Source organism: Sarcophilus harrisii, chromosome 4, assembly GCF_902635505.1.
Source record: "Sarcophilus harrisii chromosome 4, mSarHar1.11, whole genome shotgun sequence".
NCBI lineage: Eukaryota > Metazoa > Chordata > Mammalia > Dasyuromorphia > Dasyuridae > Sarcophilus > Sarcophilus harrisii.
The window spans coordinates 60,265,623-60,337,711 of NC_045429.1; the positions used below are offsets into that span (position 1 = coordinate 60,265,623).

The 72,089-nt window shown below is 35.4% G+C and overlaps 1 pseudogene; it reads left to right on the plus strand.

Annotated features, from left to right (window-relative positions):
• The first annotated feature begins 11,448 nt into the window (after positions 1–11,448).
• On the plus strand, positions 11,449–34,094 carry LOC111720386 (annotated as a pseudogene).
• Positions 34,095–72,089: the final 37,995 nt, after the last annotated feature.

Below are 72,089 nucleotides of genomic sequence, written 5' to 3' on the forward strand. Positions count from 1 at the left end.
GCTAGTGGATCTAACCATTTTTCAATTCTTGTCCCCATGCCATGATTGTCATTCTTTTTTACTCTCTGATAACCTTTTTCCTTGCCTCCCCAAATAATATCTATTTTTCAATAGATGAAGGCTTCGATGAAGGCTTCTCAGAGATCCTATTGGTCTTTCCCTTTTTTGAACTTATTATTATTTGAACTATATGATTTGGCAGTTACTTGTACTGAATCATAGGCCTTACACCTATGATTTGTCATCTAACCTCCACATTTTTATAGATTAGGAAAATGAGGCCCAAGAAGAAGGGAAGGACTTACCCAAGATCTTTTAGTAGTGTTAGAATTCCCCATTTGCTTCATTATGTCATTCTTATCTCTCTGCAAGATAGTATAAGTTTCTTAAGGGTGGGGACCAAATACTTATCTCCTTCTTGTACCTTGTTCCTAAGGCGTGCAATATACCTGATAGGTACTTGATAAGAATGTCTAGAATGTTGGAAAGGATCTAGAGATCATTTAGCGGAACCTCACCCTCAAAGCAAGAGTCCCTTCCATTACACCTTTGGCCAGATACTTTGGCAGAGTTTCAATCTGTGCTTAAATACTTCCTCTGGGTATACTTTCTCAGAAAATGGACTATTCTTTGGTCAAAAATTCAGGTTTGGAGTTAGAAGGGATTTCAGTGTCCATCTATTTTAACTCATAAATTAATAGAATTCTTAATATAATCCAACAAGTTTGTGCTGGAAGACTGCCAAGAAAGAGGAATCTATCACCCTTCAAAGCAACCTATTCCTCTTCTGGATAGTCCTACTTACTAGAGTTCATTCTTTCATCCTTCAGTCATAGATTCAACAAATAATTATTGATGCCAAAATCTGCCTCCCTATAGCTTCCATTCACTGATTCTAATTCTCCTTTCTGGAGTAACATCCACCAAATCTGTTCCTTTTTCTTGCTCATTCTTGCAGATGTATGTCTGCTTCTATTTAAAGTCTTTTGGGAATCATTCCAACTGTTAGTGCCTTTCTTCCCTATCTAATATTTATTAGGTATTTATTCTGCATAAATTTATAAAGGTACTAGCCATGTCCCCAAGAAAATGTCACTCAGAATCAAGAGGTATTTATTAAGTGCTTACTATGTGCCAGACACAATTTTTTTAACTTTTTTTTTTTAATATTTGTATCTCCAGTGTCTCATATATCCTGCCTAATTTAACAAATGCTTATTCATTGATAGATCAATAAGAGCTTAGAAATACTATAGGTCATCTCTGAGGAGCTATGGAAAATTTGAAAGGTGACTGAAGATGGACTAATATTGTCCTAATTTTCCAAAAAAAGGGAAATTAAAGGTATTCTGAAAGTCATATGTTAGTCATCTTGATGTCAACAGTCATAAAAGTCTTCCAACCTTTGAAGATAGTTGTCATGTCTTCCTCTCCACTTCCCACTCTAGTTGGCTTTCTTTCATTTATTCAAATGATCCATATGTGCTATGTTTTTCAATGTCTTTGTTTTCCTAGTTTCCTAGAAGTTCTTTTTCTCTGGACAAACTGGTTTATCAATGTCCCTCTTTAAATGGGGCTAAGTCCCAGTGGGTAAGAGTCATCAGCTTCTTTTCAAGAGACTTGGTCCTGGAATGATTTGTGACTTGGGCAGGTGGAAGCTATTAAGGTCTGCAGCATAACCACACCCACCTGTGATGGAACATAGGACACTGTTAGGTGCCTACAAATATCTGCACGTTGACCTTAGAATAATGAGTAAATTTCTAGTGTTCTTCCCATTTTTTCATAATGACAGAAGATACTTTACTACCTTCTGATCAGTGGTACCTTATAGGCTATCTATCTATCTATCTATCTATACAACCACATACACATACAGAGAGGGACATATAGATAGATATAGATATAGATGTAGAACTGAGTTGAGAAGTAGCTTTCCTTCCCAGGCACAGGAACCAGAATATTTCCATCTGAGGGAAATGCACTGACTCTATCTTGTGGCCCAGTTCTGGATCTAACTCAGTTTCCTTTATATTCAATTATGGATCTTCATTTTAGCCACCAGGATGGTATAGCAAGATGGTACCTGAACCACTAAGATTTTGTCAGTTGTTTTTTGTTTTAATGTAGGAAGGATGCCATGTTATCATCCACAATAATCACAAATATGAAAGTAGAAGAATTATGCATTAGGGGGAAAGCTTTGCTCTAAAATCACAGGGCCTAGGTTCAAATCTCCAGTTCTGCTACTTATTAATGTTTAACTTCTCTAAATTTCCAGTTGGCATATCTGTAAATTGAATTGTTGTTCACTTCTTTTTCAGTTATGCCTGACTCTTCATGACTCCATTGGGGTTTTCTTGGCAAAAATACTTAGCAAAAAAAAATGATTTGCCATTTCCTTCTCCAGGTCATTTTACAGATGAGGAAACTGAGATAAACAGGGTTAAGTTACTTGCCCAGGTTGACACAATTAGTAAGTATCTGAAGCTGAATTTGAATTCAGGAAGATGAGTCTTTCTGATTCTAGGCTTGACATTCTATCCACAGTACCACTTAGCTAATTGTAAATTAACTAGATGATACATAAAGTTCCTTTTCACTCTAAATCTGTGATTTTATAATCTACTATAAGCCAGCTGCTTTATAGATGTAGAGGATTTGATACAATAATTCAGTTTGAATTGTCCTAAGGGATATGAAGAGATATGGCAAACCACACACATTTTAATGCTAATAATTATGGACCCATACTCTATTTCAATAAGTATTAATTAATTTAATAGAACCATATCAAAATTCTGTATGTAAGGCTCCAGAGCTATAAGCTGTAGATTCTAAATCTACTTGCTTAATTATAGGAAGTTAACTAAAGGCCCTCTACCCTTCTTTTTCCTTGTCATGGTGACCAAGCCCAGTGTGGCAGAGGTGACAACTATTTGTAAAGTCCCCCAAAATATTTCTGTACCTCTGGATCAATTATTTGCCAGTAGGAGCAGATGACCATCTTATGAGCACGTAGGTCACTGACTGCAATAGCTTGTATTATTTCCTCCTGCCCAGCCTAAGGAGAAGCCTTTCCATCGTGGGTGGAGATATTTCTTACTTCACCCAATTTGTGTCTCTGGTGACATATTATTTTGTTTATTTTAGCTAATGCATCACATATCAATCAATAGAATTCTTTTGTATTTTATATAGCTGTTTTGGAATGACTGGACATCTAGCCCTATAAAAATAAGACTCTGGAAGTAGGAGGTATCTCAGATCACAAGGAAAATTAAGGTCTTTTTAATTAGAGGGGACCATGGACCCTTTAATAAAGTTTCATTGTCTCAGAGCTCTGAGAGACTGAGTTCTCTTTTATTATAGGTGGGATAATTTTAATCCTCACATAATGATATTAAAAAATACAATAAATGAATCATAGAGATAAATGTCATCAAAAATCTAAGAAAGGGACTGTCATTGAAAACTCAGTCAGAGGAAGCATTATTCACAAAGGGAGACTTGATCTGAGTCTTGAGGGACTAATGAGATTTAAAAATATAGAGAAGAGATAAGGGGAAAAAAGCATTCCAGGCAAGGGAACAGAAGAGGCCAAGGTATAGAGGTAGAAATGTAGTGAATCTGTAGGAGACAATAACTAGACCGGTTTATCTGTTGCAATGATTCTCAAATATTTTGTTTTTAGGATCCCTTTATATTCTTAAGAGCCATTGAGGATCTCAAAGAACTTTTTGTTGTCTTAAACTCAGGTTCTCCTGACTTCAAACCCAGTGCTCTCACCACTAAACATCTAGCTGCCCCAAAATTCTTACTACCTAAATCCATTCTTCCAATTTTACTCCCCCTGTCTCAAGATACCCCATACACATCCTCCTTATTATTCCTGATATTCCATCTCCCAACTCTGTATATTTTTACTGGTTATATAAATTTACCATATAAGTAATTAAAACAAATATAATTTTACATTATACATACATATATATTAACTCATCTTAAAATAACAGTAACAAATCTATTATATTTTTGCACAAATAATGAAAAAAAATACTAATTTTAAAGCAAAAAGAAATTAGTGAGTGATATCAATTTCCATATTTTTACAAATTTTCTTAGAATCTGATTTAACAGAGATCAGTTGCATTCTCATATATTCTTCTGCAGTCAATCTGTCATACTATACAACTTTTGGTTGAAGTAGATGAAGAGGCTCTGGCTTCAGGAGGCAATGTAGTAAGAAAAGGGAAGAGCATTTTAATAAGCAAATATGTCTTAGCATTATTATGAATATGGTTTTGACCTTGCAGATCCCAGAAAAGGATGTAATTTCCCAGTGATCCATAGATTATACTTTGAGAACTGCTAGTCTGGTCTATTTCTCACATGAAAAAGATCAAGGACTAATATCCAAGCAACAAAAACCAGCTCTGCAAACACAATGTACTTCAGTAATAAAAATAAGTCTAATGATAAAGTTGGCAATTTCTTGTACATTTACATAAGACTCCCTTTCCAAAATTCTCAGTGCACTGTATAGATAATACATCTTTACAATATATCTGTGAAACAGTTGTAGGACAGAGATAATTTTCAGGGTTTGTTTTTTAATGGGTGGTGAAAGGGAGGCTCAAAAAGATTAAATGACCAAGCCAACATCATTTGATGACTTAGAAGATAATTGACCTGAGAATAATTCATTCTGATAATTCACAGGACAAGAGCTCTATCTCTAAGCCTGTTATTTCTCTTAGGCATATTTCTGACTATTTGATCAATCAACAAAGAAAAATTTAAATACAGTGGTTCCTCAGGTCATTAATTAGTTCCAGATGGCATGATGAGTGGTGAAAATAACAAGTACAAAATAAATTTTTCCTATTATCTCCAGTCCTCAGCCTAAACATTCCTCCTCATTCATTTCCCAAGAGGCAAATGGGGATTCCAGCAGTGGAGAAACAAGTCAGTTTAGCTCAGCCCAGCCTAGCCCAGCCAGACTCCTCCATTCTTGTCCTAACTCATTCTCAGAGAGGAGCCACCACCTTTATACTTTCCAATATCAATGTATCTATAAAACAGGCACTATGCTTGAGATACAATGGCAAAAACAGTGCATCAATCCCTGCCCTTAGAGTTTTCTTCTATAGGGAAAAGAACATACATCCCTCAAAGTTCTGTTGTAGACCCTTTTCTCTTCTCCCTCTTTATTGCTTTACCTGGTGATTCAGCAGCTGCCCTGGATTTAATTACCATTCTATGCAGTTGCTTCTCAGATCTACCTAACCTGCCCCAATCTCTCTGCTGACCTCTAATCTCATATCTCCAGTTACCTTTTACACATTTCCAACAGCATATTTAGTAGATAGGTCCAACATGAAACTCAATATTATCTCATTCCCTTCCCTATTACAACAGAAGGCAATACATTCTACCCAAACTCTTAAAGTCACAGCCTAGGAGTCATCCTGGATTCTCACCATCTTTCCCTCCCTAGATGCAAATGGTAGCCAAGGACTATCTATGTATCTTTACAATATCTCTCCAATATGCCTCCTTCTGTCTTTGACTCTGCTACCATTGTATTACAGGCTTTTATCCTCTTGTGTCCTAGTTACACAATAGTCTGCTGGTGGGTCTGCCTGTCTGAAGTTTCTCCCCATTCCAATCCATCCTCCATTCGGTCACTAAAGTGATTTTCCTAAACACATGAGATCATGACATATCCCTACTCAATAAATGCCAGTGTCCTCCTATCACTCCAGGATCAAATACACCTCTGTAGGTCATTCAAATTCCTTTACAACGTAGTTCATACCTCCCTTTCTACTCTTCTTATCCCTTATATCCCAACTGCTACTGTTTAATCTAATAGCATTAGTTTCTTGGGCTGTTCTGATAACAGACACTACCTCTCAGCTTTAGGCATTTTCTTTTGCTATCCCCTATGCCTAAAATGCTCTCCCTACTTCTGATTTTCCTGGATTCCTTTAAATCTCAACTAAAATCTTACCTTCTACAGAAGCCTTCCCAAACTTCTATTTATTCCAGTGTTCCCCCCCCCTTTTTTTTTTTTAACTGTTTCCTATTTATCCTATATATGGTTCACTTTATATATATTTGTTTGCATGCTATCCCTCCATGACAATAAGCTCCTTGTAGGGCAGGGAATGTTTTTGCCATTTTTTATATCCTTATCATTTAGCAAAATTCCTGATACATAGGGGGTGCTTAAAAAAATTTATTGAATGAATGAATGAATGTATATTAAGTAATTATAATTCTTTAGGATCATTTTCATTGGTGAAAAAGAGGGCCCCAATTCCCATTCTTTGTAACTATGGATCTGGAGCTCTTCAGGAAAATAATGATGTTAACCCACTTGTGGCTACTTTCTCCTTCTATCACTGATGATATGCATTGGCTTCATAACTTTTTTTCATATATTATATAGAAACTCCTCACTAATAGAAAATAATATTTCTCTTTTGTTAGAGACAGGTGAGAGAGAGAGAGAGAGAGAGAGAGAGAGAGAGAGAGAGAGAGAGGAAGGGAGGTCGAGAGAAGAAAAGCATCTTTTCATGCAAAAAAAGTTCTTTTTGTGGTGGCAAAGAAGTAGAAAAGGGGTGCTCATTAGTTGGAAAATAGCTGAACAAATTATAGTGTTTAAATATTTGGTTTTTTAAAGTCATATCCAACAGCACATGACACCATCTTCTTACAGAGACACTTGAGTGATTTGGCATTTCCTTCTCCAGCTCATTTTACAGATGAGGAAACTGAGGCAAACAGAGTTAAGTGAATTACCTAGTAAGTGGATTTGAATTCAGGTCTTTCAGACCCCAAATCTGGTGTTCTATCCATTGTGTGACCTAACATTATTGTGCCATAAGAAATGATGAAATGGACATTTTGAGAGAAACTTGGGAAGACTTGTATGGACTGATAAAAAATAAAGTCAGCAGAATAAGAAAAGAATTTATTGCAAAAACAATATTGTAAGGAAAAACTTTGAAAGACTCAAAGACTCTGATCAACACAATAACCAACTGTAATTCCAAAGGGTCATATTATCCACATGATGACAGAGAAGCAATGGAACTTAGGGCATAGAATAAAATATGTTTTGTGCATAATCAATATATGAATTTGTTTTTCTTAATTGTGCATGTATCTTCCAGAAATTTTTTTCTTCCTTTTTTTTTTCCCATCAATGTTTGGAGGAAGGGGGAAGTAGAAAGAAGAGAAAATAGATTTCTGCTAATGGAAAAATAAATTAAAATTTTAAACAAGAATAAGAAAACAAAGACTAATGCTCTGTGATGACAGTCAATAATTCATTTCAAAAGCCCCGTTAATTTCTAGCCTGATGAGGACTTCTGAGTTCAGTAACACATACTGCCATAGAATTTACATTAACAGTAAGAAGTGACCTAGGATCCGGAGCAGGATGACCCAATGGAGTGATGGCAATTCAACCACCCACATTGTCCTACTTAACTATCCACCGTTGCCTTTGGTTTTGAATTGCTCTTTGCCACAACCTCATGCTTGCTCCCCTAGGAATGCTTCCTAGATCACTTTACACACTCAGACGCAAGATGAAAGCCTTGGCAGGGATTTCTCCCACTTACATACAGCTGTATTGAATAGCAGCTTAGTGTGTGCCCCTTCTGGGGTCATCTTGCCCTTGCCAAGTGGTTACCGATCATTGTTACTCTACTTTGAGTAAGAGAACAACAAGGCTTCTTCCTCTCATTTAGGGTCATATCTCTAAGGCATTAGGCTCATTCAGATTAAACAATATAACTGCTGACCAAGTTTGGGTCTCTCTGAGTTACTGCTCTCTTTAATCTGTCTCCATACCAGATCAGCTGACCTTTATTCAGAAAATACTCTTAGGTATTTGTTTTTGTTCATTCAGTTTTCCATCATGCCCAACTCTTTATGACCCCATTTGTGGTTTTCTTGGCAGATACCGGACTAGATTACCATTTCCTTCTCCAGATGAGGAAACTGAGAAAAACAGGATTAAATGATTTGCCCAGGGTCATACAGCTAGGAAGTGTCTGATGCTGGATTTACTTAAAAAAAAATATTTTAATAATAGCTTTTTTCCCCCCTTTTTTAGTAAAGTTTTTTATTTTCAAAATATATGTATAGTTTTCAACATTCATCCTTGCAAAACCTTTTGTTTCAGTTTTTTTTTCTTCCTTCCTTCCCCCTACCTCCTCCCCTAGACAGCAAGTAATCCAATATTCCAAGTACAATTCTTCTATACATATTTCCACAATTATCATGCTTCACAAGAAAAGTCAGATCAAAAAGGAAAAAAAAATGAGAAAAAAATACAATGAAAGCAAACAACAACAAAAATACTATGCTGTTATCCACATTCAATCTTAATAGTCCTCTCTCTGGATGTAGATAGCTCTCTCCATCACAAGTCTATTAGAATTAGCCTGAATCACTTCATTGTTGAAAAGAACCACATCCATCAAAATTGATCATAGCATATTCTTGTTGTTTCCATGTACAATGTTCTCTTGGTATTACTACTTCACTTAACACCAGTTCATGTAAGTCTCTCCAGGCCTTTCTGGAATCATCCTATAGCTTTTTATTTTCAACATGCAAAGATAGTTTTCAACATTCACCTTTACAAAACCTTGTGTTACAAAATTTTCTCCCTCCCTCCTCTTCTCCCTCCTCCCCTATACAGCAATATAGGTTAGTGCAATTCTTCTAAACATATTTCCACATTTATCATGCTGCCCCCAAAAAATCAGATCAAAAAGGAAAAAAAAAATGAGGGGGAAAAAAACCCAAACAAGCGGACAGCAACAACAACAACAGAAAGGTCCGAATACTGTGTTATGATTCACATTCAGTTCCCATAGTCCTCTTTCTGGATGCAGATGGCTCTGATGCTGGATTTAAACTCAGGAACAAGAGTGTTCTTGACTCCAGACCTGGCACTCTATCCACTGTGCCACCTAGCTGCCCTGATATCTACTATATTAAACATCTAAAATATCATAGTATTATTTTAAAAATACTTTTGGCCTTACAGATAAATGCCTTCTCCCTCCTCCCCCCCAAAAAAAGAAGGGTCTCAGGAACCCTTAAGATACCTGGATTACACTTTGAGAATGCTTACATTAAATTGTAGACAATCTGGGAATAAGGGGGCAGCTTAGTACAACATGGAGGGACCATGTGGTTATCAGAATGAGGGACAAAGATAAATATGATTTTTTACAAAGTCACATTGTTATCACTGTCTCAACAAGGGAAATTGTGTTTCCTGTGGTACATAGGTATTTGTTTTGTGACAAGCCAAAATGTGTATTTTTACAACGAAAGCTCAAGAGAAGCATCTTAGTAGAGGAGAGTTCCCAGAGGTAGTTATTTTCAAACTGGCCTAGGGGTACAAATACCTTGTTCCAAGTAGTCTATATAACCTAACTTACTTACATCTATGCAGTTTCAACTCAGGCATTTCAGCCCCCTGAAGGAAAGCTTAACTGAATAACGACTAAGGTTGTCAAGCCCTGGGGATGCACTGAGGAGTATCCAAATAGGGAAAAAGTAGAGAAAGCCAGCCACCAACTGGTACTGCCCTAAACATGTTTTCTCATATATGATCTTTGTTTTTTGTTCTTCCCATAGAGCCCAATACAGAGTTTTTTAGGCTGACTGTAGTGTTCTTGTTTGGTTTTCTGGAGGTCTTGGAGCAGTCTTCTTTGCAGTAATTACCACAAGAATGGCCAGGTGTTAAAGTCCAAAGTGCAAATTCTTTATTGTCTCCTTTACAATCTAGTTTCCTTGCCTGGGGCCTGGGCTAGCTTTTTTAGAGGCCTTCTGGAGTCTAGTTTCAGTGGAGAAGTTACAGGAGGCCAGGCTAGCCAACAGGCAGATGAAGATGGAATGAATATCTCTTGAGACCAAGGGCTTGTGCTTCAGCCTCCAGCCACCACAAAGGTGGATGATGGAATGAATCTGTCTCTCCTAGACTCTAAGAGCTTGAGCTCCCACCTCCAGTCTACTTGTCTTCTCTAGTTCTGACTCTGGCTGAGTTTGTGTGAGCTTATATGCTCTCTTATAATTACATTATCATAGGTGTGAATCGTATAGAACTATGTCAAGTACTAAGTACATGTACTGAATTAGAGAACTATTAAGCACCACACTAAACTAGATAACCATTGTCTTTATCAATTCCACTGAGTTAGCACCTTGTAAAAATCCTTGTTTCAAATACAGAGTTCTGGTCCATAACAAGTGACACATGAAATTCGAATCCATATTTTTGGATGCTTGTACCTACAATTGTTCCTACTGCTCAATACTTGATTTAACTGAAACAATATTGTAAAGGTTTGTCATTTGCATGTCTGACTTTGAGTCTGGCTGAAGTCATCGGTTTGAAAAAGGAAGCCTCAGATTTGTGGAAAAGGTCTTTGTAACAGTGGTACACATGTAATCTTGCTAGTGAGTAGTTACTTTCTTCTCCCTGAAAAATACTCTCAGTCTCTTCATCTTGCACTCAAAAAGAAAGAAATTCCTTTAAAATTATTCAAAATATAAATAGCTGGAGTGCTGGCATGGTAAAGGGGAGCATCAGTAAGCATTAACTAAGTGTCAAGGGCTGGGCTAGTTTGTCAACACAAACTATAACATTTCATAACAACAACAAAAATAATAATATTATTATATTATCATGTGATATAATTATAATATACTACATATAATATGCTATACTGCCTGCAATACAAATTATTATGATTTATAATAAATTCTGTTGCTATTATTAAGTAGCAAAATGCAAGGAGTATTGTTCCTGGAGTAAAGAAGCCCTCAGTTCAAATCCTACACTAGAAACTTACTAGTTGTGTAATTCTGGGCCTCAGTTTTCTAATCTGTAAAGTAGGAATAATAGTAGCATCTAGCTCCTAGTGTCATTGGAAGGATCAAAGGTGATAATTAAATGCTATGTAAATGTTAGCTATTATTGTTATTTATTATTAATATTGTTATATTATTTGTTGTTTATTATTAGTATCATATTGTTATTGCTATTTATTAAAGCTATTTTTATAGTGCTTTTAAGTTTGGTCACTTCATATAAATTACCTTGTTCGAGGCTCATGGCAATCTTGGTAGGTTCCACAGGCATCATTATTCCTTTTTTTTTTTTTTTTTTTTTTTTACAGATAAGGAACAGACAAAAGTTAAATGATTTCCCCTGGATCACACAACTCATGTCTGAAGCAGATTTGAACTCAGGTCTTTCCTCCCTCTAGCTCTATCCGTTATACATGGTTAATCAAATCAGTAAGCAAGTATTTTTTCAGAACCTATGTTCAAGCACATGATTATTGATAAAACATCAACACAAGATCTCTGGAAAAGCATTTGAAAAAGAGCTAAGATTGATACACTATGAGTGAGATGAGGTGGGGGAAACAGGAACCCAACTTCAAGGGCAGCAGTGGGAGAGGTGAGTGTATAACTTGGCTCTTGATCTTAGATACCTTTGATCTGAGCTGAGTTTCTGGGGGAGGAATCAGGTCAAGCATCCTCTGCAGGAGAGCATGGGAAACCAATATAGATGAAGGACTATGCTCAGTCTGGACTCCTACAAAAGCTTAGTCTGGTGGAATTACAGATATTTTGTTGAAGCAGGACCTCTGGAAACCTGGCCAACCTTGTCTGCAAAATAAACAACTGTTATCTCCCACGAGGGAGGCCTCTCATTAGGAGCTGACAGCTTGGAAACCAGACTGGGACTTGTTGCTTAGAAGTACAGAAAAGGGGAAAAAGGTCAACCATGCTAATAAATGGATTCATACAATTTTTAGAATCATAAAGCGTCTTTGAGACAATCTCATTTTATACATGAGGAAATGGGCTAAAGTGACTAAAAAACTTGCCTGAGTAATTTAACAACTGCTTCTACTAGTTATTAGAAGAGTTAAGACTGAAATCCAGTTCTGGCTACTATTTCAAAGCTCTTTCTATTAAACTCTCTGTCTGTGTCTCTTCTGTCTTTCTCTCTCTCTTTCTGTCTCTCTAACTCTTTTGTCTCTGTCTGTTTTAGTCGTTGCATCTGTTTGTCTTTATCTCTGTCTCTGTCTCACTCTCACTCTCTGTTTCCATTTCTGTTCTATCTGTGTCTCTGGGTCTATGTGTGAGTCTGTCTGTCACTGTCTCTATCTCTGTCTGTCTCTCTGTCTCTGTCACTGTCTCTTTTTATCTCTCTGTCTGTCTCTGTCTCTTTCTGTGTGTGTGTGTGTGTCTGTGTTTCAGTATCTTTCTTTGTTTCTGTGTCTTTCTGTCTCTGTGTCTCTGTCTCTCTCTGTCTCTGTCTCTCTCTTCAGCCAAAGCTTCTCATCTAAATAGAAAGGACACCAAAGAAGGAGGCCTTCACAGGAGTTTCTTTGATTGTACAGTCAGAACTGATAAAAGTCTTCTCATCCGATTACATTTTGGAGAAAGTTATGTAAATATCATTTTGTCTAGGGCTGTAAACATGTCCTTGTAATTTTCCATCTTGGCCATATTCCAGCTTAACTCTGTCACAAAGATTTAATACAAATTAGATTAAACAAATGTAATCCCCAATGAATATATCTTTCTGCTAAGGGGAGTACACCCACCTGACCAAGTTGCTGGGCTCTCCCTAATCCTATCTCCCAGACTGGGAATAAGAAACATACTCACATTATCTCAGTTTAGGTTGCTTCTATGTTTCTGCCTTCCAATCTTTTTTTTTTAAATAAACAGCCTCCCCAGAGTTACATAGTAGTCCAGCTTGGAAGCTTCTGAAGAGTTAAATTTTCCTTCATCAGACAGGACTGGCTCCGATGAATATTTGTGTTATCTTCTGCTCAAGAATAAACCTTTCTTTATTATTCTAGCCTGGCACCACTCAGAGTTTACAGTTGTGTCTCCTCTGAATCTGTCAGATTTAATTAGAATGATGTCAAATTTGGGCCTCGGACTGTTTGGCGATCCTGGAATTCCAAGCCATGTTATGGGATAATACTGAGAAGACTGTTCTGAAACTCGGTTTTAAATGGGCTTTTGATTCAGTTCTGATCAAAGGTCAGCTAAATAACTTCATTGACTCTTTTCAACTCCATTAGCATGGAGCTAAAAGCAAAAATAAGTGAGGAGATGAATGTTAAGACTCTCTGCTTTGAATGGATTTATATCACCAAGTCCTCAATGAGTTACATGGCAGAATACTGAAAGTACTAGGGAGCTGTGGTTAGTGTCCTTTGCAAACCATGGAGAAGGCAAAGGGATGCTGTATGACAACAGACAGGCAAATGTTATGATTTTTAAAAAAGAGCATAAGTTAGAGGATTTGAATGATAAATCAATGAGTTTGATCTTGACTCCTGGCAAAATGTTTTCTGTATATTAAATGGATGGCATCTAAGCAGATAGAAAAGGAACAGAATTATAGAGAGATTTAGAGGTGGAAGGGACTTCTGAGTCTTTCTAGTCACACCCCCTCGTTTCACAGAAACTAAATGATTTGGTTAAAGCTGCACAGGCAATGGGTATGAAATCTGAACCCTGATTTTGTAATTCTCAAGATTGTGCTTTTTCCACTGCACCAAAATGACTAAGATCTATCATGCTTTCATCCAGAACAAGGTATACCAAACTAATCTCACTACCAATTTGGACAAGATTTGGCAAAATACTCTGATTCTGATCCTTCAATATATTTCAAATCCACCTAAGTATAATCTAACCCACAATTTTCTGTCTTTATCCATAAGGCTATTGTGGGGTAGCTTTTTAAAGTCCAGGTATATTATGTATACTTGCATTCTTTTCTGGACTGCTTTACTGTCCTATCTCCACAGGATTTTCTCTACCAGGCCAGAGAAACATCTTCACCATGGAAATTTATTTCACTCGTTGAATATTTCCCATATTGGAAGTACTCTCCACCCCTTCTAGTTTCCTTTCTTGATTGGGTGACTCCTTCTAGAGCCCAGTAGAAACACTGCTGGGTCAAAGGGTATGAACAATTTGATAACTTTTTGAGCATAACTTTTTGAGTTCCCTCTTATATAAACTTTAGTTTTACAAGCATATGCTCATCCAATTCTTGCAACACATCAGGGCTTTCTGGAATCAATGCCTTATCCCAAATTGCTCTCCAGAATGGTTAGATCCATTCACAGTTCTACCAGTGTCTCAGTTTTCCTATAACCCTTCCAATATTCATCATTAGCTTTTCCTGCCATTTCCAATCTGAGAAGTGTGTTGTGGTATCTCAGAGTTGTCTTAATTTGCATTTCTCTGATCAATAGTGATTTATTTTCATAACTCATTGTGTTTCAATATTTTTCAAGGACCAATGCAAACCTTAGGTTATATCCACTTATGATTCTTTGCTCTTATTAGGTGACAAGGTCATCTCCTTTTCTGTTCATATGTTTTTCATGATATTATTTTCATTTTTTCATAAGTCTCTCCATTGAACATGGTAGCACTATAATTTAGAGATTTCCGATATCATGATATTACATGAGCCACTCTTATGATTCTTACAAGGTGCTAAGTCCCTGGAATTGATAGGCACTTGGGGAGATTCACAAGTCAGGATTCACTTTGGGAGATTCACAAGTCAGGATTCAGTTCAGGAGCTCCCACAAGCCCAGAGAGAACCCACAATCCCACTCTCGGAGGAGGAGTCAGATTCATTCCATATTCCACCTTTCTGCTAGCTGGAGGCTTTGGATTCAGAATTGAGCTAGAAGCTGAAGCTGGCAGAGGCAAAGGACAAGTGGCAAGAGCTCTTGGAACCAAGGAGAGAGATAGGCCTCTAAGAAAACTAACCAGGCTATTTTGAAGGAGACAATAAAGGATTTGGATTTTAACTCCTGGCCGCATTTGAGGTGATTATTTATCTGAACTGAAATGAAGGCTTCTTCCAGAAGTCCCCCAAGAAACCTGCTCCCATAGAACAGTATATTTTAGAGAAGAGAACATTACATTTTGGGGCCCAACGTGGGGCAGTCATGATCCGATTTCAGTGGAAAAGCCTCTGATCCTGATTCCATTGGAAAAGTCTCAACCCAGAAATTAGGGTGAGTACAATAAGGAAACTTTGTTAAAGAGCTAAAATAGAATTCAGCTAAAATGAGGCAGATGTTTAGAAAACAGCCTGCTTTTCCTCTTAAGGAAAATGTTTAGAGACCATTGCCAGATTTATAAAATATCAAGGTTTAATTATAACTTGGGAGCATATCATTGATCTTTTTAAAACTGTGCAGTACACATCTCCTAGGTTCTCTACGGAAAAAGAATTGGATCCAAATGAGTGGAAATTAGTAGGAGAGCAACTAGGTGAATACTACAATTCAAATCCAAACTCAATTTCCAAAAAATACACTTTATGCATACAATTTACTACAACTGGCTTTAAGAAATTATGTGTTAGAATGATGAAAAAGAAGAAAGAGCAGGAGAGGGAGGTGCTAAATAAACTAGGTGAAAAGGATGAAGAATTAGAATTAGATAAGAATTCACAGCAGGAGAAATTAGATCATTCCCAATCTCCTGACCTACTTCCCTCAATTAACCCTTCATGGGTGGAGGGAGAAGGAAGAGGGGGAAAGGCAGTAACGCAATCAGATCCGCTTATGAAGCAGCTTATGACAAGATTAGAAAAGGCACTGGTTAAGGCAAAAAATGGAGGACAGGATATATATGATTTTATAAATGCATACCCTGTGACTGAAAAGATTGACTCTTCAGGTCAAAAAAGAAGATACACTCCTTTTGATTTGGAAAAAAATTAAGGATTTGAAAAAGAGTTGCACTCTTTATGGGGCTACATCTTCTTATGTTAAGATATTACTAGATTGTTTGGCTTATGAAATCTTAACCCCAAGTGACTATAGCAAGGACATTTTTAGAACCTGGACAAAACTTGTTGTGGCTTTCAGAGTATCATGAATTATGTAGGATTCAAGCCCAATGAAATAGGCAAACAGGAGTTAATGTACAAATCACTTTTGACCAACTAGCAGGTGAAGGTCAGTATGGAGAGAATTCAGAATAGATTTATTATCCCATAACAGTGTATGAGCAAATTTCTAAGGCTGCAATAAAAGTTTGGGGTTTCCTCCCCAGACAGAAAGATGGAGGTAAAGCCTTCATAAAAATAGAGCAAGGTCCCAATGAACCCTTTGCAGATTTTGTGGGACGTTTGCAGACAGCTATCACAAGAACCATTGGAGAAAATGCAGCTACAGAAATAATGATCAGACATCTGGCTAAGGAAAATGCCAATGAACTTTGCAAAAGAATTATATGGGGACTACACAAAGAAGCTCCTTTAGAGGAGATCATAAGATGCTGTGCCACCGTGGACACAAATGCTTATTATACCCACACTATGATGAACATGGGAAGACAGGGTCCCCCTCTTGGCAAGGGACTTCTAGAGAAACTTGCCGATGTTTTCAGTGTGGAAAGATTGGCTATCTGAGAGCCCAATGTAGATATGGAGATAGAGTGAGAAGACAGGGTGAGAGAAAACTTTAAACCCTATGTCCAAAATGCAACCGAGACTTCCACTGAACCTCAGAATGTAGATTGATCCAGGAAAATGAGAGGCAGGGCCCTGCTCCAAGATATCATACAAAAGACAAATGGGACATGATGGCAGCTGAGTTTACACCCAGAGAGACTTTAGAAGGTCAGGACTCTGATGTGATCAATCAGTCTAAAAGTAGTCAAATGGCAGAAAGGGATTACCTGATCAATCAGCCAAAAAGCAATCTGATGACAGAAAGGGATTACAATGGGTGAGAATACAGGCTTTTTAAACCAACAAATCAGTGTTCAGTGCAAACAGCTCCAATACAATTGCAAGGTAATGAGGAGAAATCCCAAAAGTGGTAAATAGAAGGGAACTAGATAGGTTAATTGCCTGGGAGAAAGGGTTTGCTTGTATTTTTACAGACAGAGAAGGAAACAGATGGAGAAAGAAACAGATGGGTGGCAATGAGCACCTGGAGAGAGACAAAAAGGAGAAAAACCTCAAAACAAAGGAGAAGACCTAAGAAACATCTGACACTGAAAGAGCATGGCTGATAATGAGACTGTTGCAGGACTTGAAAACCATCAGGAATCATTGGATTCCCTAAAGCAAGATAAGACTGTCATAGGACTTGAAAATCAGCAGGAATCACTGGATTTCTTGAGATGAAAAATGTTGATGAGACTATTGCAGGACTTCAAAGCTTACAGGAATTATTGGATTCCTGGCACATGAACTAATGGACAATGGATTCCTTTTGGACTATTTCTAGGACTTATGGACATGTATAAATTCTCATGTTTATTCATGTTATTTGTTACATCACTTCTAGCCTGTGTTCTATTGCTATGTGCTTATGTAGTTTATGTAATTATGTGTAATACCTCCTATATTGATGGATTTATGTATACCTGTTTCAAGTAAGTCCCTTCAGAAACCCGCTAATCTGATTTGATTTCCCATTTCCTTTGGTGTTTTCCTCTCCCTTCCTGAGACGTCAGGGAGGGTGTGATCACTTCCTTTTTGTGGTGTTTTCATTCCTTTTTTGAGCAGTCAGGGAAGGTGTGATCACCTTCTTTTTTGGGGTTCTCATCTCCTTGAGAAGTCAGGGAGGTCATGACCACCTATGTTCAAAATCAAAAGAAAGCGGGAGATGGTATGATTCTTTCAAGGTGCTAAGTCACTGGAATTGATAGGCACTCAGGTAGATTCACAAGTCAGGATTTACTCTGGGAGATTCACAAGTCATGATTCAGTCCAGGAGCTCCCACAAGCTCAGAGAGAATCCACAATCCCACTCTCGGAGGAGGAGTTAGATTTATTCCATATTTTACCTTTCTGCTGGTTGGAGGCTTTGGATTCAGAGTTGAGCTAGAGGCTGAAGCTGGCAGAGGCAAAGGACAAGCAGCAAGAGTTCTTGGGATCAAGGAGAGGGATAGGCCTCTAAGAAAACTAAACAGGCTATTTTGAAGGAGACAATAAGGGATTTGGATTTTAACTCCTGGCTACATTTGAGGTGATTATTGATCTGAACTGAAACAAAAGCTGTCTCCAGAAGCCCCCCAAGAAACCTGCTCTCAGAGAACAATATATTTTAGAGAAGAAAACATTACAAACCACTGACATATCTGCTTGAGTAAGGGAATGTAGGGGTTGAAAAACTAAATTCTTGAGTGGAGGGTAGTTTAGAATTCTTGAAATAGCAGTGCAATTTTCCAAATGCAATCTAGTCTACTATTCAGTCTGGTACCATTCTCTTGCCACTTCATACATGTGTGATCTGGTACAAATAATTGAATATCTATGGCCTTCCATCTCCTTTCCTGTTCGCTTTTATAATACTATTTCCCACCTCCACCCATTGGCCTAGGACATCCCCACTTCCCACCCTGACTTCTGTCCTCATCTCTGCCTTTCAGACTCCTATCTTCCTTCTAGACTAATCTTACATATTACCCTTTCTCTGGAACCCTTTTGTTTTCCTTGTCCCTGCCCTATATTTTTAATATAATAATAATAATAGTTGCATTTATATAGCACTTTCAGATTTGCAAAACACTTTACAAACATCTATTTTATCCTCACAACCACCTTGGGAGAAAGGTACTATTATTATCCTCTATTTTATAGATGAGGAAATTGAAGCATCCAGAGGTTAAATGAGTAGCCTGGGATCACACAAATAATGAGTGTCTGAGGCTAAAGCTGAACTCAGATCTTCCTGACTTCAGGTCTATCACTCTTTTCCACTGTGCCACCTAAGTGTCTCAGCTAGCTCAAATGGCATTTTGTACTTTCTTCCTCCTCCTTCTTATTCATCTGCACAAAGATTATATTCTTTAACTCAATACATCTTCTTCAAGGGCAAGAATTGTTTTATTCATGCCATTGTATAACCAGGATTTAAAGCAGTATCTTATATGTTATGGACTGTTAATCCATATTTATCTTTAAGAGATTCATGACCAATGCTTCCATTGTAGGGTCTTATTAAGTCCGCCCTCCCCTGACAACATCCCAGACTCTAAACCTCTTCTTTTCCTTATTCCATCTTTGATATGTAACTGTGTTATATCCACTTTCCTGAGGTCCCTGAGCTTTGCTAAGGAATTAACAAAATGACCTGGCCCCTCTTATTACTTTAGTTCCCTCTTATATAAACCTTAGTTTTACAAGCATATGCTCATCCAATTCTTGCAACACATCAGGGCTTTCTGGAATCAACGCTTTACCCCAAACAGAAGTGTCTAAGTCATAGAGTTTTGAATTCATTTAACAAGCATTTATTCATAGTTTACTATGTTTAAGACACTAATGCTAGATGCTGGAGATATAAATACAGTTTTTAAAAAGGCATTATTGTCAAGGAGCTCACATTCTACTGGGTGGAATGGGGAAGAGAAAAGAAATACATTACACGAAAAAATGAATGGAAGATAATTCAAGAAGGGACAGTAAGCTCACTATTTGAAGTATCAGGAAAGGTTTAATTAATTGATGTGTGAGCTGGACCTTGGATGAAACTGGGGATTCTAAGAGACATAGAGAACATTCTAAATGACGAAATCTTCAGCGTTGGGTGTGGTTAACAGAGAGAAACCGAAGAATTGATAAAAATGAATCCTGAGGCGGACTAGGAGAAAGCACAGATAGAGATCAGTTTAGCTCCATGGTCCCACCCTCTGGAGATGTGGTCCAGTCAGAAATTCCAGTTCTGTCAAACCCCAAAGACTCTGTAAGAGTCTTGAACAGCCTCATTTTGCTATGTCCTGGTAGAAATCCCAATCATGTCTCTGAAGACAAATTTTTCCTATAAAATCTACTACGGACCATCCCATGACGACTGCCCTCAAGTCCACAACGGCACAATGGTTTGTTTCTTTTTACTCTTCTCCCATACCACCTATTATCTGTTCTAACTCCATTATGCTTTTCAACCTTTCTTCTCATTCTTATGGCTAACTAATTCTTTGAGGGTGCTAAGTCCCTTTCAGGATTTAGTCTGCCAGCTAAGGATATGTCCCAATCTCATGGGGTGTTCCCTTTTTACTGGGTAATTGTAAGTTTCACCGAGGAACTTGTCTTTCATATGCTTTCCCATTCTATTTCATATTTATCATTCCTGTTGTCTGTTGTAACCCATCATTTTGTCTGTCATTTCTTCCCTAAATAATTCTACCTTTTGCCAAAGAGAATGGCCATTGTGAATTCTTCACATGACCAAACCCCATCTGGGTGCCTACCATCATCTGATGTCTACATCTCCTACATAACAAGCAGGAGAGAGAATCTGTCAAAAGAGAAAGGAGATGAAATGCCAAGATTCAGGGAAGAACAAAAGTCCCAGTTTGGCTGGAATGTTGAGTACTTGAAGGGGAATAATGTGAAATAAGTCTGGAAAGATAGGTTGAAGGTAAATTGTGAAGGATTTTAAATGCCCAATCCTTAGTCTAAAGGCAGATTACTGAGCAAGAAAACATTATCATCATCCCAGTAATTTAGGAAGATTATTTTGACAATTATGTGAAGAACTGTTTGGAAAAAAGGAGAGCTGGAAGCAAGCAATATTTTAGATTAGTGAGAAAAACATTTGAAGAGCAAACAAGACCTTGTCCAATACATCTGTGAATAGGGTTTATCCTGCTTCTTACACTCAGTACAAATTTTAAAATTGTTTTTGGCAAAGGTGTGGCAAGTGGCACACAAGAAATCTGCTTCATGCTTTTTAGCAATATTTCAAAATGAATGGTAATCCAACCACCAAGCACCTGGCAGAAAGACTACCCTGAAGGAAGATTTATCTCAACACTTGCCAACAATCATCCTAGGTAATAACCATCCCTGTTCAATCCAATGGATTTGCTTTTCCTTGGGATCATCTAAAAAACAAAACAAAGCATTCTTCTTTCTTGAGTTTATACTGACTACCTACCCTAGGTGATCCTTGTTTAACTTAAATTTATACCTTTTACACGAAAGAGTGCTTTCTCTAACTATGCTGATGGTAGCTACATTTCAACTGGAAATTTGGCTATAGGTACTTTTTTTTTCTTCAAAGAATCAGCAAACATTTATTGTGTCCCCCTAACAGTGTTTGACCAAAAGCAGGGCAGTAGCTAGTTGAATAATTATTTTTATCCTCTCAGTTCCTCATTTATTTATTTATTTAGTGGAGTTTTTTATTTTCAAAAGATATGCAAGGATCATTTTTCAACACTGACCTTTGCAATACCTTATGTTCCAATTTTCCTCTCCTTCCCCCCACCTCTTCCCCTAGATGGCAAGTAATCCAATATATGTTAAATATGGTAAAAATATATGTAAATTGAATATAGGCATATATATTTATACAATTATCTTGCTACACAAGAAAAATCAGATCAAAAAGGAAAAAAAAATGAAAAAGAAAATAAAATTCAAGCAAACAACAACAAAAGAAGTGAAAATGCTATATTGTGATCCACACTCAGCTTCCACAGTCCTCTCTCTGGATGTAGATGGTTCTCATTATCACAAGATCATTGGAACTGGTCTGAATTGTATCATTGTTGAGAAGAGCCATGTCTATCAGAATTGAGGCTATGAGTACTTTCAAAAATATGTAGGAGAACACTGAGCAGCCCAAGATAGCATGTCTTCCTTAACTACAGACCAGTTGCTAGCTTCACCAAAATTCACCTAAAATTCTCTTTCTATCCATCTCTCTCCCACTATTTTCATAAATGTGTCCTAATTGTCCTTCTATCTTCTGCCATGGCTTACTGATACCTTCTCTTTTTTTTCCTTCTCTTACCATTTCTTCCATCATTTCCATACTTCATCCCTTTAATACTAGGCTGTCCCAGCTTTCCAAGGCAACAGAAAACTAATCTATCACCAATGGGTAGAGCTTGGGACTTAGAATCAGGATGTCTAGATTCAAATTCTGCTTCCAATATTGGCTAACCATTAAAAGGAAAATCCTTCATTTGGACTTTCATCCTGATTGACTATGCAAAACTCAGGAAAAAAGAGAATCAAAAGGATTTTATTATAAGTATGTCAAAATGGCAATATGTTGATAGACTGATCACTGAAGATCATCAATGGCTTCAAGGTGGGGATGGTCTTTATAGGTAACTTTAAAATAATTCAGATAGGTCCACTTCAGGAGAAGAGGGTGGGTCATTGCATTTCAGTTCCTCCCCAAAGAACACAACAATTTGCAGATGGGAGACAAGGACAGGTATTTAAAAAGCTTCAGATTAGAATCTCCTTCCCCGCCAGAGTCTCCACCATTGATAATCAGGTTTAGGAATAATGGGATACTGAATCACCATAATTTTCAACATAACTATGAACAAATCATTTAATCTCTTTGAGCCTCCATCTACTCATCAGTAAAATGAAAATATAATATATATACTATATAATACCTCATAAGACTGTTATGAGACTCGGACATCATGCTTATTAAATGCTCTATAAACTATGAGATCAATGGCAATAAAGTCATGGTACTGGTGGGAGAAAGCTATAAGAGTTCTTTAAGAAAGTGGGGGCAGGAATGACCTGTCCAAACACTCAGAGGGGTGAGAAATGGCAGATGGTATGACAATGAACATAGTTCCTAGCATACACATATAGCTGGAAACAAGGAATAATTGTTCTTTCATTTTTCTGTTATAGTTTGTCTTATAGTACTACAAAGTTTAAAATAAAAAGGGAGTTCAGGTGAAGAAATACAAACATATGATTGGATTAAGGAAGACTTCTTGAAGAACCAAAGCCTCCTTATAAACCTTAAGAGCATTGATATACAAATGAAGAAGTAGCATCTTAGCCCAGCTGACATCTTTTTCTCTGGAGAAAAGATCAACATCTTTTCCTATCAATCACTTCAATAGCTATTTATCTCAAAAAAGATGGCCTGAAGGAAGTTTCTATTCTGCTCACAATCTGAATCTAGCCTTTCCAAGATAGAAGATAGTTCTGACGAAGGACTAATGAGGGAATATTGTGATACTATAATAACAACTAATTATTCACATTTCTACTAGACTTTAAAGTCTATTGAGTTTTCCTCCATATTTCCTCCATACCTCTGTGAGGTAGATAATCCAATATTATCACCACTATTTTACAGATGAGGAAGATGAAGTGCAGAGAGGTTAATTCACTTATCCACAGTCTCACATCTGGCAAATATTGGTGTTAGAATTAAAATCTGAGTTTCTTAATTCTAACTTGTCATTTTATTGTCAAATAAACTTGGGATCTTTAACTTGGGATCCACAACCCAGGGAGTGGCTTAATTTGGCAGTGGAAACAAATTTGCATCTTCATTTTCAATAACCTTAAATGAAATTTAACATTTGTGTCAATTATGGATGTCACATTAGCATGAGAAGAACCAATGATCTTGTCAGCAATAGACAACAGATATTTTCATATCCCTTTGCAGTTGTTGTGGATAACTTGAAATATCATTTACACTTATCACTGCTTAGAAATTAGTTTAATAATTAGATCCACTGCTAGATTACACATGATCACAGACTTCCCATCCACAGGCCATCATGAAAATATACTTGTTCAGTCACCAAAGAGTGATTAAAATGATTTCTTACATTCTTGATGACGCACATATCTACATTGTTTTCTAAAAGTTCCTGTCAACAATTGTTTGTTAATCAACATGTGGAAGGAGATGCATTATTTTCATTGCACTACTGGGCAGTTCAAATAAGAATCCAAAGCTCTCCACAAAACTTGTGGTCTATTACAACATGAATAGGCATGTAAACTACAATGATGTGTTTTTTAAAAACAAAATTGAATTTGATTGCTTTCAAAATAAGAAATTGAAAATTGTCAGTGAACATATAAAAACATGCTCTAAAACCTTAATAATAATGATAATAAGAGAAATACAAAAGAAAACAACTCTAAATTCTCATTTTACATCCCCAAACTGGAACTCTTTTCTAATCTGCTAGATTAAGTCGCCTCCTTTGCAGGTAAACTTGTTTTCTAGAATCCTTGGTAAAGGGGGGTCCCTTACTACAGAAAATGAACATCCAGAGGCTTTTGATTTATCCTCTTGTATGGGCTCCTGATGCCATGTTGAAATGTTGGTTCCTTCTAGTATTAGCTAAGAATAGAGTAGTTGATCAATAGAATAGGTTAGGTTCACAAGACACAATAGTCAGTGACTATCATAATCTAGTGTTTGATAAATCCAAAGGACTCCAGCTTTTGGGAAAAGAACTCTTTATTTGACCAAAATTGCTGGGGAAATTGGAAATTAAGATGGCAGAAACTAGACATTGACCCATACCTAACACCTTATAACAAGATAAGGTCAAAATGGGTTCATTATTTAAACACAAAAAGTGATATTATAAGCAAATTAGAAGAACAAAGGATAGTCTACTTCTCAGATCTATGGAGAAGGAAGGAATTTGTGGCCAAAGAAGAACTGGAATACATTATGGAATGCAAAATGGATAATTTTGATTATATTAAGTTAAAAATTTTTATACAAACAAAACCAGTGCAGAGAAGATTAGAAGGAAAGCAGTAAACTAGGAAAATATTTAACATTCAAACATTCTATTAAAAGTCTCATTTCTAAAATATATAGAGAATTGACTCAAATTTATAAAAATACAAGCCATTATCCAATAATAATGGTCAAAGAATATGAACAATTTTCAGATGAAGAAATTAAAACCTTTTCTACTAACATAAAAAATGTTCTAAATTATTATTGATCAGAGAAATGCAAATTAAGACATCTCTGAAGTACCACTACACACTTCTCAGATTGGTTAAGATGACAGGAAAGGATAATGATGAATGTTGGAAGGGATGTAAAAAAACTGGAACACTAATACATTGTTGCTGGAGTTGTAAACTGATCCAAGCATTCTGGAGAGCAATTTGGAACTATATTCAAAGGGTTATCAAACTGTGCATAGCCTTTGATCCAGCAGTGTCTCTCCTGGGTCTGTATCCCAAAAAAGATCATAAAAAAGGGGAAACGATCTATGTGTGCAAAAATGTTTGTAGCAGCCCTTTTTGCAATAGCAAGGAACTGAAAACTTAGTTGATGGATGCCCATCAGTTGGAGAATGGCTGAATAAGTTATGGTATATAAATGTTATGGAATATTATTGTTGTATAAAATGATTTCAGAGAGGCCTGGGGAGATTTACATGAACTGATGCTGAGTGAAATGAGCAGAACCATTATACACGGCAATAAAAAGATTTTAAGACAATTAATTCTTATGGACATGACTTTTTTTCAATAATGAGATGATTCAGCCCAGTTTCAATGGTCTTGTGATGGAGAGAGCCATCTGCACCCAGAAAGAGACTGTGGGGACTGATTGTGGATCACAACATAGTATTTTCACTTTTTTTGTTGTAGTTTGTTTGAATTTTGTTTTGTTTCTCATTTTTTTCCTTTTTGAGCTAATTTTTCTTGTGCAGCATGATAATTGTGGAAATATATATAAAAGAACTGCACATGTTTAACATTGGATTTCTTGTGATCTAAGGGAAGGGGTAGGGGAAACAGAGGGAAAAATATTTGGAACATAAGATTTTGCAAAGATGAATGCTGAAAACTGTGTATATGTTTTGAAAATAAAAAGCTTTAATTTAAAAAAAAGAAAATGGGTGTTTTTTGAAAAAGAAAGACTGCCTGCTCAGTAGACTTTGAAAGGAATGACCTCTTTTTTTTCCTCTCTGGTACATATTAGCCTTGGGGCTCTTAACAACTCTCTCTTGAACTTTTTTGGAGGGGAGGGAAAAAAATAGTTCTCTTCTATTGTTATGACATCAATTTTCCCTGCCTGAACATATCTGCTGTCCTAAATGAGCCTGAAATTGGCATTCAAGTTTCCTACTGCCTCTTCTATTTATGTTACTTTCACTAAATTCAGGTAATTAGATAGATAGCACAGCCATCCTGATAGTCATGCTTCTAGTCTTGGTAGCAATCTTTTGAGTTTGACAGATCAGGAGCTCCTGGGCCTGGCTATTGATTGTTCAGTGGAAGGTACTTCCAGAAGCTATTTCAAGGTTTTTTTTTTTAGGAGAAAAAGATGACCACTAATAGGAGGGCTGAACCTTGTCTCAGTTTGCCTGAAGATAGCCTAAGTGATAGTGCAGACCTAAGGTGAAAGTAAAAAACCTGTTTAGTAATCTCACAAAGTATTTCATGATTTTAGGTTTTAATGTATGATGGATTACTATATCATGTTTTAAGTATCTGTAAATACATGCAAATGAGACTTTAGTGTCTAACATTTGTTTTTAAATATTATTAACATTTCCTTAGGGTTGAAGGAAAAAATAGCTGTCTTCTGCCTGATCTGGGTTGTACATCGACTACTTTTCTAGAAGGAACCTTTTTAATATCTTTTTAGTAGACATAAAACACTAGCTAAACTTAAAAGAGACTTTTGCCATTATGAGAACATAAACTAAGACAACAAGAAAAGGTCCAATTCCTTTCTTTAGAGGTCAGCCTCTCCAGTATAATGGGCCCTTAGGAGTAGAGGGTAGGTACTTCAGATCCCCTCGGCTATGGAGTTTTACACTTCAGAGCTCATCCCATAGGTCTGGTGCACCTTCTTCTATTAAGGGGCCCTAACTCTGGGCTGACACTGATCTTACAATGTATGAGGAAATATGGATAAATTGAATTATTCATAAAGAGGAAGCTCTCATATTGATAAGATGTCAGATCACTTAATGTAATATAGATAAATCATATCTGGCAAATTAGACCTAGAGTAGGCAATGAAAAAGAGGTAGAAGTCATAGATGTAGGTAGTTAAAAAAGAGGACTTTTTTTGATGAATTTTGCTATAAAAGGAAGGACAGAAAAAGGACCATAGTTCATAATGATAGCAGACCATTGAAAAAGCTTGGTTTTTCTGTTTTGGGTTAAAGGCAATAATTATGAGCACATTTGTAGGCAAGGGAATGAAGTCAGTGGAGAGGAAAAATTTAAAAATGCAAGAAGGCTAAGAGCTACTAGATAGAACAAGGTCACAGTTTTGCTCTCTGGGATTTAGAAGAACAAATATAATTCCTCTTTCTCTATCATAATTTTTCAGATGTTTAAAGTCCTCATTCTGTACCCTCCCTTAACCCACAGCCTTTCTGTCCTCAGGATAAATATAATCTGTTCTTTAAACTGATCTTTCTGTTATTTTTTGCTAGGTTGTCCTCCAGTTTTATCAATATTTTTCCTAAAATGTGGTCCTCTTAACAATTCTTTTTTTTTTGGAAAAATCATTCCATTCCCAGCCTCAAAACAAACAAACAAAAACCCATTTCATTCTTCTCTTATGCACCTAACATTTTTTTTCTTCCAGAAAATAACCATGTATTTCTATGCAAATATAATGCTGGTACCAAACAGCATAAATAAATACATTGAATAAGATTAAATAATTAAAATAAGTAACTAAGAGAACATGGTCAAGTCACTTAACTTCTCAACTTTAAAAACAATTATTTTGTATTTACTAAATAAAAGATGGTGGACGGAGCTTCCACACTGAGACTCTGCTTTTTAAAAACATTTTATTTTCCCCCCAATTATATATAAAAATAACTTTTGACATTCTTTTTTTTTTTTAATTTTGAGTCCCAAATTCTCTCCCTCTCTCTTCTCTACCTCTTCCCTGCAATTTGAAATAAGTTATCCATTCTTATGCACTTAACAAGTTCTGACAGAAAGTAGTTATTTCTGTGAGAGCTCTGCCTCCTCTCCTGTGCTGTAAGTTCCTTGAGGGCAGGAATCATGTCATAGTTATTTTTATGTCTCTTTCATTGTGTTATGAATGCGATCAAGAGTCTGAAACCTCCTCCATCAAAACAACAAAAAGTCTCCTGGGTCCCATTCATCCCACACTCTGTTATGAGAGTATCTTTTATAAGATTCAGGTGCTTTAAAATGCTTGCTAGATTTTACCTTAAATGAATACTTGAAACCCCAGAAACTGAAACAAAATACTACTAGAATACTGGATCAAAAAGCTTAGGCATTTATAGAGTTGAGAATAATCTTCTGATTTCCATCTTAATACCGAATGATTTTGATGTTGAAGAAGGACATTTTGTGAGTATGATTGTTCATAGATTTTACCTTTTGTATTCAGTATGTGTTATTTGACAAGGAACTAGTTCTTCTGGACTTCCTCTCCAAGCTCAGTTAGCCTCATTTGGAAAAGAAAACAATGATTACAATGTTGTCTCTGGCCAGCATGTCTTTGCTTGCTGAAAGGCCTGACTTCATCTGGATTAATCATGATGTATTTACCTCCGGCATGCTGCTAAGTGAACTGTGGAAGGCGTATAGCCCTCCCACAGTTCATTTAGCAGTTTGCTGGAGGTAAGCATAAGGAAGGCCATCAGCCCCACCCTCCCTGCTGACATTAGCCCTAGAACCATTATTTATCTTTCACGACTGAGGTGAGATGAGGGCTGTTCCTCTGGCATCACTGAACTTTTAAGAGACACAGAATTTTTGGTTCAATTTAATTCAACAAATTTTAGGTGCTCACAATCTCTCAGGTATTTGCTTAGAATATGGGGATATCAATATGATACCACTGCTTACAAAGTCAGCAAATTTGGGAGTACATACATAATTAATATAAGTACATAAACAGGAATAATATAATTATATATGACATAAAACATCTAATAATATAGAATGTACATATATTATGTAAAAGATCATAATCATATTGGTCTCAAATCTTGCCTCTTGACAATTGTTGTAAATCACGTGACCTCTTTGAGACAAGAGCAACTCTCTAGGAGTTAAGAGATAAAGTCTTACTGGTGAATTGGTAGGCTACTTTTGTAAATTTTTTTGAATAATTCCAAATCATTTTCGGAAACAGATGGAACCATACAAATCTGTACCAACAAATCATGATTATGTCTGTTTTCTACATTTCCAACAGTATTGGATTTTTCTCTATTTGATAATTGCAACATGATACCTTAATTATCTTAATTTGCATTTCTGATTATGAATAATTTTGATCAATTTATACAATGGTTATTTGTAGTTTATAAACATCATTTCTTTAGAGAAATGCTAACTCTTATCCTTTAATTACTTAGCTGTTGAAATAATTCAACAGATTTTTGGCAGAAATCTTTTAGGCAAATTCCATATATTTTATTTTTCTTGTTCTATCTGCATTATTTTATTTGTACAACATTTTTTCTTTTGTCTTTTATGATATTTCCTATGTCATGGTTAATTGTAAATTCATCCTTTATCCAAAATGTGAGAGAGATAATTAATCTCCAACTTTCTAAATTGTATAATTTTTTATACTTATTTATCTATCTAGAATTTATTTTGATATATGCTATATGATATTGATTTAGATCTCTTTTCTGCCAAACTATTTCCATTTTTTCCCAGCCCAGTGAAGTAAGAGTCTAGTTGAAATTAGTGACATTTTTATTTTAGGATTCAATTTGTTATCAGTTATAGTTTTCTCCAACACTAATTATTCACGATTGAAAATGATAGGATATGAATAGCCAAAATTAAGAGGGAAAGGAATTCAAAGGTGGAGAACAGTAAATCAGGTAAGAAGGTAAAGAGAAGAAAGTGAGATTAAAAGAGGAATGATGGATTAAAGATCAAGGAGAGATGGGATTAGAGATCATAGGGAGACAAAGAAGAGGTTTAAAAGGAATGAGACTGAAGAAGAGATTGAAAGATGGAATTTTGTGTTCAGAAAGAAGGAATTTCAGAGTTCAAAATCATGCTGGTCTTATTATTTGGGAAAACAATTAGAATTAAGACATGACCATTGATATGGATGACTGATTTTTGAATAAAACAGTTATCATATGAGTTGAGATTCAACTGGGAAGTCAAGAATGAAGAATTAAATCCCTAAAAATAAGGGATATAGTTTGGGTGGAGAAAAACTATAAGTCAGATGCTAAATTCTTTGGGAGGGAGAGTCTAGAAGTAGCAGTAGTTTAGTAGGAGTATATTAACTTCTCTTCCTGGCCCAGTGTGTATAACAACCTGAGAGCTGAAGTGGGGATAGGAGAGCAATTGAAACTCCCAAAGTTACAAGGAATGATATATGCTCCATGAGTTTAACAAAATTTAAAGAGTGTGAAAAAACACAGTTCTAGGATGAAAAGTAGGCTGTCAATAATTGGGGAAGGGTAGTTCCACAGGACATGGATGAAGGGAAGATTAAAGGAGCATATGCATAGGGTGACCTAGATAGGGCTGAAACTTAGTAGCAAGAGATGTGATTTTTCCAACTTATGCTGAATTAGGGGATCAGGAAGTCCCCTTCTCACCATAAGACTAGGAAGTCTAACTGATTAAATAACTCAATTGATCAGTGGAAGATGGGATATTCCATAACAATAGCAACTGCGAAGGCCAATGATACTCAATTCTAGGGAAAGTAGAGCAGGAACAATTAATTTACCTTTCATTCCTTTTATGATGGCTCAGAGATAGAACATAACATGGAGGCTTAGGGAGGGGTAAAAAGAGACCTTTAGTCCCAGGTAGCAAATGATAGTGACAATTTTTTTCCCTCTTTTGTCCTGCTTCAGAAAATTGAAGGAGGGGGAAAAAGTGTAACAGAAAAAAAAGGATGGGAAGAAATACCAATAAGCCACTGGAACATTTAAAATAGGATGATGACTAGAGTGAAAGTAAAGAGAATTAGGATTAAGAGCTAGGAATACTAGGGACTATGTAGATGACCCTCTAATTTTACAAATGAGAAAGCTGAGACCCAACATTACACAGGTGGTAAGTAGAAGAAATGAGATTTGGCCTTAGGCGGTATTTTCATCACTTTTTTGGGTTGAAGGTAGGAGTTTCTGAATCAATTCATCAATTAACAAGCATTTATTAAATGCCAAGAACTCTAACTAATAAATGCAAATTATAAAGCTTTCCATTGTGTGGTACAGCAAAAGGAAGATAGCGAGTACATGGATAAATTATACAGAATAAATATAAGGTAGAAAGAGAAGGATATTCACAGATGGGAAATAGCAACTCAGGAAGCTAAGTTTTGATTTGTGTACTGAAGGAAGAGAGAGATTCTATGACCTAGAAGGGAGAAAGAAGTGCATTCCAGTCACAGAAGATACTAAAAGTTGGAGAACCATATGTGAGGATTAGCCATCCAATTGTCCAGCTAGATTGGCCAGATCATAGAGTACAGTTTAAGAAGAATAATCTTCAATGTGACTAAAAGTTAAGTTAAAGTTTGGTAATCAAAGTCTTCAAAGGCTAAAAAGAGTTTATGTTTTTTCCCATAGGCAATAGGTTATCATTGGAATTTATTAAGTAGTAGAGTGACACAGTCAGATATAAGTTTAAAGAAAATCACTTTGGAAACAAGTAACATGGAAATAACCATAGAGTGGAATGGGTAGAAACTTGAATCAAGGAAACCAAATGCAATGGTGATAAATCAGAGGAAAGATAAAGGATTTAGTTAAAGTAGTAAATATATGAATAGAGAGAAGGGGTTAGTTACAGGAGATATTGTGGAGGAAAAAAAATAGTAAAATTTGCCAAATGATGGGATGAATTGGGTGAGACTAAGCAAGGCATGAAAATTATAAATCAAGTAAACCAGGGTTATAGATCCAGTAAACTTGAAGAATGATACCTTCAACAGATACAGGGGAATTTTGAAGAGAGTTGGATTTGAAGAGAAAGCTATATAAAAAATTCTGGGTTAGAGGTGTTGAATTTGAAATGAATCAGGTTATCCAATTTTAAATGTCCAAATTAGTAAAGTACTTGATGATAGAGGACAGGAGCTCAGGAAAGATACTCAGACTAGATATGGAGATCCATGAGTCATTTTCATTAAAATGATAATCAAGCCAACAATTAAGAGACTATAAGGTCAAAAAGGCATTTTAAATAAGAGATGAAATATTCTGTATATGGAACACCAAGTAGCAGCTTGATTAGCACAAAGAGTATGTGAAGAAAATAAAGCGTATTTATATGAAACAATCCAGGAACCATTGGAAGCATACTGGAGAATGTTTGGATAAGGATCAAGTGAGGTAGAAACAGAAGGGGGGGGGGGGAATTACCAGTTTGGAAAGAAATCATAAATTATCCATAGATGTTATTGTAATAATTATGGTGGATTTCAAATATTTGAACATCTTCTGGAGTTCTTTTGCTAAAAATAGAGCAGCTAATGAATACTTGATTAAGCTTAATGATAAATTTATTCTTCAAAAAGTGGTAGAAGCTATGAAAGGGGTTGCTGTTTTGGACTTAATTTTCCCTTACACGGAGAAAGTGGTCGTCAAAGAAGTTATAATGGGGGGAAATGATCATTCCATTTTAGGATTGTCATGGATAAGGAAGGGAAAGTAGACATATCCTGGCATATCTTTTTGATTTGCGGAAGAATAGGTTTCAAAGATTTTAAGGAAAGGATTAATAAGATCTAAAATTCTTCAGGTCTAAGAGGAAACTTTCACAAATACAATTTTCATAGCATGAACACAAATTATTCCAATTCAAAAGAAAAGGGGGGGAGGAACATCTCTGGATGCACAGGAACTAACTCTTCAATCAACTTAAATATTTAAGAGATGATTAGAGAATCTGGAAGGAAAGAGAAGTAAGTAGGGATAAGTACAAAAGAGTTGCATGATTTCACAGGAATTATGTCAAAATTAAAATAAGCTGATGAGTCCATTCTGGACTTTGGAGATTATGCTGACACTGTTGTTGTTAAAGCCAAAAGTCAGATGCAGTGATTTGTGAAGCTCTTTGAAAAGTATTCAGAATGCATTATAAATGAAAAAGCAATTTAAACAATTTGATGAATTGCATGAATATTATACAATTGACTTGTTATGTAGTTCATTGAAGAAAGAATCCCTAAATCTTACTCCTCTCAAGGTTCATATGAAATAGATGCTGCTAATACCTATAATATTACTGATCTAACAGATTATACAACAGAATTTACTCACAATGGCATCCAAGAGCTGAACATATCCAATGATGGGCAAGTTTTGCAACAGAATGAAAGCAAGCAAGCAGGGACTTCTGTTTCTGAGTTTACAGTGTTTTCTGGATCTACAGAGGTTCTTTTTGTTCCAATAAATGATATAACTCCATTTGAAGAACTTATTTCCAAAGAGAGGATGTATCACAAAAGGATACTGAAGAAAGACACCTGAAGAAATAGTTTTATTTGGAAAATGAGCCTCCATCTGATACTGAAAGATCAATTGTAGGCAGTTATTAAACTACTCTGTGATTCCTCTACAAGCTACAGATTTATGCATCGATGTAAAAGACATAACTGAAAAAATAGAACATAATATCCTAGTAAACTTATTTTAATGATGGAATATGCCCAAAAAAACTATAGGAAAAAGTTTATTAACAAGCAGAGACCATCTACAGAACCACTTGGACTCTTGGAAGAAAGTGTAAAAGAAGAAAATTTTAGAAAGCAAAAGACATCTTCTTTAGGATTTCAATTATCTTCCTGAAGGTCATTATTTGCAATAATCAAGATAAATTTAAAGTGAATTTTTCTTCAAAGGAAACAACAACCATAAGCAGTAAAACATAATGAAAAATCTCAAGTCATCTCTCAGAATAGAAAACCAGGTATCCCAATGACAAAATGAAAACTGTCAATTCCATTTCAAAAGAAGAGAAAATGGAATATTGGAATTCTACCCAGAATCATGTCCCCAACTAAATCCAGAAATGGACTGGCTCTTTACCTTTTGTTTCCATTTAAAGAAACTCTTGAATGACAAGTGAATACTTATAGACATGTATTTTGTTATCAGAGGAACCATTGCATTACCAACCAAGAGTACCAGTTATTCTTGAAAATATCTTGTATCAAAAAGTTGGGATCACAATTTCAAAGAATAATCTCAGCTTTCTATGTGAAAGCCAGCTAAGATTTTGGAACTCTTCCTAAATGCGGCCAAAAGGTCAACCCCTTTCTCTGAAGCTGTTTTTTAATCTATCCCAGTTACTCTTTTTGATTACTAGCATTAAGCTGGCAGGATCATATAATCATTGCACTGATTTTTTCAGTTATTGGGTTTCAAAGATTCTAGGAGTATTCTTAAAAACCATTCAGGCTATGACAGGAAAGGATGATGATGATGGATGTTAGAGGGGATGCAAGAAATCACCTGATTTCTTGGGACACTGATGTGTTGTTGGTGGAGCTGTGAACAGATCAGCCATTATGGAGAGCAATTTGGAACTATGCTCAAAAAGTTATCAAAACTGTGCATACCCTTTGATCCAGCAGTGTTACTACTGGGCTTATATCCCAAAGAGATCTTAAAGGAGAGAAACGGACCTGTATGTGCCAAAATGTTTGTGGCAGCCCTTTTCATAGTGGCTAGAAACTGGAAATTGAAGGGATGCCCATCAATTAGAGAATGGCTGAATAAATTGCGGTATATGAATGTTATGGAATATTATTGTTCTGTAAGAAATGACCAGCAGAATGAATACAGAGAAGCTTGGAGAGATTTACATGAACTGATGCTAAGTTAAATGAGGAAAACTAGGAGATTATTATACACTTCAACAACAATAGTGTATGAGGATGTATTCTGATGGAAGTGGATCTTTGACAAAGAGAAGATCCAATTCAGTTTCAATTGATCAATGATGGACAGAATCAGCTACACCAGAGAAGGAACATTGGTAAATGAATGTGGACTACTTGCATTTTTGTTTTTCTTCCCAGGTTATTTTTACCTTCTGAATCCAATTTTTCTTGTGCAACAAGAGAACTGTATAGATCTGCACACATATATTGTATCTAAGATATACTTTAACATGTTTAACATGTATGAGACTGCCTGCCATTTAGGGGAGGGGATCAAGGGAGGGAAGAGAAAAGTTGGAACAGAAGTGAATGCAAGGGACAATGTTGTAAAAATTACCCATGCATATGTTCTGTCAATAAAAAGCTATAATAAAAAAAGAAGAAAAAAAAACATTCAGTCTGAAATTAAAAATGAACCAGAGAAATCAGATTAAATGCACATTATTATTGATGGGAACAATGTTGCATGGTCTATACAAATTCTCTTCTTATTGAAGAATTGAAATAGTCATTGAATACTTTTGTAAACTTGGTGACAGGACATTACAGTACTTATCTTTCAGTGAAGAACAAGGTGTGATCCTTCAAATTATTGAAATTAAGGTAAAAGAAGAGACAAGTTTTCAAGCACAATAAATTTATTAGACTAGTAGTAACTAGTAGGATCGTTAGCCTGTCGCAATGACCAAAGACCCTGAATGAAGGCTGACAGGATCTTTTATAAACATTAGGAAGAAGATGGAGCAAAATCTTGAGTAACATTAGGATATCTTCTCTTGATAGGCTATCAATAACATAGTCAGATGGTGATTACATCATTTGAATCTCCCTCCTGAAACTCCCTTAACCAAACTAAGACATATGATTTGAGTCATAAGACAAAGGTTTCCAGGTAATGGGAATAGTTTTCAGGTAATGAAAGCTGTGTTCAAGGAAGACTTGTCCAGCCCTTTTCAGGGACACTTATCCACCTTTAGTGTTTACCATTCACCCAGCTCTCATCTGTTGTTTCAAGAAACCATTTTGGCAGATGGGCTAAACCACACTGGTGAGTAAGGGGATGTCGACCCCATATGAAGACTTTTCCCAGTCAAATAGATGGATGAGAACAATTTATTCCGATGGCTATGAAATTGGCTGAAGCAAAACCTGTGGAATGCCTAGAGTTTGGTCAGACATAAAAGTCGCCATGGTTTTCTGCTTTTATCCAGGGCCATTGCAAGTCATCTTGACTTCTGTCCTACTTTTATGACTCTGGAAGAGAGAGTGAATGAAGCTGATGACCTTGGCAACTCTGCCTCACTAAAATCCAGTACACATGAAAACCAAGACGTCATTCTGTGATGTCATTATGATGTCATTGATCTTCAGAAAGAAAGGGCAAACAACAATAGTTTAAATTGATGAGAATTGACCTTTAAGTTAATCAAGTTTCTCTGGAAAGTGGGTGTAAAAGATGGAAGTAATTACAAGGCAAAAAACTGAACTTTAGACTAGTTTCTCCAAGATGTGATTGGTGGGTGAAATTTACAAGAAGAAAGAATTTCAAAAGGCAATATTAAATCTAGTTTGATTAAGTCTTAGCAAAACAAAATTAAAATCAATTTTACATTCTAACATTGAAAAGCAATATTTTTTGACCCAGTTCCAGGATGGCAGAATATAAATTTTAATCCCAACATAACTGGTCTTTGAAATAAAAATTGCTTCTTATGATGACAGAATTTTGTAATACCTAGCTGATAAAATTAATGAAATCATGGTAACTAATAATGATTTCTGAGAATTTGTGACAATCAGTATCTTGGAAAAATTATTTTTAAAAGGTTAATTCAGTATTCATTTGTTGAAGACATATTTATGGTCTTTGATGATCATCTAGGAAGAAGTAAACTTACATTAGAGAAATTTCTTCATCAAAAAAAAATTTCTTCCTTGTGATTTTTCCATCTCTCCAAAACTCTGCCAAATGAAAGACTTCATGAAATTGCCTTAAAGGTCCTTAACACTATAGCATTTACATCATCTGATAACCTGTACTCAGAATATAGGGAGTTCTTCTAAGCTGCTGGATTCCCCAACAACTCTGCCTCTCATTCCTACAAAGCCTGATGATTCTATCAACAAAATCCCCAGAAAAAAACTCAACATTTGAGGGAAGCCCTCCTGATATATTCCTAGATTCTGAGCAAAGAATAAAAATCGTTCAGATGCACACAGCACATTCACATATGAGAGATCCAAATGTACTCTCAGGTATTAATTAAGAGTACAATGGGAAATTTTGTAATCATAGCCAAATGATAAAAAAATCTTCAAGTAATATATGCACATGTTGGGAATTAAAATCAAGTACCCTATTTGTCAATATAAACACTCCTTGTTCAAAACAGAATCAAATGTTTTGTATGTGAGAGATCTGTTTTCAAAACTGGCCTTTATATAATGTGTGTGTGTGTGTGTGTGTGTGTGTGTGCGCATATTGTGGAAATGCCTCTGAGATTAATATGTCTGTTTTATATAAGTTACCTTACCAGGTAAATGCACTGGATACCAAGTTAACTCTTTTGCTGAAAGAAGCCAATTGGGGGCTTGAATTGAGTCAAAGTCTTGCTCAGTTGCCTTTGCTAGTGTTCACTGGCTAACCTTGCTGAGATATGCTCCCTACTCCAAACTGGCTCAAACTAGCCTTGCAGTCAACTATTTCAGCAAAATATCCTGTTTCTATATCCACCTGTTCCTGGGAAAGATTGTCCATTCTTTTTCCCAATTCCTCTCTGAACCTTCCTTTTGTGATATTCAAGCATAAATCTCCCCTCCCTCTCCTGGGCTAAAGGCTCCTTTGTACAAAGTAAGGAAGGAAGAAAGGAAAGAAAGAAGGAAGAGAAGGAGGGAGGGAGGGAGGGAAGAAGAGAAGGAGAAAGAAAATTCTGGAATAAAATAAGATCTCAGTCAAGTTCTCATGGATAATAAAATTCTGGAAGACACTAGAGCAACCCCTGTCCCCACAAGGGACAGCAGCTGGCTGTATGTCTATACATTGCAGGCCCCAAACCCACAGATTTAACTAAATGGCAGAAATTGACCTAAGACAATTCTTATCACCATTAGCCAAAAGGGGGGTTCCTTTGTTCAGGATAAAGTAAATGAACTTTTAAAATGTTTTGATGAAGCAGCAAGAAAATTAAATACCCCACTGGTTTTAATGGTTTTAATAAATGACTACTCAAACCATCAAACAAGAAGCCTCTTATAACTCAGATTCCTTTAAAGGAAATCTTAAACAGAGTTAAAAAGAATGGAGAAAGAGCAGAAGAGATTTGCACTCTCTAGAATGATAGAATTGTATTCATTAAAACAGTAAATCACAGGTGTGTGTGTGTGTGTGTGTGTGTGTGTGTGTGTGTGTGTGTAGGATGAAGTCACTTCTCCCAGAAAAGATTTATCCATCCCTCTTTGAAAAAGATTCATCCTCCTCACTCTAAAGATGTGGAAGGGAAGGGAACAGTTCCAATACAAAAAAAAGGAAGCCTTGAGTCAGAATATTGACTTATTCCCTTAAATTCAATTATGGGACTTCTGACATAAATTTGTAAGAGATTTAACTGGTAATTTTTGTTGGTTCTAATTTGGCACTTATCATTATTGCAAATTTAAAAAATTAAGACTAGTCTTTGAAAAATCTTATTGTGATCAAATAAATTTTTGGTTCAGCTTTAAGTAATGTCTTCTTTATATTCTATGTATCTGTCATGCAATTTTGTCTGTGTCTGTATCTTTGTAAAATGTAAGGAAATCTTTTGCATTGTGTTTATATTATTTGTAGATTATCTATTTTTTACCTTTTTTGATTTTATCTTATGATGTCTTATAACATCTCTACTTTCTATTTGTTCAATTTTAATTTTTAAGGAATTATTTTCTTCAGTAAACTTTTGTACTTCATTTTCTGTTTAATCAATTCTATTTTTTTAGGGACTTATTTTTCTTTGTAAATTTTTGGGTATCTTTTCCCATGCATGCTATTGACTCTTTTTTCTTGATTCTTTTGCATTATTCTCATTTTTTCTCTACTTTTTTTTGTGCTTCTCTAATTTACTTTTTTATAATTCTTTCTAAGCTCTTCTAGGATTTATTTTTGGATCTGAGATGATATTAAATTTTTCTTTGAGGCATTACAAGTAGCCATTTTGACACTATTGTCTCCTTCTAAGTTTATAAATTAATCCTCCCTGTCACCATAGTAATTTTCTATAGTAAAGTTCTTTTATATTTTTTTGCTCTTTTTTTTTTTTTTTTTTGTGATTTGATGTTTTTATGTGAGAATTTTGCTCTGGTCCTGGGCTGTCCCCAAGTATTTTGTGCTGAGGCTCAGGGTCTTACTTCTGGCTTTCATTGGACTTCAGGGATTAGCTACTTGCTTTCATTAGAGGCTAGGCATCTCCTGAGTTGTAGTAAGAGTGGGACTTCCTTACTGGCCTCCCTTAGGTGTGGGATTTAGCTTCCCAGGGGTAGGAAGCTGCTACTGTGTTTCTATGGAAACAAATTCTCTCTGCTGGTAGCTCCTAAGGGCAAGGTCTCACTTTTGGCCATCCCCAAGGCAGAGTTTCTCAGTTGGTCAGCAATGGGGTCAAGACCCCATAGCAGTTTGTACTGAAGATGCTGGTAACTGGGGTGGGGCTTTGCTTACTGCACAGTCCACAGATTGTACTGCTCATTTACCTAGGGGGCTACTGGTTTGCAGGAGGGAAGGGAGAGGGTACTTTGCTGGTGGATTGCCCTAAACTTGGAGCCTTGCTGCAGGACTTCTGCTATGAAGCTGGTTGCTACTTTGCTCTTGCACCTCACTCCCCTCCCACTCCAGCAAGACCTTTCTTGCTGGGATGGTAAACTGCTTCCCGGATCCTAGATCAATTCTGAGGCAATTTTCCTGTTTAGAGGGGAATTTGGAAAGTCTTTAGAGGATTCCTTCTTCACTCCACAATTTTGGTACCAGAACTCGAGATTTATCATTTTTAAGATCAACAGGGGAAAACTCAGAAGATTTTGGGCAATTCTAGGAGATTATACATTTTGAAATATCATAGGAAGTTTTGGAGTACCACTATAGAATTTGTTTTAAGGAAAAAATAAGGATTAAGTTTTATAATGTTTTAAAAGTAAAATAGCATTTCAACAATGTTTTCCTCTCTTAAGATTAAGATAGATAGCTTCGTTGTTTTAGGTCAATGAAAGAAAGCAGCGAATTTGGAAGTAATCCCACAGTGAAAAAAAAAAAGGAAATGATTTAAACTTTATATCACCATCTAATTAATCCTTCTTTGACCATGAAAAGAGAAGATTATTTTAACCAAAGATCTCCTGTGGCACCTCTACACCCACTCTAGCTCATGGACTCTCCCTCCTTACCCTGTTAATTCCTCTCAAATAAAAGCATTGAAGGAAAAATGTTGGGAAACTTGAATTATGTTCTGGTTTCAGAAATTTACTAGCTTTGTAATCTTAAACAAAGATAAAGCTTTATCTTATCTCTGTTGGTTTCCTGATCTGTAAAAAGAAAAATAATAATGATATTCACTTCCAAGGGTTGTTTTGAAGATCAAAATGATATAATTATTGTAAAATGTTTAACACAGTGATTGACATATGCTAACCACATTATTATTTCTTTAATTGAATATAATTGCTCTATTCCTAATAACTCTAAAGTGGATTTAAGATGCCCAAAGTAATAATTAATAATTTTATATGGGATAATTTAGAAATGCAATTATCCGAATTGATGTCATCTGAAATGTTTCATATTTAAATGTATTCAATAATATGCATTTAAATTTGAGAGACAATTGTCTCTCAAATTTCACACTATAAGAAAATTTAGAAATTATACAATAATACATATATATGTATTTCTAAATTTTCTTATAGTGTGAAATTTGAGAGACAATTGTAAGAGAAATGCGGTTAGACAAAACAATTTATCTTTTAAGCTGGATATTGTTAGATTATGAATTGTGCTTTTAAAAGGATGTTACAAAGATGGATATTTAAAAATTGTTAAATATTTAATGAAGTATATTTTGTTATAAAACAAATAAAAGTGTTTTTTTTTATGATAGATAATATTTATTTAAAAATCTTGGCTATTATGGAAGTGTATTGGGTGGTTTAAAGCTATAGCTTCAACATATTAATGATGAGTCAACTATCAGTTATTTACTGTATGCCTGAAGCTCTGCAATATGATTTTTGATTTATAAGTAAAGGACAAAAGAAATATTATGTTATCAAGGAACATATCCAAGCCTTAGGCTATGTTAGTGAAATTTTGCAATTTAAGATAAAATTCTTAGATTATAATTTACTATTGTTTTGAGTTTTTGATTACAGGGATTTATAAATTGTCTTGAAGCCAATAGTAGAAAATGGCAAGTGCTATAGTCTAGGAACTGCTAAAGGTGGATGACTGTGCCTGAGAAAAGTTTTGGGGGTGATGTTAAACACAACCTAAGCTAAAATTCTCTTGACTTTATTTTCCCATTGTGCTACCTCCTTTTTGAAAAGGAAACGTCTTTACTTTAGGTTAATCATAAACCTTGCTTTTAACACTCTGTGACTATATGATTGGCTGTCATGAGTGTAATTAAAAGGAACAAAGAGAATTTTCCCCTTTGTTATGATATATAACATTATTATAGCTATGTTCCTCCTTTTCTTTTTATAGCAAATATCTATAATCAAGAAGTTTTGTAAGTACAATACTAGATCTATTAAATAATAGATCAATATTGGAACCTCTCTGAATTTCTTCAATAATGTGTAAGTTATGAACATCTTACAATTTTGATCTTCATTTGTAGTCAAATTATAACTTAGGGATGATATCCTCCTAAATGGGAAATGATTAGATAAAGTAATAACACAAAGATGAAATATAAAAGTTTTAAAATAAACAGAATAGTAACTTTTGAGAAAGCAACAGGATTATACAGTTTTCTCTAAGGACTATATGCAAATATATATGATTGGCTTCCAAATTTATCTATCATGGAAATTCAGGCTTTGACTGGGTTTTAGTAATAAATTATCAAAATTGGATTAAGGATTTTTCATATAAAATTATATTGATAATGTCAAAGAAATTGAAATTATTTTTAAGTTTTTAAAAGTATTTGTCTTGGTAGTTTTAAAAGACAGAAAAACAATAGATAAGTAGGTTTCCTAAGAAAGAAGCACTAAGACCAGACAGATTTACAAGTGAATTCTATCAAACATTTAAAAATTAGCTAATCCTAATATTAAATAAGTTATTTGAAATAATAAACAAAGAAGGGATCCTATGAAACTTCTTTTATGATATCTAAAACCAGAATGAGTAAAAACAGAAAGAAAATTACAAACCAATTTATATAAATTAATATCGATGGAAAAATCCTAAATAAAGTGCTAATTAAAATATTGTGACAGTATATTGCAAAAATCATGCATTCTAACCAAGTGATAGACCAGGAATATAGAGATGGCTTAAAATAATTGATTATAGAATAATAAAAGAAAAAAATCATAAGATTATACTAATAATTTTTTAAATCTTATTTTTGTGATTATATAATATGATTGATTATATAATAATAAAAGGAAAAATCATAAGATTATACTGATAAATTTTTTAAAAATCTTTTGATAAAGTACAATACTCACTTTTGTTTAAAAATTTGAAAATACAGGTATAGATGGTGTTTTCCTTAAACTGATAAAAAGCAAATATCTAAAATTATCAGCAAGCATTATTTATAGTGAGAATAAGTTAGAAGCTTCTTCAGTAAAATCAGGTATGAAACAAGGATGCCCACTGTCACTAATGTTATTCAATAGTGTATTGGAAATTCTAACAAGAGATTAAAAAAAAAAAGAAATAGAAGGAATCAAAATAAAGAATGCAATCTCTTTTTGCAAATGATAAGATGATATGCTTGGAAAATCCCAGACTCAACTAAAAAGTTAGTTGAAACATAATAAATCCACATAAATCATCAGGATTCCTGATCACAAACAAAAACCTGCAAGAAGAGAAACTAAGAGATATCCTATTTAAAATAACTCAAATATAGAGAAGTACATCTGCCAAAATAAACCAAGATTTAAATAATTGGAGAACTATAAATTAGGTAGGGTCATAATAAAAATGAAGAACAAAAAGTCAAGTGTATCAAAGGAACTGATTTTAATAAAGCAAAAGAAGGAAGTTTAGCAGTATCAGATAAAACTATATTATAAGTCAGTTATTATCAAAACTATCTGATGATGGCTAAGAAATAGAAAAGTAGCTCATAAATTGAAAGAAAAAAATTCCTATATCTCATATAGGATTTAGGTAAGGATAGAAATAGCAGTGGTACACAAACTGAAATTCTTTGAAGTTTCAAGATTGGAGAACAAAATTTAAGTGATTGTACTGAATTGCTCCTTGACCACAATTGGGGAATATGGAAATGCTCCTGAGATTAAAGTTTATTTTATGAGTTACCTTATCAGGCTGGTGCACTGGACACAGACTTAGTCTACTGGAAGGAGCTAAGCAGGAGCCTGCAGTAAATCAAAATCTTGCTCATTCCCAAAAGCCTTTGTTGATGTTCACAGGATGACCTTGCTAAGCTGTCCCCCACCCCTATCCCAATGGTCTAAACCAGAATTGTGGTGAATTGTTCTTACAAAATATCTTGCTTTTACACTACCTGTCCCTGGGAAAAATTGTCCATTCTTTTTCCCAAGTGCTCTCTAAATCTCCTCTTTGTGGTTTTCAAGCATCAATCTCCACTTCCTCTCCTAGGCTAGAGGCTCCTTTGTACATTGGACTGAGGGAAAGGAAGGGAGAAGGGATTTAGCACTAATGTCTGATTTTCCTTCTAATAAAATTTTTTTGCTTCTAACTCACATTGAATTCCTCTGCATTTTGAGGGATGGGCTTCATATAGCCAACTATATATATATATATATATATATATATTATTCTGTTGCTATGGCTTTAATATCAATATTTTTCATATAAGGAGACATACTTTTTTTCCCTGTTTAAACCTGTTTCTTAGCTTCTTTTATTCTAGTGCATTAATATTTTTATATATTTTAAAAAATACTTTCCCTTAAAGATGAAACTACTAGTGAAATGTTATATAATTAGCCTTTGTAAAATAAAGAGTAGTTTTCCTAAGGGAAAAATGCTTAACAGCAATTTGAAACTCAAGATAAAGAACAATAAAAGCTCCTAATTTTTTTTTTAGCAATTAGTTCAAATTATCTGGTCCAGAAGAACTACATTCTGGGGTATTAAAAGAATCTATGGGTGTGATTCTTTAACCACTTTTGGTTATCTTTCAAAAATCATAGTGAATGGGAGAGCCACCATAGGACTTGAAATAGGAAAATATTGTCCCAGTTTTAACAAAGTGGGGAGCAAGGTGGACTCTTCAAACTATAAGCCATTGAGATCGACTTTGATCCCAGGTAAAAGTCTAAAATGGATTATTAAATGGTTGATTTATGAGCATTTAGAAAGGGAAGTAGTGATCATTAAGAGACATCACTCATTGATCAAGAATAAGCCATGCCGGATTAAACTCATTTCCCTTATTCTTTTAAACAGGAGTAGTAGCTCACATTCAGCCCTGTGCACATTACTATGTGGCTTCCAGATTTCTTCGACTTGGCAGATTGTCCATTACCCAATGGGTTGACTGTCACCGCTCAAACATCTTTTTTGGAGATAAAGGGAGAAGGTCTACAGGCACTCAAACAAACCGAAATACAACTATCAACAGAGATCTTTGTCCTGAGTTTTATAACTTGTCCTTACAAGTTAAGCAATGTTTTTATATCCACTTGCCTCTGTTGGGGGAAATCACACCATTTGAATACTTGCTAACAACCCTCCTAAAACACAAGGCAATGAGAAAAGAAGATTAGGGGAATACATCTCAGCAACATATTTGACTGAGTTTTGATAGTCTTGAGTACAAAATGAAGAGATATAGCCTAGAAATAATCAGGGGTCCTCAAACTGCGGCCGGCGGGCCAGATGCAGCAGCTGAGGAAGATTATCCCCCTCACCCAGGGCTATGAAGTTTCTTTATTTAAAGCCCACAAAACAAAGTTTTTGTTTTTACTATAGTCTGGCCCTCCAACAGTCTGAAGGACAGTGAACTGGCCCCCTATTTAAAAAGTTTGAGGACTTCTGCCTAGATGATAATACAATTGAGTGATGTCAGACCAGAAAAATGACTGGAGTAAGAGGAGTAATAATTAATAGATCAAAGTAAGCCTGGAGGGAGGTCTCCAAGTAGACTGTCCTAGGAAACTGTCCTTGACCTTGTTCAGTTCAGTTTTTTAAGGGGGATGGGAGAGCTTTCTTTGATATAGAGTAGGGCTTTTTAAAGTTTTTCCACTCAGAACTTCTTTTTGCCCAAGAAATTTTATGCAACCCCAGATATATATATATATATATGTATGTAGGTATGTAAATCAGACATTTATTGATAATAAAGCATAAATAAATTTAAAATAATTCTTTTGAACATATACAAATATGTATATATTTATCATTTATTAAAGATGAAAACAAATTTGTATACTAATGACTGGGTGTGATTTTTATTTTTATAAAATGAATTAAATCATGGTGGAATATTTGGTAGTTTTTAGTGTTGCCATATTTTTGTGACCCCTAAATCCAGTTTCAATTCCATAAGGGGTAGTGATCCACAGTTCAAAAAGCTTTAGTATAAGACCTCCAAAGAGAAATCACCCTTTAACAAGGGAGATTGAAAGTGCTTTTCAATTTACAATTCTAAAGAGTTGCCTGGGGGTATTTAAAGGTCTGTTCAACTTTTTATCAATGACATATCTGATTTGTCACACTCTCAATCCTTAAACTGCAAGCACAATTGCTGACTTAGATTAAAATGTAATTGGGAAATGTTTAACAAAATAAATCAAAACATAATACTGCATAGATAATGTTAATTATCTATTAACTTACTGGGTTAACCTGCAGACCTGCTGCTGAGATTTGTTTCTATTAAAGTTGACACCATTGATTCACATTGTCAAGGGAAAAATATTTGCAAAAGTGTTTACCACACTGCCAGGTAAGTAGTGGACACGAGAAAGGCTGATTGTCTTCTTCTTCCTAGATGAAGGTATAGTTTGAATACTTAGTCAATTTGTAAATGACTACAATTGGATGGGATATCTAGTATGGTTGGTCAACAGAGTCAGTATCCCAAAAAAATGCATGCTATAAACTCTAGGACAAATTTAATAAAATTCCTTTAAATAGGAATAAATATAAAATCTACACCTGAGATAAAAAGAAAGCTGTGAAACAGGAATAGATGACAATTATGTCTGGGTAACAGGTAATGTGAAAAATATTTGGGGATTTCAAAGTAACTATGAATCAACATTATGACATGACTAATAATATAAGCTAAATTGAGCAGGTAGGTGGCACAGGGGATAAATAGAGCATTAAGTCTAGAGTTAGGAAGACTCACCTATCTGATTTCAAATCTGGCCTTGGGCACTTACTAGTTTTGTCATCCTGGACAAGTCACTTAACCCTGTTTGCGGCAGTTTCCTCATCCAGCTGTAAAATGAGCTGGAGAAGGAAATAGCAAACCAATACAATATCTTTGCTAAGAAAATCCCAAATGGGATAATGGAGAGTCAGACAAGACTGAAAATGACTGAAGTGAAAGCTAAATGAAAGGAAACTGAGAGAAAAGGCAACTACCTAGGAACCTATAGTTGATAGTCTTACTGTACTATGCTCTGCTCAGAATAAAGAATGTTACTGTTGAGGATACTACTATCTTCTTAGTGCCCAAGGCTCACAAATTAGGAGTAATCCATGACTTCTCTCTCTCTCTCTCTCTCTCTCTCTCTCTCTCTCTCTCTCTCACCCACCATTTTCAGTCTGTTGTCAAACTATGTCATTTCTCCCTTCATTATATTTCTTAAATATACCCCCTTCCCTCCTCTCATACTTCTCTGGTAATGCAGACCCTCATCATATCATGCCTGAATTATTATAATAATAGGCTGCTGGTGGATTTCTCTGTCTTGTATGTCTCCCCACTCCATTTAACCTCCATAAAGTCATCTTTTTAATAATCATGTCTTACCTTGTCATTCCCCTTCTCAATAAACTTCAGTGGCTCCTTCCAGCATCAAAGTTGCAAGCATGCAAAGTCATAACAAACAAGTATAATCAAATATCACAAATTTCCTCATTGGCCATATCTAAAAATGTGTCACTTTTTTTTTTTTTTTTTTTTGCATTTTCATCCATTACCTCTCTGTCACAAAGTTGTATTCTTTATTACTGGTCCTCTAGAATTCATTGTGTTGATCAGATTTATTAAATATTTCAAAATAATCTTTACAATCTTCAAAGCAATATCTTATTTTTTCTTATTGCATATTATACTATTATGTTAATATACCATAATTTGTTCAGCCATTTCCCACTTGCTGAGCACCCCCTTAGTTTCTACTTATCATCACATAAAGTTCTGTTCCAAATATTTTTTGTACACATAGGACTTTTTCCTATTTCTTTGATCATTTTGAGGGTTATAGAGCTACTATTGGCATTTCTGGGTCAAAGGGTTTATACAATTTCATAAGTATTTGGTATAGTTCCAAATTGCTCTCCAGAATGGCTGTGCCCAATTCACAGTTCCATCAAAAGTTCATCATTGTGCCTATTTTCTCACTGCTCCTCCAACATTAGTCATTTTCTTTTTTTTTTTTTGTCATTTTTACCAATCTACTGGATATGAAATAAAACCTCACAATTATTTTAGTTTGTATTTCTCTATTTATTAGTGATTTGGAGCATTTTTATATGACCATAGATAGCTTGAATTTGTTGCTTTAAAAATTGCCTAGAATGGTTATAGAGCTCATGGGAGGTGAATAGGTCAAGAAATTATTAGTCCAGAACATAAGAAGGACTATAAATATTAAAATAATTGCAACTAATAGACAATAGGAAAGTAAGGCAGGCTGTCAACCAGATGACATGATTCTTAACTCTTGAATGATGATTACAATGTCAGGGGAAAGTTGCAAGGTATCCTACAGGTATATTACAGTAACAAAGAATAAGAGATAATGTTACAATTATCTCATATATGTATAATGTTACAATGTTACAATATAAAGCAAAGGAAATTATTTATTGAAGAATCCAGGGGCATAGTGAAGATCAATGAAGATAAGAGCACCATCCACCCATCCAAAGCCAGAGGGGAATGAGAGAAGTGGTCTATTGAGAGTGACAAGAAAGATAGAATCTTTAGAAGAAAGCCAGGTTTTAATTAATGCAAAGATGTGGAAAAAGAAATAAGAGCATAGGAATGGAAAGCCATATATTTACAATAAAATTAAGCTTTTAAAAGTCAAAAGGGAAATGATATATAGGGGAAATAAGGTTTGAAAAAAAAGTTTCTGCCTAGAGTGGTAAATACTAATCATAAAAACTGAAGTGGGCAGTAGGAAGTGAAGCGTTATGTTTGAGGGACAAGGTAGTTATAAAAAGTATTAAATAGAAAAAAGATTATGGAGAAATTTGTGGAATGAATCCATTCGAAGGCTCTAGTTAGAATACTAATATTGAAGGATCATCTATGCCTCCTCAGATTGCAGAGCCCAAATGAAATTTCTCTAGCTTGGTTATCAAGTTCCCCTTGGGGAGAGAAAATGTTCTCATCCAGAACACATAGAAGAGGGAGGGAATATATTTGAAAGAAAGTAAAAGGATTATATCCTTCAGCTTCTGAATGGTATGAGGATAATATAATATAATATAATGATTTTAAACTAAGTTGTTTTTCATGGATGAGAGGAATTTGAAAGAGTAAAAAAGAAATAAATGTTTGTGATCATAGATTTAGAGCTGAAAGAAACCTTCAAAGTTATTTAATCCATACCCTTCGTTTTATATATGAGGATACAAAGGTCTAGAATGATTAAGTAGCTTGCTTTGAAGAGGGATTTGAATTCAGTTTTTCTTTGAAATCTACACTCTTTTCACTGTACCATAATACTTTTTAATGAGTATAAAATAAAGAAATGATTGTAGATTAACTGGTAACCAGTGAATAGATCACTAGTCTTAGAGTCAGGAAAACTTGAGTTCGATTCAGCTGATGACAAACTGTGTGAATCTGGGCAAGTTATTTAACCTGTTTATTTCAGTTTCCTTTCTCAAGTTTAAAGTGAGGATAATAAAAGCAGGGTTAGTGTAAGAATCAGATGAGATAATGTTTATAGAGTACTTAGTAGAGTCCCTGACACAGAGTAGGCCTTAATAAATGCTTGTTCCCTTCATTCCATTAAAGAAGAAATCTGAGCAGTAAGTATACATAAAAAGCAGACAATATAAGTTTGAGAGAAACCTCCAATATGTTCAGAATACTGTGCTTCCTTGTTCTCAAGCAATATTTTAGAAAGACATTCTTGAAGACTGTTGTTTCATGTTAAACTCTTAGTGATCTCCTATGGGGTTTTCTGGGCAAAAATATTGAAGTGGTTTATCATTTCCTTTTCCAGCTTATTGGGCATGGATGAGGAAACCGAGGCAAACAGAGTTAAATGGCTAGCCCCAGTTCACACAGCTAGTAAGTATGTGAAGCTGGATTTTAATTCAGGTTTTCCTGACTCTAGGCCCCATACTCTATTTACTATATTACACAGCTGCTCTACTATTAAAGATATTTCTTTAAAAAAGTCAAAGAATGGGAAGACTACTGTTGTCAAATAAACAATGCTCCCACTTATCATTGCTGATAAATCCAAGAAATTGGAGGAAGGAGTGGAGGTAGATCAAATAATGGACATGGAATCGTGATTTCCAAAGATGTATTCCCATTGAGTTTCATTAGTATTAATACATACATGATGTGCACGAATGTTTGTGGCAGCACTCTTTGTAGTGGCTAGAAACTGGAAACTGAGTGGATGCCCATCAGTTGGAGAATGGCTGAATAAATTGTGGGATATGAATATTATGGAATATTATTGTTCTGTAAGAAATGACCAACAGGATGATTTCAGAAAGGCCTGGAGAGACTTACACGAACTGATGCTGAGTGAAATGAGCAGGACCAGGAGATCATTATATACTTCAACAACAATACTATATGATGACCAGTTCTGATGGACCTGGCCATCCTCAGCAAGGAGATCAACCAAATCATTTCCAATGGAGTAGTAATGAACTGAACCAGCTACGCCCAGAGAAAGAACTCTGGGAGATGACTAAAAACCATTACATTGACTTCCCAATCCCTATATTTATGCCCACCTGCATTTTTGATTTCCTTCACAAGCTAATTGTACAATATTTCAGAGTCTGATTCTTTTTGTACAGCAAAATAACGGTTTGGTCATGTATACTTATTGTGTATCTAATTTATATTTTAATATATTTAACATCTACTGGTCATCCTGCCATCTGGGGGAGGGGGTGAGGGGTAAGAGGTGAAAAATTGGAATAAGAGGTTTGGCAATTGTTAATGCTGTAAAGTTACCCATACATATAACCTGTAAATAAAAGGCTATTAAATAAAAAAAAGTATACAGATAAAAAAAAAGTATTAATACATACATGAAGAGACATTAAATCAAATATATATATGTGTGTATATATATATATTCATATGAGCATAGATTTGGAACTAAAAGTCCATCAAGGCCAACCCCTCATTTTATAGGTTAAGAAATAGACTCAGAGAGATGAACTGCCCAGAATCCTAAAACTAGTAAGTGTCTTAATTCCAAGTCTTTCACACTCTAAGTTCAGAACTCTATTCACTATGCCATACTGTTAGTTCATAGTAATCAGACTCAAATGAGGAAGCAGGCTGGCTAACATCATGGATAATCAAAGGATCTATTAAGCACTCAGCAGTTTCTGGTATGTGCACAATGAATACCCCAAAATGCTCATTTCACTGGATTCTTTTATACTTAGAAGTATTATAGGATTAATTTCTTCATTTGTCATCTCTTCTAAGACCAGTGATGACAGGAAACTACAGACAACTCTCTCTTTAAAGCATTTCACCAGTACATAGAAGTCTCCCTGTTCAGCCCTGCTGACTAGGACAACTCTAAAAAGGAAATAGGAAAGAGAAACCCTTTCTCTGCCCTAAGCTGCTGTTTCTCATCTCTACCACTCAATAGCTCTTAGAGTAAGCTCTAATTTCAGTCTAAAAGTGGACCAGCTCCATAAGAAGTGACAGAGAAAACACATTCTTTTAACTCTGCTAGAAACTCATGTGCTCATCTCTTTCCCCACTTTGTGGATTGTGAGCCAGCCCAAGCAAGCTGGCTGGCTTAGGGGAAAGTATAACATTCGAGAGCCAACACATTTAAAGTATAGGGTGAATGGGTTCAGACTTATGGCAGGCTCTACCACAAGAGGAATTTTAATTACTCAGTGAATATCATGTTTAGTATGTGCTCAGAAAGAGCCCTGGCTTGAAAAAGGAGGTGACGTGTTAGTGAGATGAGAGTGAAGCCTCTAGCACAGGTGTTGTACTTGCCAGGGAAAACTTGCTCAGCTAACCTTGGAGCTGTGTGAGAGTTGGAAATAGTGTCCTTCCTTCACACCCGTTCTAGTCAAGAAGGCATTTGACAATTCTCCATAGTGGGGCTTTCAGGAAAATGTAGGCTTTCTTGGAGAAGGAGAACTATCTTGGAAAATGTTGGAATGGATCTTTTCTCTGAGTGAAATAAATTAGCAGCATGATTCTTTTAACAGGAAAAGGTGTGTTGGGTGGGAGTTTTGTAGCCTATTTTGAACACTTGTTAATTTATAAGAGTTGATGTGCTGGATCTTATCTCTAATTCTCTTTTGATAAGACTACTCTAGTCAGCAGTATAATGGTATGTTTTCTGTTTGTATTATATATGCTTATGCATAATAGTATTTATTGTTGTTCAGTCATTTCGATTGTGTATGACTCTTAGTGATCCTATTTAGGGTTTTCTTTGCAAAGATATTGGAGTGATTTACCATTTCCTTCTCCAGCTCATTTTTACAGATAATAAACCTGAGGCAAATTGGGTTAAGTGACTTTCCCAGGATTACACAGGTAGTAAGTGTCTAAGTCTAGGTTTGAGGTCAAGTCTTTCTGATTCCAGATCCAATACTCTATCCACTATCTGCTTTCTCATGTCATTTATATGTTCTTAAAAACATGAGTGAATGAATGGATGAATGGATTAAAAATCATTTATTATATGCCAAACAAAAAGCAAAGACAAGGAATTTATATTCCATTGAAGGAGAAAACACATATATATTGATAGTGAGGGAAAGATATTTTGACTTGGAAAGTTAGCAGGATAGTGAGGAGGAGCAGTCAATTACAAAAAAGCAAATTTGTTTATTATTTGGATTGGCAGTTTCCCTTGCATGGAGACAGGGAACCTGCTTCCAAAAGAGTTATGATAAGTTACAATGGATATGCTTTGAAGAGAAACACTCAAGCATGTGTAGATATTCTGTAATTTGCTCTGACCTGCTAACCATGTAGAGAGAAGATGCCTTTTTGATTACCTCTTGTTGTAGAATTAGAACTTCAAAAAAAAAAAAAAAAAACTAAATTGACTTTATTCTCTGACTGTTCTCTATTGGCTTGATTCTTTTGCTGACAGTGTATGATGAGAGGTAATGCCTTAAGAGGAGAGGCCTTCTTCCTTCTAAGGCTGACATGCCCCAATGAAATAGGCCTTGGTACTTTACCTTTGTGTTTGTTCTTTCACATTTTAAATGATAAACTTCTGGAAGGCCCTATCTCCTGAATTTCCAAAGGTTAGGAGAATGCATCTCCATGAGGCTGAGAGTCTCACGCTATAGTAGGGTTTTTTGTTTTGTTTTGTTTTTTGTTTGTTTGTTTGGCCAGCCTAATATTGACACCCAGAGAAGCAACGAGTAACTTGTGAGAATGACCTTTGGGACGTAGCTCAGTAGTAAATGAGATCAGGACTCATTGGAAAGCAATGGTAAATTTGGAAATGAACTTGGTGGGACCAATGCCTTATAAAAACGGTGGTAAGAACCTGCTTGAACCTGTTCCCCCTAAAAACTAAGTTGGGTTGGGGGAGACTTTGACATCGCCACTCCCATGAACGTATGTATATAGGGGAGATGGGATGTCTATACTTTCATTCTTGCTATGATTTTAAATTAAATATACCTAGGTGAAAGCTAATTGATGTTAAACGGTTATATGGAACTGGGGCCTTCTTTACTGGTGACTAACAGTGGGAGAAATACAATCTGTTAGAGTTCATGATGATGGCATTAAGAAATGCCCCCAAACCCTAAAACCATAGCAAAAGAGTTAGCTTTGGGAGAGTGAACTAGAGCATATTCATTACCTACTTAAAAAAAAAACCATTTAATCACTCACATACATTTTTTTTAAAGTACTCTAAGAAAATCATCTTTTCCCTACTTCCATGTCTTTCTCCTCTAACAAAGTATTAACATATTAGGAAAAGCTTCCTGGATCCTGGTCATTTGGTTTCTCATGGAAAGGCAAATTAGCCAGAGACTATTTCAGGTTTCCTTATCAACACAAAGCACAGACTGTATCATTTTTCAGCGTTGTTTTTATATTACTGGGTGCTCTATTTCATGTCTGATTTTACGGCTCTAGATAAGAAAGAGAGTAGTTATTATTGTTTCCATTTAGCATATAAAAGTTGAAATAAAAATAAGGAAAAATTTATGTCAAGGGAAAAAAATAAGGAAAAACTTGCAATGTCAAAGTCAAAAATGATCCAGAAACTATATACTTATTGATGGCTATCTATGAAGATAGATAATGCAGCCCCATCAGTGACAATTTGATCTCCTTTGAATGAATAAGGGATTAAGTTTATATATATTTGCTTTGCCTTTGAATCCCCAAAGCCTAAGACAATGTCTTGCACATGCTAGACATTTAATAAATGTTTTTGGGTTGAATTGGAATAGATTGAGTGGTCACTTTACATTTCCTACAATGAAGTTTTTCCTGGGAACAAGTGGTAAGGTGTAGTAGTGTGATTTTTTATCATGAACACAGAGACAAGTAAGGAGACAGGTGGATAGAATGATAAAATGCTAGACTTGAAGTCAAGGAGACCCAGGTTGAAATCTCAATTCTTATACTTATTTAGCTGTGTGACCATGGGCATATTCTTAAACTCTATATGTCTAGTTCTCCCTATCTATAAAACAGTGATAATGCTCCCTGTACTACTTCCCTCAAAAGGCTGTTGTGAGGTTCAAATGATATGATACATGTAAATACCTTGCAAATTTTAAAACAAATTTTAAATATCAGTTACTATTATTAAGATTTAGGAACTTTAAGCACTCTCTGCAGATTTGCTAGGCACTAACTCCATTACCTTGGGTATAACTATATTTCCTTACTGCTGAGTCCATATATAAAATGGGAACAATCATTTTATTTCCTATCTATCACGACAAAATAAAGCATATATCAAAAGACTCTATATCTTTGTCTTCTTTCTTTTTTTTAATGCAGACAAGAAGAAAGGAAACGCAATTCCTTTAATTTGGTTGGATTTGCTAACCCTTAGGGATATTAAGATTAAGAAATATTGCCTAGCAAGTTCTGACCTCATCTAAAGATACTTTTTGATTTCCTGGTTTTATGGTGAATAACTCATCACTGGAAATAAACGAGTCATCTTCTTCAACACTTCTGGGACCTGTAATTTCTTCAGGGTGGCACTCCCTTCACTAAAGAAGAATGAAACCTTTCCATGATTCAATAGAAAGTCTTTGAGAATTGTTATGGCCTCCACACTTGCCAGGAAAATTATTTCTTCTCAATCATTAATCAATCAACAAGTATTTGTTAAATATCTGCTATGTGCCCAGCACTTTTCTAGGAGCTAAGACTACAAAGACAAAAATTAAAGTGTCAGCCTGGGGAATAACATTAGAATGGAATTTAGCTAATTGCAAGGATGGTAAGTATGCTATAGCATGTGATGACTTGCTTCAAAAGCAGTATAAAGATAGTATTGAGAAATATACATCCAGAAAGGAGATGGATCAGTGAGGGAGTAAAAAATGAGAAAATACATGTGAACAATCCAAAGAATACACTAGAACCAAGGTTTTCATTGCTTTGAGTAATGCTCTACTCAAGGATTTATGGAGGGAAAAAGACAAAACAATGGATGAATTCAGGTCCTAAATCTGGGTTCTACATTGAAATGGTGTCCTTAGAGTGACTAGGTTTCATATCTATCAAAATAAAGAACCCGGATAGTTCCAGAGTAGATGATAAGATGGGAAAGGAAATTTCCAAGCCAAGCAATCAGTAAAGGGAGATATGCATGGCTCTCTTGACAGGACTTGACACTATACCTTGAGGTTCCATTTTCACCTCTGCAAAGATTTGTTAAGTTTTCTTAATCACTCCCTTCACCACACTATCATTCACTACAACTGGCTGCCATTTCCACATTGGAAACTCATTCTAAAACCCTTAACAGAATATTCAGTTTTTGGAGATCATCTCATATGACATTCACAGTTATATAATTGAACATAAAGGTATACTTAATCCCTTTGTCTACTGCTTTTATCTATTAATATCTTCTCCTAGAACTAGAAACTTGTAGTTCCAAAATCCTTGAAAATCTTAGAAATTGTGATTATTGTACACACAAGCAATGAAACATCTGTTGTATTAAATCAGAAACCCAAGTAATTGTAACTATTAACAAAGGCTCCTTGTATATACCATATCCTTTAAATAAAATTTGAATAAAAAATAGCAATTCCAATCTCCAGTTGGTTGAAAAGACAGGTTTCCTGTATAATAAAGTATATACATGTTAACATTCTTGGATGGAACTGGAAAAAGCATGAAACTTGAATGAAACTCATTTATTATGCTTTTATCATAAGCAGTCTTAAGAGAATAATTGAAATATAAGTAAAATGAATCTTATTATGAACATTGATTTTAAAGGATCTAGTCTAAGAATGATCATTTCCTAAATCTTTCTTCTATTATCTATACAATGGCTCTAGAGGTCCTGTAATATGAAAACTCTGACACTCAGTGTTAGAAACTATTTGAACCAATGTAGAGTGCTGGAAAGCAATGTATACAACAACTACAATAATGTATATAGCTCCTGATGTACTCTCTCCCTCACGTGTGGGGTCCCCAGCATAGTGACTCCAAGCACAAGGTGCTTATATAGTTAAACTCAGAAAATAATAGCTAAGAAGTCCCCACCAATGTTTATAAGCAGTTTATAAGGACATGGTTTATAAACATAAGCCTTCAGTGAAAGGACACAACAAAACCCAGAAAATTTCTCCTACAAACCTAGAATACACCTTCCCCCAAATATTTACATCATTAGGGAGAGTATATATGCATAGAGATTATATACATGGGGAATATGAATGGTATTCAATGCTAATAGAACCTCTCATGACTTCTGGGGATGTCTTTGATAGTGGGCCCACTGGGCATGAAGTCTCTGATGGGAATATTGCTTTTCTTGGATTTCCAACCCTGCTTTTCCATGGATTTACCACCTCTGCCTGGGCTTTTCATGTGGTATCCACTGGCATTCTTCTAACACATTGGTATAAGAGTCTCTTCTGGATCTTGCTCCCTACTGCTAACTTCTCGATTCAATTCACCATGAACAATCAAATAATAATCTTCAGTCTTCAGGAGTTTAGTAACTAGAATTGTTCCCACAAAAGGGCAGGTACATAGCATAGTTATTGTCAACCCCCAAGCATCAGAATGCCCCAAGGCTAAAATTATGTCTTGTCTTTTTAACTCCTCTGTTCTGATCTGGAGATCTCAACCATTTAGATCACTATCTAATTTATGGTCAGTTATTCTTATAGGCCCTGAGATCCTTTCTCATTTAGCTACAAATAAATATAAGCTTTGACAAGCTTATCTTGTCATTAGACATTTATCTATCCATGACCATTCTTTATTATGCATATTTATGAGCAGCAAAATTCATTTCTTTGGTGCTACATTTGGGTCACCAAAAATTCTTCTCTCACATAAATAAGATCATAGAGTTTTTGAGTTGAAAGGCATCTCACTGTTCATCTAGTCCTATTTATGGCTGAAAGTGAATCCCCATTAAAAAATTACTGACAGATCATCCAGTCTATTTAAAGACCTGTTGGTGGTAATGAGGATGATGATGACACTGTTTATATAGTGCTTTAAAATTTGCAAAATGTTTTAAAAATACTATTTAATTTTATATTGACAACTCTGGGTGTTAGATTTTATTATTATCCCCATTTTAACTGAAGCATCCAGAATTTAAATTATTTACTCAGAATTACACAGTAAGTGTCCTCCAGGTCTAGCATTCTATCTATTGTATCACCTACCTTACCTTTAACCAACTATTTTTTTGAGGCAGTGTAATCTACCTTGAGACAGCTCTAACTATAAAAAAGTTTTTCTTGATATCAAATCTAAATTTTCCTCCTTGCAACTCTGGTCTGTTGCTCTTGGGTATGGTCTGGGACCAAAGAATATAAATCAGATCTCTTCTCCACGTGGCATCCCTTCAGATATGTGAACATCATTGTTACGTTTCCTCTGAATCTTCTCTTGGCCATGCTAGAAATCTCTTGTTCCTTTATCTGTTCCATATGACATAAACACAAAGTCCTTCACTGTTCTGTTTACTCTCCTTTGGGTGTGTTCCAGCTTATCAATGTCCTTTGTAAACTATGGTACACAGAAGTGAACACAATGTTACATATGTGGTGAAAGAAAGAACTAACTACTCATTATAACTAGAATCTGTGTCTTTCATTGCAATTCAAGATTGGATTTGCACTTTTCATTGCCACATCACACTAATAACTCATGTTGAGTTGTCAGTTCACCAATTCCCAGGTCTTTTTTTTTTTTTTTTTTTTTTTGGTCAAATTGCTCTTTTTGTTTTCCCCCATCATGTATTTACAAAGTTGATTTTTTGAATGCAAGCATGACTTTATATTGATCGCTAGTGAATTTTATCTTAACAGAATTGGCCCAATGTTCTAGCCGGTCAAGAGCTTTTTGAGCCTTAAAGTTTGTCATCTGGTATGATAGCTATTGCAAAGATATATTAATCTTTTACCATGTACAAATAACTGATCAACTTTGGGGATATAGAGAAAGGCAAAAATAATCTTTTCCTTCCAAGAAATCACATTATAATATTATCTTTTATACTCCTGTGTTTCATACAAATTTGATGTACATGTCACCAATATCTTTAAGTCATTGACAAAAAATGGAAAATAGCATAGGAACTTGCACAGATCCCTGAGGTATTCTGCTGGAGATACATGTACATCTATGTGTGTATACATATGGATGTGTATAATTTTACAATGATATAATATAATAATATATAATAAATTTTGTAAATTTGGCTCCTTTGATCTTTGGGGTAGTTATTTGTGACTTCCAGGTTTCCCTTTACAATCTGATTTCCTGATACTGCCTCTTTATATTGGCTATTTTAAAACTTAATATATTGACTAGAAGTGGAGGAATTGGTCAGGGGGACCAGAACAAGATAAAATTTTAACACATTATTCCATGGTGTCTCCTTCAAAAGATTATCCTCTCTGTCTATCACTGTTTATAGACCCCAGTCTATCATTTATTTTTAATCTCTTCCTGCCTACTGGCTTATTCCCTATCACCTACGAATATTCTTATGTCTCCCCCATTCTGAAAAAAAAAAAAAAACCTTCACTTCTATCCCCAGTAACTATCATTCTATATCTTTTTTGCCCTTTGTAGTTAAACTTGGAAAGACTGTTCACATTAGGGGACTCAGTTTTCTCAGCTCCCACTCTTATTAAATCCTTAAAAACTGGCTTTGGACTTTGTCATTTCACCAAAACTGCAGTGTCCAAAATTATCAGTGAACTCTCAGCTGTGCAATCCAAAGCCTTTTTCTTAGTGCACATTTTCCTTTCCACCTCTGACACTGTAGATTACCTTCTGCTTCTTGATATTTTTTTCTCTCTAGATTTTCAGGACATCACTTTCTCCTGCCTTTCCTCCTATCTATCTAACTGCTCCTTCTTTATCAGCTCAGATTAAGTAAATATGTTTATAGTTGGCCAAGGCTCAAGTAAATATGAGCCTGCACATATTATATTTATACAAGTCATAGGGAAAACACAGAAATAATGAAAATAAAATACAGAAAAAGAGTTCACACATTCCTGTAAGTTTTCCACCTTATCTCTCTATTCCACACATACCTTTTCTGTTTCAACCTCCCCGCTGACATCTAATCTCACATCTCCAGCAGCCTTGAAGACATCTTGGACTGTATATCTATTCAATATCTTAAACTAAACATGGCAAAAACCAAACTTATTTTTGCAGATGCTCATCTATTGGGGAATGGCTGAATAAGTTATGATATATAAAAAATGAAACATTATTGTTTCATAAAAAATGATGGACCTGGCTAATTTAGAAAAGCCTAGAAAGATTTACATGAACCGATCATGAGCAAAACAAGCAGAATCAGGAAAGTATTGTACACAGCAACAGTAGAATTATGCAATGATCAACTATGATAGGCTTGGTTTTCCTCAGCAGCTAAATGATCCAAGACGTTCTCAATCAACTTTGGATGGAAAACACCATTTACATCCAGAGAGAGGACTATGGAGACTGAATATAGATCAGCACATACTATTTTCATTTTTTGTTTTTGTCATGGTTTTTCCTTTTTGTTCTGATTTTTCTCTCCCAACCCAATTCATATGGAAATATGTAAAAAATGAATGTACATGTATAACAAAAAATGTTTTTTTACATGTAATTAGGAAACAAAAAACTAAACTAATTTTCTTTAACCCATACCATGATCCTCCCCCTTCCCCATTACTATACATGATAATGGAATCCTCTCAGTCCTTCAGGCTCAAAACCTAGTTGTTTTCCTCTACCCCTAACTATCTCTCATTGCCCCCCAATCCTACCCAATTTTTTCCCAAACCTTGTCAATTTCACCTTTGAGACATTTCTTGAATATTCCCCCTTCTCCTCTCTAATGCTGTTGACACTCTGGTGTAGGTGTTACCACCTCATCTTAGTGACTATAATAGCTACCTCAAGTCTCTCTTCATTCCAAACCATTCTCCATTTAGCTAACAAAGTGATCCAACAAAGTGATTTTCCTAAAGTGCAGGTCTGATCATATTATATACACTCCCTTCCCCAACTCAATAAATTCCAGTTCTTCCTACTGCCTCCAGAATAAATAAATAAATAAAAATAAAAACTTGCTTTATTTGACATTCAAACAATTAAAATGAAAAAACAAATCCTTTTGGAGATAATTATCTTCTTTATACCTTTACTTCTGTCAGGTTCCCTTCAATTCAGTAACACTGAATTGAAGTGACACTGGCCTCCTTGTTGTTTCATGAACAAAATGCTCCATCTCTGAGCTGAGGGTATTTGGGGCAATCTACCCTACCTTGAATGCTCTCTCTCCTTAATTCAACCCATTCATCTCTCCAAGTTTCTTTAAGTGCCAATTAAAACTCCATATTTTACAGGAAACCTTTCCCTACTCTCTCTTAACATTAGCAACTTCATTCTGTTTTATTTCCCCCTGTATATAGCTTGTTTGTTTGTTTTCATCTGTCTGTTACCTCTCCATTACCTGGCACATAATAGGAGCTTCTAGTTGATTGAATGAATTTGCATCTGGAGAATTCCCCCCTCTTCTTAAGATAACTTTTTCCATAGATCCTTTCTTTGAAATCTGTTTTCCTAAAATCTAAACTGTATGTTAAATTATGCTGAGCTTTTCTCTTCTTTTCTATTAAAAAAGTTGTTGTTGTCCTTCATTTTTGAAGAGGACCAAAATGGCATCACTATGTTAGAGTCAAGTTATAGTGTGTCCTACTGTGGCTGATTGGACCAGTATGAGCTTGGGAGTCTCTACCACAGGTTGGACACAAATATTGTCCCTATGAAGTTTTGGGGTGGATTTTTAAACTTTACTCATTTCATGTTTCTTCTGATCTGCTTCAATTCTGCTTTGCTCATGGAACACAGCATCTTCTTTGATAAAGGCATGCCACACTGAGCTATCCTGTGCCAATGTCTCCCTATGTCAAGTTCTTCAGAGATACCTTGAGAGTGTCTTGCATCACTTTTTCTCACCACCTTGTGAATGCTTACTCTGTGTGAGTCCTCCATAAAATAAAATTATTGGCAAGTATACATTGTATTCATCCATTTGTTACCTCTCCATTACCTGGCACATAATAGGAGCTTCAAATTGATTACTTCCTCCAAATATTCTCAATATTTCTTACCACATGATGTGTTTCCTATCATTAATGAGAAGCAGATCTAGTGAAAGATTTCCCCTTGTTGGTTTCTCTACCCTTTGAAGATTAAAATGATCATTAAAACAACTGAAGAAATTATCTGTTCTGTTTTTTTTAAGTGAATTTCAATAGATGTATGGATACTCAAAGTCTCTCATCTTGGCTATCTCATGCTTCTATGCCAGGCTTGTGATCTGATGCTTTACACCTCATGTATTTTCTTTTTCGATGTGTTCTAAACAACAACAATAACTACAATAACAAATGACTACTGCAATGATATGGACAAAGTCAGGTCTCAGAAAAGAACTGAAAAAATACATTCATTTTCTTCTCTTTATTCCAGAGGCAGTGGTGTAAGTTAGTGGGGCTAATTTCAAGAGCTGGAGAAGTGATCATTTCTAATCATTTAGCAACAAATATCCTCAAAACAAATCATTTTATGGTAAGCATTACCTCCATGCTGCTAAAAGCTATAAGCAAAACCAAACACAATTCATTTGTACTCCCACTGAACATATTAAAGATGTGAATTGGAGGTAGTTGATTCCAGATGAAAAGTAAATGCAATAAGTATAAATGTTGCTGGCTTTTCATTGGGTTTTGTAGATGAAAGGTATATGCCTTTGGGACTATTAAGTTTCTCATCTTCCGGTAGCTTTCTCCCTGCTGATATACATACAAGAATTTGAGGACAAACTATGTGATTTGAGGATAGAGTACTCTTTATTTTTACATATTCTTGAAGATTTAGGAGTCCTCACTGGTCAGGCTTCACAAGCCTGTGATTGTAAACAGTCTTTTCTGAGTGCTAATTGGCTAGGGCACACAGCTTAGTTTATGGACAGTCTTCTGCATTCATGATGGAACTTTCAGGTAATTCAATCTTGGCCCATTGGTCTTAGACATGGACATCTTTGCCTATGGGGAAATCTGTGATGTGTTGCTTCTTATAATTAACCTGAAGATAATATGTGTTGTTCAATTATATCTGATTCTTCCTTGTGGACTATACTATCTGCAGGATTTTTTTTTTTTTTTTTTTGGCACAGATACTAGAGTGGAGCCACTTCCTTTTCCAGTGGATTAAGGCATATAGAAGTTAATATGTGTCCCATGGTCACATAGCTAATAAGTGTCTTAGGCTGGATTTGAATTCCCGTCTCCCTGACTCCAGGCCCAGTGCTCTATCTACTAGGCTACTAAGCTGCCTCAAAGATGATATATAGGTTGTGACATCAGGAAGTGGCAATTATTTTAGGATGGCCAGTCTTCTCAGGTTAGATACTAAAAAATATCCTGAGACTAATCTTGACAGAAGCAACTGTTTTCTTGGTGAATGGGAAGGAAACCTTTTGCAAATATCATGGGAAAAGAAAAAATGAAAAATGTATTGAATTTTTAGCATGCACACTTAGAAAGTAACTGGAGAATATCCTCCGAAGATAAATGTTGGAATTGTATGAGAGGTTATAATAGTTCATTCTTAATGTTTTTATTATTATTCTTAATTGATTAAGATTTATTTATTTTAATTTTAAGAAGAGACTTCCCAAAATGGAGGCTGGACTTGTATTTTCAGTAGATAATAAATAGTAAAAACAATAATAGAAATAATAATAGCAGAAATAATGATTTGATCCCCAACTCAGCATGACTTTTATAGATAGAGATCCAAATGTAAAAGTACTGGACCTATGACATGGGTTATGGAAGGCAAAGAAAGGCATTAACCAATGAAAGAAGCTCCAAGGCATGACAGAATTATGCAAGTAGAATGTTGCATATACTGCCATACATTGATTTTGCTGAACTAATTTTGTTTTTACTTTTTTCTTTTACTTTTAAAATCTTTGTCACAAGGAAAGATTAGCTAGAAGAGTAGGGAAGGAAATATTTTTGGGAAAATATGTTGTAAAAACAAAACAAAAAAAAAGCATGGCTTTTTTTAAATTAAGTTTTTGGTGAGGCAATTGGGGACAAGTGACTTACCTGGGGTCATATGGCTTACATATGGTTTACTACATGTTAAGTATATAAGATTGGATTTGAACTCAGGTCCCTCTGACTTCAGGGCCAGTGCTCTAAGGCCATCTGCTGCCCCATCAAAATGATTTTTAAAAGAAAAGCATTACTTCACTGAACAGATATTTGCTATACTGTTGCTATGAGGGATACCAAGAAGATTAACAAGAAGATTAATTTCAAGCAGTTCACAATCTGCTTAAAGCAACAAGACAAATGGGTGAAATGTTATATGAATAGAGGAAAGACTGGCCTCCAGGACGTGGCGCAGCCTAGATTGTAAGAATTTATTTAGAGAGTTATGGTCTGGAATTCCCCATTTTACATGTTCAGTTAAGACTGTGATTTCCTGGCAACAGTTGAGTAGTCTTGCTCTCCTTTCTTCAAGAGAATAGAATTATATTTATTATATTTCAGGTATCCACAATCCAGGGCACAATACTCTTTTGGGCCTCAACTAGGTAGTACAATGGAATAGAGTGCTGGATCTGGAAATTGGAGGAAAGGAAATAAACATTTATTAATGCCAGCAAAAAAAAAAAAAGTTAGTCTGTGCTTTCAAGAAGCCTACATTCTTTTTTTAGTGGGATTTTCCCAAATTTTTTTTATTATTATAGCTTTTTATTTATAAGATGTATGCACAGGTAATTTTTCAGCATTGACAGTTGCAAATCCTTTTGTTCCAACTTTTTCCCTCCTTATCCCCCCCACCTTCCCCCAGATGGCAGGTTGACCAATACATGTTAAATATGTTAAAGTGTGTCCAAACAGTTATTTTGCTGTACAAAAAGAGTCGGACTTTGAAATAGTGAACAATTAGCCTGTGAAGGAAATCAAAACTGCAGGTGGACAAAAATAGAGGGATTGAGAATTCTATGTAGTGGTTCATAGTCATCTCCCAGAGTTCTTTCTCTGGGTGTAACTGGTTCAGTTCATTTCTGCTCTATTGGAAATGATTTGGTTTATCTCATTGTTGAAGAGGGCCACATCCATCAGAATTGATCATCACTAGTATTATTGTTGAAGCATATAATGATCTTCTGGTCTTGCTCATTTCACTCAGCATTAGTTCATATAAGTCTCTCCAGGCCTTTCTGAAATCATCCTGTTGGTCATTTCTTACAGAACAATAATATTCCATAATATTCATATACTACAATTTATTCAGCCATTCTCCAATTGATGGGCATCCATTCAGGTTCCAGTAAGAAACCTACCTTCTAATGCAGGAAGTCAGCAGATAGAAGTGAGGAATAGTGGGGCAGAAGTGAAAGTTCCTAATGTGGAGAAATGATTATAAAGTCCAGAAAGTCAGGAACAGAACCAGAAGAGGTGGAAAGGCAGGTTAGCCTAAACCCTTTCACAAAATGAAGGTTCTAGAGGATACTAACAAATGGGAGGACAGCTTGACTTTTTAAAGAGATAATCCAGGATGAGCCAATGGATGTTCCAGGATGGGACAGCAATCGAAGCATGGTTTTTTTAGTCCGAGAACACTTGAGTTCAATCATATCTCATGCAATTGTTATCTATATGACCCTGGACAAAGCACTTAACTTATTTCTGACTCAGTTTCCTCACCTGTAAAATGGAGATAATAGTAAAACATCCAGGGTTGTTGTGAGGATAAAATGAAATAATATTTGTAAAATACTTGGCAAACCTTAAAGGTTATATATAAATGCATATCATTATTATGTTATGTTCCCGGTAGAAAGTAATTCCAATTAATTTCCAAACTAGGCCAAGACGATAATAATTTGTTTAATCTTAGCTGGTTTAGCTCCAATCCCACCAAAATTTTAATAAACAAAAAATCATCATGGATACTAAGAAAACATTTATTGAAGCAAGTGACAAAACATAAGAGAAATCATACAGATTAATCTAGATCATAGACTATATAAGAGCAAAGACATCTCTGTGACTTAGGAGCAGAATGCAATCTTAGCTTAGAACAATCGCTGTCAAGAAGTTTTTTGAAAGAAAGAAAGAAAGGAAAGGAAAAAGGTCATACCTGTATAAAATAGTTATAACAGCTTTTTTGTAGAGACTAAGAATTGGAAACTGAGGAGATGCCTATCAATTGGGAAATGATTGAACAAGTCATGGTATTTGCTTGTGATGGAATCTTACTGTCTTACAAGAAATGACAAGCAAAATAGTTTTTAGAAAAACTTGGAAAGATTTAAATTCACTGATGCAAAGTGAAGTGAGCAGAACCAGGAGAATGTTGTAATATTGTATAAAGAAGAATCATAAACTATTCTTAGCAACGCAATGATCCAAGACAATTCCAAAGGACTCATGATGAAAAATGCAATCTACCTCCAGAAAAAGAATGGATATTGTCTAAATACAGACTGAAATGTGCTGTTTCCCCCTTCCTTCCTTTCTTTCTTTTTTCTTTCTTCCTCCCTTACTTCCTTCTCCCTTCCTTCCTGCTTTTACTCCTTTGTTCCTTCCCTCTTTCCTCCCTTCCTCCCTTTTTCCCTTCCTTCCTTTCCCCCTTCCTCCCTCTTTCCTTCCCCCTTTCCCTCCTTCCTTCTTTCCTTGCTTCCTTCTTCTCCTCCTCCTCTTCCTCTTCCTCCTCCTTGTTTTTGTTCTTCTTGTTCTTTTTTATCTCTCTCTGTCTTTCTCTCTCTCTCTTTCTCTCCTCCTCCTCCTCCTCCTCCTCTCCTCCTCTTCCTCCTCTTCTTCCTCTTTCTCCTCCTCTTCTTCCTCCTTCTCTCTCTCCCTCCCTCTCTTCCTCCTCCTATCTCCCCCTGTCTCTTCCTCTCCCTCTCCTTCTTTCCCTCTACCCCTTCCTCTCCCTTCCCACATATAAATTCAGAAATCTTTCTCCATTTGGAAGTCACATCTTTGGGGCAGCTAGCTGGTACAGTGGATAGAGCACTAGCCTGAAGTTAGAAGGACCTGAGTTCAAATGGGGCCTCAGACACATAACACTTCCTAGCTGTGTGACTCTGGGCAAGTCACTTAATCCTAATTGCCTCAACAATAAATAAATAAATAACTATATGACTCACTGTGGTTTAAAAAAAAGTCACATTTTTTTATTTGCAATAGGATATGATATCATTGGAGAGTCTTTCAGGCAAGTTAAATAAGAATGCAGGAGTTAAGTATTAAGTAACAATAAAAGAACCATATCAAGGCAAATTATGATCAAATGCCACATAAATTGTAGAGACAATAAGGATTTTAGTGTGGAAATGAGAGAGATTATATTGAAGCAAACTGGTTAAGGACAACTTTATGGAAACATCAACTGGATCTTGACTGATGAAGAGAATCTGTAGAGTCAGAGAGGAGGAAAGATGTTCTAGGTGGCTGAATACATGGGTGAAAAAAAATTGGGTTATAAGTTTCACAGTCTGTAAACTTGCCAACATGTAAGGAAGCTATCTGATTAAAAAAACAACAACAATAGCATTCTCTCTCTATTTCTCTCTTATTTTATGGTTTAACATAGCAGAATTGCACTATCCTTTTCCTTTCCCCAACAAGTGAGTGGCTAAAGTTATTTTATCCATTTGAAAAATTATTTATTTAATTAATAGGTAGCTAGTGTGTCCTGTTGCCTCTGGGTTACTTTGTTCTAGTTCCCATTTTTACTCTTCCTCCGACTTTAACTAGCCTCCACTGGGAAAAACCTTATGAGTCAAAGTCTTTCTAACTCAATCCCTATTGAAAGTAGCAAAGAAAAATCTCTTTGTCCTATAAAGCTATTCCAAGCTGTTTCTCAAAGGGTAATAAAGCCCACAGCTTCATCTTAGAATTGACTTCACTTTATAGGCTAGAGCAATCAGTTACATTTATTAATATGCTGTACCTGTGTGGACACAAAACTATCTACTAATTGGTAGTCCATAAAAAATCCAAGTTTCACTTAATCGCAGAAATGCAAAGTTGTTGTATGGAAAATTAGGGTAAAATAAAGTCTAGAGAATTATTGGGAAAGAAGTTAGAGAAAGAAATCATTAAACTAAGTGACATTCCAGAAGTATGGTGACAATAGCTTTATAAAGTAGGAAGGCCATGAATAATGGCAGCTGTTAGGTAATCTAAAGAGAACACACCTAGGAGGTGATGTCTGACTCATTATCTGCCCCAAGACATATCATTTTACATAATTTGACAAGTATTTATTAAGTGCTTATGTTTGTGTTTAAGTCTTTGAGGAAGTCAAAGGACATAAAAAAGTTTTCTTTTCCTTAACAGCATCTATGGTTTTGTTAGAAGGCAACTGAAATCCAATCCAACCATTATTTATTAAGGACTTATTGTGTACTAACCTCTGTGGATACAAAGGCAAAATCAAAAAACAGTCCCTGGCCCCTTGGAGCTGACATTCTATGATGACACATAAGTATCTCATTTTTCCAAACTGTCAGTGGAAAATCATGAAACAGATTATAGATTAATCAAAGGCTATATGGCAAGGACATTAATGGAAGTTAATAAAAACACAAATGGAGGCACTTGGTCTTGATACTTTTAAGTTTCTCTATGTACCCCTATTTCTGCTAAGTTAAACAGCTAGAAACCCAAAATTTTCAAGCCATAAAGGATTATAAAACATCCATCTAGTTTAACCCCCTTTTTTGTAGATAATAAAACTGCTTTGACTCAGTCTTGTAGGAAGAGTTGGTATTAAAGGACCTAGGGATAGGAAGAGGAAATAAATTGGGATAGGTGCATATAAATATAAAATAGAATGTAAGTGAAAGGGAAAACTAAAAGGAGACACAACAATTTAGGTGTGCTTCTCTTATGATAACTACCATTTAAAAAGGACTTCATGTTTTCCAAAGCATTTTATATAGTGTCCTAAAAGTCTTAGGACCTTATAAATTTAAATTGCACTAGGACTCTTGGGGCACTCTGTCACAGCCTTAAACAGATGGAAACCTTTCAATCAAACCTTGAGACACAATCATTTGTTGAGGAGGAGACAAATTTATGTTCCATTCTTGACCTCTGTCTTGATCTTAGCATTCTAACCTTCCTCTTTGGATAGAAGATGACCTTTTGAGTCTTGAAGGGTTCAGAGGATTTTAAAATTCCCATTGGCATCACAGAAGAGTCTTCAGAATAGTGAATGGCACTGTTTGCTTTGGGAGCTAAGGAAAGCCTGGACAAAAGGGAGAAAATTCTTTAAGGAATGAACACAAAAACCACACCACGCTAAGGGGAACATCTAAAAAATTCCAACAAAAAGACTTTCAGAAACTTTTACAACTTGGAATCTTTTAACTTGAGGACTCTCCATGAGGGAAAGCATATTGCAAACTTTTGAGGGGTTGTTTTAACACATAAGAGGTAACTTTAACTCCATTGCTTATATCATTTGTTCTTGAAGAAGACCAAGGTGACATCATTGTTAGAGTTGAGTTTCAGTGTGTCCAACTGTGCCTGATCAGACTAATATGAGTGAAATGCTCTTCTGCAGGTCGGAAACAGTCTCTATGAATATTTGGAGGGGGGGCTTCTCTAATTTTGTACATCTCATATTTTGGGGGGCTAATTCAATTCTGCTTTGCTCATAGAGCATAGTACCTTCTCTGATGAGGCAAGCCATGCTGGGTGGTCCTGTCCTAGTACCTCCCATGCCATACAATCAATTCTAAAGTTCTCAAGAGTGTCCTTGTATTGTTTTTTCTGACCACCTTGCGAGTGCTTACCCTGTGTGAGTTCTCCATAGAATAATCTTTTTGGCAAGCATCCATTTGGCATTGGAATAATGTAGTGAGCCCAACAAGAGTTGCATGCTTTCTGGAGTAGAGTTGGAATACTGAGCAGTCTGGTTTGAAAGAGCCTCATTGTCTTGGTTACCCTGCTAGGTGATCTTCAGAATCTTTCTAAGACAATTCAAACAGAAGCCACTTAGTTTCCTGGCATGGTGCTGGTATTCTGTTCAGGTTTTGCAGGTATACAACAATGAGATTAGTTAGCACAGCGGCTCTGTAGACCTTCACTTTGGTGGTCAATCTAATACCTCTCCTCTCCTATATGTTCCTTCAGAGCCTCCCAAATACTGAGCTACTTCTGGCAGTGTATGTGTCAATCTCAATATCAATGTAGATATCCCTAGAAAGTATACTGCCAAGGTAAGTGAACTTATCTACAGCATTCAGAACTACATTATTTGTTGTAACTGTTGATTCCACAACTGGATGATGTGGTGCTGGCTGATGGAGGACCTGTGTTTTCTTGATATTAATTGCTAGAACAATGGATAATGCTCTTGAATTTTCCCAGTCACCAATGAAGTGAAACAAGGCTGTGTGCTTGCTCCCATGCTTTTTAGCTTCATGCTTTCAGCCATTGTTGTCAAACACCTTCAATAAGGACAAACATGGAATCAGTCAGCCACTGCACTGATGGTAACTTCTTCAACTTTAAAGGTTGTAATCATCACAGGGGAAAGCACGCTACTGGGGGCTTATGAGTACTAGCACTAGAAAAGAAATTCCCAACTTTCCCAGGATTTATCCCTGGAGAATCATAAAAAAACAAGTAGCAGCTGCCTATGAAGAGCCATCCTGCCATTATGAATGGGGCTTAGAACAGTCACCCCAAAATCTGCTGAGGATAGGCTTTCCCTCCCTTAAATTAGCCCTGCCTACACAAAATACCACATGGAACAGAAGTATTATGTCAAAAACTTTTCCAGATGCTGTCACAACTCTCTCCAAATCAATCACATAATCAACCAACCAGTACTCATTTAGTACTTACTATGTGCTAGAAAACAGGAAAAGATTAAATGTTAGGAGGTCATTTTTTGGTAAATAGAATAAAAGTTTATATAATATTTTTTATTAATTAATGAAAGAAATGAGGTGATTAGCTCATGTATATTGAATAAGTTTCCACAATTAACTTCATTTATACTTTGGGAGTTATTTCCCACTAAGCTTAAAAGCTTGAGAATAAGTAAATGAAAACCAAGTAAGTAGAATCAATTGAAATGGAAGTTCAATAAGAAAAATCTGTTTGTGATAGCTTCTTTATAAATGCTGTAATAAATAAATAAAATATTTGCTAACTCCATTTTCACTTGGCAAATGGAATGGAGAAATGAAGCATTTTCTCAGATAGCTGCCTTCAAGTAATTTAAACTCTCACACAGAAGAATAATTAGGCTGTTTTGTTTGGCCCCAAGAAATGTGGTACATGAAAAGGTTCTGGACTGGAGATGATTTGGATTCTAATCCTGACTCTATGACTTATTGTTTGTGAAACTTTGAGTGACTTTCTTAGCTCCTCTGGACCTCAGTCTTCTCATTTATGAAATGGGAAAGGAGGAAATTAAATTGTCTTTGAGGTTATTTTCAACTGAATTTCAATGGTTTTGTGATAATACAATCTCTAAATGATTCAGTTAGATCATTTATTAAGTTATTTTAATGGGACTACAGAAGCTAGGGAAGTCAGGATGCAGTGATGAAGAAATGAAATGGGAGGAGGGATAATTTATTTTCACCCTTTGATAGATTTATGACTTCATCTCCATCAAAGCAGAATTTAAATGCCATTCTTTTCCTTTGAGTTAAGTCCAAGTTTTCTTCCCAACTTTATCTTAATATCATTGCCAGTTCCTTAAATAGTATGTCAGAAAGTGATAAGCCCATAGACTGGTTCCCCTATCATCATCAATACAAAAAGAGCCAGCATATCTGTTCCATTTTACATCTATGTTGTCTTCTTTCCACTTCCATCTACATTTCAATTATCATTGAGATTATCATGCTGAGTTGGATTCCATACCAAGCTTTTGGAGACTCCATTGAGATAGTATATATAAAGCCAGCTATGATTATTTTTCTTAAGTGATTTTTATTGCTTTGTGATTGAATTTTAAACATCCACCATCTTTTCAGTAATGTTTTGCAACTGAATTTGTACCTATAGTGTTATATCCTTAGCTGTATTTTCCTTGGCTGTACTGTTTCTTCACTTGGCAAGATTAATTATTTTGCAAGATGCAGTAATTTCCTCTTTAAGATTCTTCCTTATGAGTACTACTTTGAATCAGTTAAACTTCCCTAAAAATAGTTATGTTCCAAATCAGTGCCTGACTTGTGTCTATTTCCATTTTTATTTATATCCCTTTCTCCCTCCTTTCCTTCTGTCCTTTCTTCTTTCTTTCCTTCCTGTCTCCCTCCCTCCCTTCTACATAAGCTACAATTATTTTCACATTGATTTTGCTTCCATTGAGCAATGCAAAGCAAATTAATCAAGAGTTCTATGTAGCCATATTTCTTGTTGTTTGTGATTGATCTTTGTGATTTGGCTTAAAATTTTTCATGCTGTATGGTTTGATCTAAACTGAGGATGTCAACATGGATATGATTTAATGGACTTCCATGAAAGTGGAGGATTGAGAAATCACAAGAGGGCAGAAAATTTACCTTAAAAAATAGAAATGTTGGGGGGAGGAAGGTATACTGCCAGAAATCCTAAAAGAAAATTGGTTTATTCAATTTTTTTCAGGAGAGTGTTGCAATCAGTATTAGAAATAAACAAACAAAAGAAGAGTTTTGACAAAAGAAAAAAATATGCCAAAATGTTAGGGGGAAATGTGCCTGAATAATACCAAGCGAAGAACAAAAAACAAAAATAGTATTTTCATAAGATTCAAGAAAATAGTCAATATACATACCAAAGTATGACATAAAATTAGTAAAAATATCATGAGATGAATGAAACAATTCCATCTAATTAAGTACATACCCTTTCCATGTTAATGAGTATCCTGAGTTCTTTTTTCTTTATCCATTTAAAAAAAGATTAATGAATTTTGCTTTGATATCACATTTATTTCTGAATAA